General features: G+C 35.1%; 1 protein-coding gene across 1 annotated transcript; it reads right to left on the bottom strand.

Annotated features, from left to right (window-relative positions):
• Window positions 1-2722: 2722 nt before the first annotated feature.
• On the bottom strand, window positions 2723-41191 carry LOC123563773 (uncharacterized; the record flags this gene model as incomplete). The annotated part of the gene is given in 13 exon segments (XM_045356784.2): window positions 2723-2843; window positions 4784-4965; window positions 6094-6259; window positions 10313-10554; window positions 18479-18579; window positions 21876-22044; window positions 24406-24633; window positions 27056-27217; window positions 28804-28954; window positions 29238-29497; window positions 30156-30419; window positions 30739-30958; window positions 41061-41191. Coding segments are annotated over 12 exon segments (2140 nt in total), but the record flags the coding sequence as incomplete, so codon positions are not given.
• Window positions 41192-63231: the final 22040 nt, after the last annotated feature.

Raw genomic sequence — 63231 nt, 5'->3', positions numbered from 1 at the left:
TGAGATGACCCATTTTCGAATTCGGCCTAGATTTCATCAAGGCAATCATTCTGACCAATATTCATGAAGATCAATTAAAAAATACAGCCTCTATCGCATACACAAGGTTTTTCTTTGATTTGACCTAGTAACCTAGTTTTTGACCCCAGATGACCCATTTTCGAACTCGGCCTAGATTTCATCAAGGTTATCATTCTGACCAATATTCATGAAGATTAATGGAAAAATACAGCCTCTATCGCATACACAAGGTTTTTCTTTGATTTGACCTAGTGACCTAGTTTTTGACCCGAGATGACCCATTTTCGAACTCAGCCTAGATTTCATAAAGGTAATCATTCTGATCAAGTTTCATGAAGATCAGTTGAAAAATACAGCCTCAATCGCATACACAAGCTAAATGTTGACGGACGACAGACGACAGACGACGGACGACAGACGACGGATGCCGGACATCGAGCGATCAGAAAAGCTAATAAAGGGAGGTAATTTGACATAAATTAGTCCATAGTCATCTACCCTGATTATCTTAGTCCAACTAATGACAATAATGAAATTTCAAATGAGTCCTATACATACTTACTGAGATAAATCCATTTTGATTAAAATCATGGGAGGTAATCATCCATTGGTTTATGCACGTAGAAGATACAGAGTACAAGCATTTACAACAACATATTATCAAAGTAAGTAAGTAAAGTAGAAATTTCTTACCATGGAAGACATAAATAACATTTCAAACCAATCTCATTAGAAGCTGCTAGGTAAATTCATTTACATAAAAAATAAAGAGAGATAATTTGTCATAAATTCAGTCAATATGTGTCTTCGCTGATTGTCCAAGTCCATCTGATGGCATAAATGAAATTTCAGATCAGTATCTGCATTACTTACGGAGATATACCCATCTTAATTTGAAATAAAGGGAGGTAATTTGACATAAAATCAGTCCATAGTTATCTACCCTGATTGTCTCAGTCCAAATAATGACAATAATGAAATTTCAAATGAGTGCTCTAAGTACTTACAGATATAAATACATTTTGATTAAAATCATGGGCGGTAATCAGATATAAAATAACTCCAGAACCTATGATTGAATCTCATGGAATCCAAGATTTATTGCTGTTTAAGATATTTTGCAAGTTTGTATCAAATCAAACCATAAACGAAGTCTCTATATGGCTGCAAAAGCCAAAATGTCAATGTTTTTACCTTTAAGGGGCCATAACTCTTGAGCCCATGATGGAGTCTGGCGAGTTTTCGAAAGGAACCAAGATATTATGCAAATACAACTTGTGTGCAAGTTTTATCAAAGCTGATTGCAAAATGTGGTCGCTATCATGTTCACAAGCCAAAATGGCAAATTTTAGCCTTTTAAGGGGCCATAACTCTGGAACCCATGACGGAATCTGGCCAGTCTTCGAAAGGAACCGAGATGTTATGCCAATACAACTTTTGTGCAAGTTTAATTAAAGCTAATTGCAAAACATGGTCTTTATCGTGTTCACAAGCAAAAAATAGCAAAGTTTGGCCCTTTAAGGCACCATAACTCTGGAACCCATGATGGGATCTGGCCAGTTTTCGAAAGGAACCAAAATATTATGCAAATACAACTTGTGTGCAGTTTTATCAAAGTTGATTGCAAAATGTGGTCTCTATCATGTTCACAAGCCAAAAATGGCAAATTTTGGCCCTTTAAAGGGCCATAACGCTGGAACCCATGACGGGATCTGGCCAGTTTTTGAAAGAAACCGAGATATTATGCCAATACAACTTGTGTGCAAGTTTGAATAAAGTTGATTGCAAAATGTGGTCTCTATCGTGTTCACAAGCAAAAATTAGTAAATTTTGGCTTTTTATAACTCTGGAACACATCATGGGTTCTGGTCAGTTTTCGAAAGGAACTGAGATATTATGCCAATACAAGTTGTGTGCAAGTTTTATTAAAATTGATTGCAAACTGTGGTCTCTATCGTGTTCTCAACAAATTGTGAACGGACGACGGACGAAAGGCGATCACAAAAGCTCACCTTGTCACTACGTTCAATATTATAGAACTGCATATTACAGAAACTGTCAAAAGACAAAATTAAAAAGGTGGCATCATATCCAAGGAGTGATTAAACAATACCCAAAACTTTTAAAGCGGGAGTATTTGAACCACCAGGCCAAAATAAAGCTGAAAAAAAATAACAGTACACTAACACAACATAACTGTCCTGCTGAATGATCTAAAGAGATCGAAATACGTAAGTAAAACCTCAAACCTCCGAAACAGTGATCTTACACAGTCAATACATCATGACGCCACCAGTAAAGTATTTAATGTAAACAAACATACTGACATTTATGCGGAAGCTAAGTTCCCGAAATATAAAATATTTCCATTTTCAAAACAACGAGACATAAATTTTATAAGACAGCATGAAACTTCACTAAACAAAGAGATTTAGAATGATTTGGCTACTTTTTAAAAACGTTTTATATATTTTCTAAAATATATAAATTTATTTATTCAAAAATCTCCTAGCTTTGGATTAAATCTAAGGATTCAGGATACTAACACCTGTTCTTTAAAAGTTTACAGTGAAATTCTGTGCAGCGTAGGACAACGACAATACAAAAATCTGTGTTTAAATTACTAACTGAATTTCAATATTTGTAAAATAAACATGAATATCTAAAATAATGTTTAAGTGTGTGTTCGCTGCATACTTACAAACCAATGCTATTCTAACAGCAGCATGCAGATACGTGTCGCCTTCTTCGAGAGATATGGTCATTTTGTCTGATCCGCAGTGTAAAAGATACAATATCATATTGGGAACCCATGGATTACTCTGCAATATTACGATACATGGATATCAGGTGTGACAGTAGGTGCAGGTAACATAAATGTGAAGATATCATGACAAATTGATTAGTTTTCTCATGAATGCAGTGCAAGATGTGCATAAGGAAAGCAAACTGTGAATCATATTCTGAAAGAAAGCACGAAAAGTACTTTTCTAAGTATTGTAAATAAACAAGGAGGAACACTTGATCCATCGTTCTTAATTTGCTGAAAAATGAGGCCAAAAATGGATACTCAGTTTAATCATACTGTATTGAAAACAATTTCGAAAAAGTAACTTAATGACAATGGTAAGTAATTGATCTTCTCACAGTATTTATTCATTTACATTTCATACAGAGGTATATACAAGACTCGGAAAAGGTCATAAGTGATGCCCAACAGTGGAAATTTGTTATTTAAAGATATGTAGGATACATAAGAATTTGATTTCACCAAAAATGTCATGTCACTGAACACATAGTATAACTGAAAAGCGTTCTAGTCTTTTAATAATCATATCAAAGCATCAATTAAAACAGTATATATTTGGAAATTCATTACATTATATAGATCAATTTAATACTTACATAAAAGGCCGTATTAACAGTTTTACAATACCACTACTGTATTTTGTCATTTAGTTATATATAAATATGAGACTGGCATATTTACATTAAAAATACTAGGTTCCTTACGGGGCTATTTTTGTATCTTTTGTTTTGTATTGAAACATTCAAACATTCCTAAAATTATTATTATTATTATTATTATTATTATTATACCAGTTTTATATTGTGCCCTTTTCATGATAAACACGTTCAAAGGCGCATATAGCAAACGCAGCCACACAGGGCGCGAAATTCATCCTCTACTAGTACAGGCTCGGAGCGATCTTACCAGAGGGACAGAGTGAGATAAAGCATCACCCCCAAGAACAGACAGAGAGACAGACAATAACCATAAATTTGTTAAACAGGACAATTAATGATGGAACAATTAGGTCTTAATTCCACCATGGGACGACCTTGTTTGTTTCATACCCTCTGTCCTGTCCGTTGTGCCCTTAATGTTTCTGCCTTTCGAAGAAGGTATTGTGCATAATCATATTCAATTCCATGGGTATTATATACGTAGGAGATAATGTACTATGTACTACGTAGCAGAGACTAGGTCGTACGTAGGAGATACTAAGGCCTACGTAGAAGATACTAAGTCATACGTCTTTTTACAGTTTTTTATTACGTAGGAAATACTAACTCCTACGTAATAGTTAATATCTCTCACGTAGGAGATACCAACTTCTAATTAAGATATACTTAGTCCTACGCAGGAGATATTATGTTTTACGTAAGAGATACTTACTCCTACGTAGTACTTAATATCTCCTTAGTAATATACTAACTCCTACGTAGAAGATACTTACTCCTACGTAAGAGATACTATGTCATATATAGGAGATACTATGTCCTACGTATGAGATACTAAGTCATACATATGTCAAATTTAAATCTCTCTGCTAGCATAAGGACGCTGCTATACATACGTAATGGAATTGTCAGGCGGCAGATTCTTTCATTTCATTTTCTTGAAATGCAAGACAATTGGTAGGATTATAATGTAACGTTTGGTTCCAATAGTTTAGTTTAAAAACTTTCCAGCGGTGATTTTGCCACAGACCGTTCCAGTGCGGTGCCCTGATGTGTTCTGTTGTCAAGGGCCGTTATTTATGTATGTCCAACTCCATGCCTTATATGCTTTATACATGCTACATAACTGAACATTGGATAAGTATGGTGCAATGAGCTCTTGTAATATTTTAATAACTTAAAATAGATTTATCTTAGTTTTGTGCTTTCATCACAGACGTTTACACCTTGATCGTTTTCAGCTTAATATTAAAAATAGCCTGTTTCATAATTCAATTTTAAAAGGTGTAATTCTTACTCTTATATCCTTTATACTACAAAATGGCTTTAAATTGAGCTTCAATGGTATGACGGGCTTTCCACTGATTTCAAACAGGTAGTATGCTTCACTGGCACTTTTCCAATCGCCTTTTTGTACAAGAAAGTGACACACCTGTGCCCATACATGTCCATGTCTACCATTACCCATATACCTAAAATCTAAAACATGTTACGTTGTTTTAATTTCTTAGTTCTAAATTAACAAAACACAATATATTTAATCATTCAACACATTGCAAGGTAGTTAGATGTTTCGTGACTGATTTAGGTACGCTATGGTACACAATAATAATGTTCAAAGATCGTTTCTGCATAAAGTAACACGAATTACTCTCTATTTGCTTATGGTGTACTATTAAATCGTCATAATCAAATTTTCAAGACAAGTCGATGAAGAATGAATCAAATATCAGTAAATAGAAATATATTTCACTAAAGCACCCAAAATATCTATCTATGATGCTTTAAAACATACAGAAACCACTGTATAGATGGTACTTAAGCCTATGTTTACAACTAAACAAGTTAAAAACTATCAAAATAAAGCATATGACAGCAAAATCTTAGAATAGCACCGTGTGGTAATGCGGGGAATTTTGTTGGCGACAACGGCTAAGTTGTTTTGGCAGAAGGTCTCAAAAAGGTGATAGCGGACACAAACATTTTGTTTATGCTTAGAGAACGTCTACACTTTTTGTAATTTTGCGATTCCGCAAAGTAGATGCGATTCTGACTGCCTCTGTTGATATGAGAATTAGGTAACTTTGTAAACACAAGAAGTGTGTGTCATTAAATGTGGAATAAATTCTTTTAGTAAAGTTTTTTCGTATGGTTTTGCTTTGACTATGATTTTTTTTAAATACTATTAGATGTAGTAAAATTCATATAGTCTATAAACATGTTTTATTAGAAAATTTGTTTGAAAATTACAAATTCTATTTATGTTTCTTGTTTGAATGTTAACCAAAATTTTAAATACTAGACTTAATATTGGGAAACATGTCCGGGTATATAAAAGGATAGCCCTTGAAGTTATCTTATACTGGCTTAACATTTCCAAGTAGGGCTGTTTTTTTTTTATTAAATATCATCTTTCCGCGTCTCTCAATATTTTTTAAAGTTCTTATTGTTGTAAATTCGACAGACTCATGTCTGATTAATAAAACTACCAGATCATGATATATCATAATCAACGAATCCACAGAGACCAGAAAAGCGTAGAAGCTCCCTACACAAAATAGATAGCATTCGAGGTGTTCTCTACACTTAAAAATAAAGCAAACTTACACTCGTGTATGGTAGGTTGAGAAACGAGTTGAGCCAAATCGGAAAGTATTTCTCCCGCTCTCGATTGGACTGATGTTGTAACATAATCGTAGGCATATAAAAGTTCTGTACATGCTTGTTTATACTTCTGCAAACCAACCAATGCTCTGCCCGCTATCAAATGAGCCTATGTGTAACGAAAACGAATGATATTTATAATGCTAGTGCATGAAGACAATAAGACAATAAAAATGCATTTCCACGCAAACTGATGGCTAAACCTATCAGATCAGTAGGTGAGTAATATCTGGAAATAAATATGTTTTGTATAGTAGATATGACTTCAATCCTGTGTTTGCATCTGTTACCTAACAATGTTACTGGGTATTATTCCAATTCTGAATCTTACAAATAAAAAGCCAGCACCTTTCAAGTCTGATTCAGAGTTTGTAAAACAAAATTTAATGGTTTAAGTCCATTGTAGAATCAGCGTCTCTCCTGTAGATCGAGCTTTGCAGCCGAAGGTATAAAAACGATATTCTTCAAAATGCATTGAGCAAGTTAAAGAAAATATTTCAGATTTAAATATATTTACAGTGTATGCTCAATATATATATATACAGAGAGAGTATGAGAAAATATTTGTTGAAATAGTGTCAAAAGTTTATAATAAACCTGAACGCTTTCTGCTTTTGAAAAAAATGTTTTCAAAGGTTGCATAAGTTTAAACTAGACATGTACAATAATGGGGTAAATTCCGCCTGCAAAGTTCGATATATAAATAATTACTGAACATATCCACCAGAAGAATACCATAAAAATAACGTATTGAACGACCGTAATAAATTTGTATAGCAATGTCATTAAACATTAGAAGTTGCGTGACCGAGTTTTTTGCACATCTGAAAAACATTGTTAACACAATAAAAACCAGAATTTATACTCGTTATTTATAAAACCTTGTCAGATTGACTGTCTTCGTGAAATAAAGATCAAGTTTGAAACTAGATTGTATTTGAATAAAAACTTGTTCCCCTGGTTGTATAATAGGAAATAAAAACAAGAGGATTTTTTTCCTACTGGATACTACGAAACAGGGTCAAAAACTAAGTCTCTAATAGAATAACGCAAAAGCCTTGTTGACATTAGGCATTAAATTCTTTACCCGATTTATATGTAACATAGTCATAAAGTTTGCCTATACACTGTCCCGTGTCTTTTGAACATGATGGGGGTAAAGTGAGTCTAGGTGCGCATCATAAACCTGTTTAAGCTCCCCAGTGGTTGTTTTGCCACTGACCGTTCCAAGGCAGTGCCCCACTGTGCTCCTTTATTTGTTTGTTTTGTCCTTGTGTGTGTCGCTTTAGACACATTATTTGCTGTGGTTGTTAATATCTTTTATCTTATGTACGCTTTTTTCTAAATCAACACAATAAAATCAAGTTCCATTTTTGATAGCGAAAAATTAATGAAATATATGTTAGTAATTTAAATTATAGACACAACCTTCTTACACTACAGAGACATTATTTTGTTTTTCTATTTAATCTATAGGAAAGTCTTAAAATTAGTCTTCATGAAGTCTCCCTCCGTTATCTAGGATTAAGGCGAAACCACAGATAAGCATTGTTTGCCATCTAGATACCCAGTTTCATACCTTTGACCACTTTAAAACTCGTCCGACATTTTGTAAAACACAAATATTCTATCAGAGTTGTTGTACGATTGGGACAGAATAGTAATCTCAGGAGTGTAAAAGCGAAATTGTCCAAGCAGGACGACGGACGACGGACAGGGCGATCAAACCATGTAACTTTGAACAATTTGTCTCAGATGCGTAACTTGTTATGTTGTAGAACATTTCAATAAAGTGTAATGACGGTATAAAACGTTAAATACTTTTGACTAAGTAAATACGTTAAATACAGACTAAGTCAAATCCTCCCACAAGAAAGTGGTGACATAAGAAGCAAATCACCATTATGGCATGATTTTCCTCCTGCAAGTAATGTAATTAAATGATTTGAAATTTTCCATGTGAAATATAGATCGCCCTAGGTGTCCACAGTCCACTCTTCTTAGCTCACAGATGTCTAATAGTAACTTTAGGCGGTCCAACATTCCGTGGAATATGTGTCCAATATGAAACATTTGAAACATACAACGACATCTATAATACATCAGTTGGTTTCTTTACGAAACGAACTAAATGGTACTAAAGCTTATACACAAAGTACTTCTGTTGAACACCATTTGATCACTGATCCCATCATTGAAGTAGATGACCAGAAAATTAGATTTCCTGTATTTCTTAATCGTGTATATTATTGCCAAAATAGATTCGAATGAATCCTTTCATCTTTTGAAGAACGGGCATCGGCATTTGGCTGAACAGTTTTGGCTGAACTGCCAAAATTAGAGCAAATTGTAACGGTTACCAAAATCACTATCACCTTTATCTTGTCATCTTATACAAAAACTAAAACTAAAATCAGCCCACCCATTCTTTTAAAAATTATCTCCGGCGCACGGACAGATGGACAAACTCATCAACATGGCGACTACAGCATTCCCTCTCCTAAACTTTGTCTACGAGAGAATAAAACGGGAAACACTAATAAAGTTCTGAACCCTGATATGTGAACACTCCTCATAGTTCTAAAGTCTATCTTAATAATATTAATAATTATACATATCTGTATCGTTTCCACAAATCTAACGAAAGAACAGAAAGAAAGGGCAGACACAATTTAGGATTATGAAACCTTGGATGTGACCTTGTCGTACGATCTTTAAAACCGGTTTTAACTGTTTGATATCTGTCTTCTGGCCTGTTTCGTCGGGTCCTTAAAGGCGTTTTTCTTGTTGCTATGTCTTCTGCAAATGCATTCAGTACATACGTTTTTGCTTCTTAAGGTTTGTTTCTTATAGATTAATACTGGAGCATATTTGTGTTTTACATGCCACGCCTTTTTTGTTTCCATAACGTGTGTTAGAGTTTCACCAGGCAGGGATTACTTTTATTTACACTGCCCCGTGTCTTTGGAACATGGTGGGGGTAAGTGCGGTGCTCCACTGTGTTCCTTTATTTGTTCGTTTTGTCCCCGTGTGTTTGCTTTGTATGTGTGTGATTGTGTTTGTGGTGTGCACGTCTGCGTGCGGTGGTTTTGGCGAGGCTGCGTTTTTGGAACATGACATTCCCTGTTTGATATTTGTCCTTGTCTTTTTTCATATAACATGCCTTCTTTTGCCTTTGCGTATGTTAGGGTTTCCCCTGGCGGGGATTACTTTTATTTACACTGTCCAGTGTTTCTGGAACATGGTGGGGTAAGAGTGAGGCTGGGTGCGCACCATAAACCGGTTTAAGCTCCCCAGTGGTGTTTTGCCACTAAAAGTTCCAAGGCTGTGCCCCACTGTGTTGCTTTATGTGTTCATTTTGTCCTCGTGTGTTTGCTTTGTATGTACATGTGTGTGTTTGTAGTGTGCACGTCTGCGTGCTGTTGGTTTCGTTTTCGGGAGGCTTTGTTTTTGGAATATGGCATCCCTGTCTGATATTTGTCCTTGTCTTCTTTACGGTTCTGAATGATATCTTTATCAGTTCTAGATATATTCAAGCAAACCAACACTGACTGATTGTTCGGTGCATGTAGTAAAGTTCAAAACGGAAATAATTATGTCAAAGAAAAGTCAAGAGTTCTGAATTCTGATTTCATTTCCGAACTTGCTTTTGAGTCATTAAACCTGTTTCAAGTTGCAAAACAAAATATCTGTATCAGTTCCAGAGATATTCAACGAAAACAATACGAAAGTGAAAGTACGGCACATTTTCTTTGCAGTGCAAAAAATTGTTTTGTTGATAGGGAAGTCAGAGTTTTGAAACCTGGTGTGTTAAATTGCCCCATAATCCTTAATTTCGAAGTATATCTGCATGATCCCAGAACTGTTCAAGGGAAACAATTCCGGATGAATGTAATTAAGGGATTCCTTCCAACCCCAAAAATATTTTTTTTTTAAATTATACCAAAAGTAGGACAATCGGTTAACGAGATGTCGTTTGAATATTTTTCACTTTTTAGCTCTGGTGACCTCTATGTGTAACCAAGCGCTTTAGAAAAGTACCATCCAAAGACCATCAAGTCTAAGTTCCATCAACTTCTCTAAACGGTTTCAAGGTGGGTGATCACAATGAGTGTTTTTTGCTAAAAGATAAAAAGAGATAACAAAAATAAATAATACGTACTTCTTGATTGTTATTGAATTTCATACTTTCGCGTGCATCCTTTAGCGCCCTTTGGTATTCTTTTTGCTGTATATAGCTTTTTGCCCTGTTTCGAAGTATAACTTCAAAGAGACAGCGATCGCTCTTTGCATCTGGCCGATAAAGGTCGATAGCTTTGTTGAACAGTAAAATTGCTTCGCAATAATTACCGTTTTGACTCTTCGAAAGGCCTTTTTCATTCAATTTGCCCATTTTTATTTCACCTGAAAGCATAAAAAACACAAACGACGGTTAAAATAGTAAACTAGGCTGGTATCATTTTCAGTTTCAAGTATGTAGAATTTAAAAGGATCTTTCGATGCCCACAGGATATTTTCTTGCACATCGGACTGGCGTTTCCGGTGATTTTACCCATGCCGGCAAAACTCATCTGGCACCCCCATGCCAGATGACTCTCGTGCTGTTAATGCCAACTAAAGTCTGTCCCACCAATCTGGTTAACATCATTTTTAAAGTTATGATTGACGTTATGATGCCGTAAAATATGTTTTTATATAGCGCAGATCCATATCTCTAGGCACTTTTTTCATTTTTCAAAAAGAAAAATTTTTGAAGTTGATATGTTCAATTTTGTATTTTTCTCCATAGACCGTAATGCTAAATGACGTCGCGTCGCTTCTTGTATATAAACAATATGGCGGCGCCCTGTAATACTTTTTTTAGGGGACAACTCAAAATTATCGACGTTTAAATGTATTAGAAAATAAAACTCGGGCCGAGTTCACTCTGTATTGCTAAAAAAGTCTCACTGTTGTTTTATGAATTCAAATAAATGTTACTAATAAAAGATGATACGGGGAACAATTGGTATGTTTAACTTCCAGAGTTACAGAGTAATTTAAACATATTTTTGATGTTTGAGTATTAATCGTTAGTAGATCAAAATGTTTTAAGAGCTTCCCAAAATTTGAAACGATTTTAAGATTAATGTTACCCGTAAAGCAGAAAAAGGTAGAATATCTTACCCTTTCTCATGCCCAGCTTAATTTTCCCTCGTGCGTATCTGGGTCGCCAGTATTTGCGTTATGAATTGTTTTTATTTTTTAAAAATACTAAAATATAACTTGCCTAGATCTACCTGCATATTAATAAAAAGACATATCTTTGATGATAGCGCTTTGAACATTCTCATGAACAGAATACGGACAAGATTCCCGATTTCCGGGATAAACCAATTGACATAGTGGAAGAAACACTGGTATTTATAGTTCCGAATTTAATAGCGGATATCAGTTACTTGATATTTTTATCATGAAGTTTGTCTTGATAACTTTGTCATTTAATCTTTTTTTTAAATAAAAATTCTAAAATAAATACTGAAAACACAAATCGTCGGCCGGCGTCAAAAATCTCGTTTCTTAACTTTTAGGATATACAAAGCAATCCTTTTTTCATGACAACACGTGCTTTAAGTAAAAATAGCATTATTTGTTAGGCCTGTACTTAAATTATCACAAATATACGAGATTTTAGCATGACATAATCGTAATAAATTGAAATGTACGTGGAAACAACCCGATATCTTAACGTCTGTTTTGAATTAAGATTTAAAAATTGTCATTAGGCCCTACGACATTTTTGCAGAACTTTCATTAGCTAATGTTTTAGTAACTACGATAAATTGGCTTTTTTTCGGGATGTTATATATGAATATGTAAGTCAAGGTAGCCGGCTTTGATAAACTGTATTATAAAGGATCATTATTTTAGTTAAATAAATTACATTTCTTGTGATTAATTATTTAAGATCTTTTCATGATATACCTATTTATTTCGCCGTATTTACTCGCTCATATCATATCGGCCGATATTGGGTTTAGTTGTCTTTATCGTCATCGGCATGTTTATAGCTTCCTAAAGTAAAATCTTTAATAAAGTTTTGTAGTTTGTTACATGTTGAAAATCATTTTTGATAGAAGATGTCAATTATCGGCGGTCATTTAGAATTAGGTCTTTTGATATGTAATTATCTTACAATACAATTGCCTTAGAATAAAGAGTTCATCATTTTGTTCAAACAAACAATAAGAACCAATCAAGCTAAGATTATTGACTTATGTTCATGTATGATATGTAGATATAGAGCTGGCTACCTAGACCTTTAGACTAAAGGTTCCGGTAGAACCGGCTACCTAGCCACTGCCAAATTGAAAACTGAGGATCTTTCATAGTATCAATAGAGGTCTGAAAGTTCATTATTATGATAGTAACTGTTATGCCTAAGTTCTTGCAAAAATATTACTCATTTGTGTTTTATAACTTGCTTTCCTTATATTATATAAAGATTGCCCTCTTTTTTGAAATCATTGAGAGATAATAAAATCTGGAAAGTAGATCCCTCGGAAGCACCCAGAACAATGCAAACAGTGAAAATTGCAGACTCGGTTTGATTGAGTCTGTTCATGAGCAGTAATGGAAAATGCAACACTGCCCACGCCCCCTAGTACCGGCTTAAGCAGTATTCAATCTTCAAATCTAAATGAGTTGAAATCAATGATCCCGAAGGACCAGAAAATATAACAACACTGAGATGAAGTCGATGTTAAAAGTTGAGACTTTGATGATGAAAAGCCGAACCTACAATGATGAAAAGTCCAAAATACAATGATGAAAAGTCGAATGTATGATGGTGAAAACTCGAATCTACGATGATGAAAACTCGAAACTACGATAGTGGAAAGTCGAAACTAAGATGCTAAAAAGTCGAAACCGCGAAACCACGATGGTGAAAATACGAAATGATTTCGACTTTCAGCATCATAGTTTCGTGGTTTCATGCGCGAATCCAGCCATATTTCTCAAGTGGTGTTCCGACCGAACCCTTACCATGGCAAACATGTGTCTGTTTATATTTAATAATTTGAGGTTATTTATGTGGATGTTAGCCGTTTACAAATAAAGAGTTGTCAATAAGTATTTGTTGAACAGGCTAAAAGAAGAAATAGCGAGCATAATCCCCCTGAATATTTTGAAATTCAGCGTTTCATTTCCTGCATTCTGGGACGTTTTAGAAGCATTTAATAACATCTTTTCCATTGCCATTGTATATACAATATACCCCTTATTTTCACATTTTTATGAGCTCACCTGTTAAATTAAAAGGTAGAATTATTCGTATCTTTGAGATAATTAACATAAATATGAATTAGCGCTCTACGTGAAGCAGCCCCATACACTTTGAATGCGGTCCCTAATGTTGCCTTTTCGAAAAATCATTATCTTTCCTTCTTCTCTTCTTTCCTTTTTTAGGATTTTCCAAGGGGTCCGGTCCCCTCCCCCTGGATCCGCGCATAGTTCAGCTTACCTGGACCGCGCATAGTTAAGCTTACCTTTTTTACCATAAAAACAAAATTTCGGCTCCATTTACACAATTTGGTAAAATTATTTTTTTTTCGGAATTGTGACTTTAGAGCGGTATTTACACAGGACCAAAATTTGACAATATTAAAACTATAGAATTATAAATTCTTTTCAACTTTCAAAACCCTTAGAGATGTTTAAATGATGCAGATCTACATTCTAAATCGATCTGGCTCTATAGCATTTGACCCGCGATTCACGCTCTGAACATTACGAATTTATAGTTGGCAGGGGCGTAGCTGGCTTTTTCGTCCTGAACAAAAGTTTGTGCAAAAAAAATCTGAACCACGGGAAGACGTAGCCATATGCCTTTGCTTTTTTATCGTTAAATTTGTTTTATCAGTTGTCACAAGTTCAAACGAAGATGGAATGCAGACGGAGAGAACTTTGCTTTGCTTTAAGTCACGATCTAGTATCTCAGATGTGAAGCCGTTGATCCCATCTTATTTTTAAATACACTTCATGTGTGTGTGTGTGTGTTTTTTTTTTTTTTTCATCACGTTTCCTTAAAAACTTTTTCGGTTTCGCTAATGCACGGGATCCCTCTCACATGCAGTCGACAAAATTTTGCCTCTTTGCCTCACAGGATCTCTCTTAACTCCCTTTACCCGGCACGGGAACCCTCTCTGACACACTTTTCTTTCAGCACCGGCGCCCTCTCAATTTAACTTCAATGTTAGAATTATGAGATTGTATTCATATCTTTTAAAAGTTGCACAATAATGCAGACTTACAAGTGTGGCCCCTCTTTGTATCAAATCAAATTATACAAATTCTGGTTTAAGTGATTTAAGGATCATTCTAATATTTTTAACATTTTCTTTTTAAAAACATAGAAGGATTTTACCGTGTAGTGTTTTGCCGATTGAAACATGTTTCACAAAATGACCTACTTTTGGTAATGCGTCCATTTACGCCTAAAAAGGATTCCAGATTGAAATCCCTTCAATGGAAATAGATTTTAGTTCTGCCTGCTTTGTGGGCAAATAAAACTTCTTTTTTTTGCCGTTCATATGCGTCGTAATTAGGCCCTAATCATCTCTCTTATCTCACTGGTCAGGGTAAGGCGGACCCGATGATGCCATTTTCAAATTTGGTGCCAAAATATTTAGTGCAGGGTTTGACTACAATACAGTACAGTTAAACTACAGTAATTTTGAAAAAAATTTTGCTCCTGTGACAATGAGCCATGAGAAAGGTGATCAAGAACAGTTTGACATGTGCATTGCTTCCAGGTCCGTATTTTTTTTCAAAACAATATTTCCTTATCAATGGTTGGCCGCCTTTTCGGCAAAAGATTAATCTTTCAGAAAAACCTTACTTCAAAACCCAGTTCCAAACCGTTTACGCATCACGAGCGAGCAACGGCATACGAAACGATAGTAATTTCTCCACCCGAATAAATCCCACACATTTTTCGCATCGAAGTCTCTGGAAGCAATGCACATGTCAAACTGTTCTTGATAACCTTTCTCATGGCTCATTTTCACAGAAGCAAAATTTTTTTCAAAATGGCTTTTTGTCATTTTTTCCTAAGAAAACATTATAATTGTAGAAAATTTAAGTGCATATGGCTCATGGATCCATACTGTATCCTAGGTACGTTACTGCCACCTGTGACTACAAGCTGCAAGCAATGTTTATTTTCCGACATTAACAAAGTTACAGGGCGATATTTTGCGGGGCCGTGGTATACGAGCGAGATAATAGTTAAACTACTGGTATATGTTTTTATCAATCATGGAAATAAAATTAATAAGCTCTAATTACATGTTCAATACGGATTTTTAGATTATCATAAGCTCCTATAGCCTTACCCCACTTACCATTCCATTTTTATTACTTATTTAGCATTTTTATTTTTCGTTTTCTCGGATATCTGCAGTCGCAGGCCTGCCGTGTCTTAAAGAAGCGTACGCCACTGATTAGATGAACAGTACTTAAGGCAAGTCTACTGTGACGTCATTCAGTTTTATGTCATTTGTGATGTCACTTTCAAATCGGACGCGATAGAAAAGTGTAGTGTGTTTTCAAAGCAGTAGTTTTATGGAAATTAATTTTGGAAAGGGTAATATATCGAGGATAATTCTTTGAAATACATTCAATGGGAAGGAAGGATTTTTAAATCGTAGAATACAGGTTATTTTTTTAGCCATGCGTATGAAAAATGGTGTAATCAACGCATTGTTTCATATGTATGGTGCAATTGGTACCTGAATATCATCTAGAGTGCCGGAGCCACTTACTGAGTGTAGTTGTTCGACATAGAACAAAAATGAAGTTGTATTCCGATTGGACGGTGGAAAAATAAATTGGGAATTGATAATTTGTAGAAATCTAAATCGGACCTTAGGATACAGCATACAGTTAACTTGGAATTCGAACGTTGCATGTGAGTAAAATTGTCTTCCTTGCATTTGAAATTTGTTTTGAATATACGAACTGTTCAGTCTGTTGAGCTTTCAAGGTATTTCAGTACAAAACGACGATTATTCATTTTTAAATCCATTTTGAGTGGCTCCCCAAGTAATTCACGTGAACATTCATGTTCTCCTCCTTTTTAGAGAGTAAACGCCAATGGCGGCCGATTTTTTTATTTAATTTCCCGCACTTTGTGTTCATTCTCTACTACAAGAAAGAGTGCTAAAAAGAAAGTATTTCTACCTTTTGTAAAATACAGTATGCAAGGAAAATAATCTGCCAGAATAAAATGCTTATATGTATACGATATGCAAGAAAAAATATCTGTCATGTGTTTACGAATCGGATGGAAATATCCGTCCCTCGCCCTGATGCGCATGGGCGGTAATTCGGCAAGCCTCATTACCGCCCAATGTGCATGTGCCCTCGGGACGGATATTTCTATCCGATTCGTAAACACATGACACATATTATTAACCCTATAAAGATTGTGTACTTTCTATCCTAGCGTTTTCAGATTATTGATAGCAAACTGTTTCCATTTAAGAGTTCTTAAGACGTCTACCAATTACTGATTAGAAACTGTCTCTAAATAGCCATGACATTTTGTTATTTTCACACTAACCCCCAAATGACTGGCGTCATCTACTTCCCATGGGTATTATTTTAATCCTATAGAGTTTGGCGGGTGTAGTCCTAATTGTTCTTCAAATTACGTTTATAGTAACAAGATTAATGTGACCTTGACCCTTCATATAATGACTTTCAAATTTAAAGGGGTCATATACAACTGTATACAGTTCTTTGGCTATAGGCTTAAGCGTTCTCTAGCACTTCTCGAAAACCAAACCAGTCTGCCGACAAACATACTCACCGAAATGAACAAAACAATACTATTATTATAAATTCTCGTTTTGAAGTTATAATTAGTATATTGTTTTTCTTTGTTTGGATTAACACCGTTTATAAACAGTATTTCAGTTATCCTGGATTCTGTACCAGTACAAACCTGTTCTCCGCAAGTAACTGCCAACTTCCCCACATGAATCAGAGGTGGAGGACGAATGATGTCAGACACAATGTCTTTAAGATGTATTTTCAATAAAACTGAATTCGCCCCAAAATAAATTAGACAGCTGGCTACACGCCAAATTTCATGCTGTGAATTCACTCAGTTGCTTTGAGATTGCTACAGAATTGTGAAAGGAAAAAGATTGAAGTTTTTACGTAACACGTTTCTCAGTCTTCAAAATAGGTACTGTATTTAATATTCTAGGTTACATTATACCAATTCAGTTCCTTCTTTATTTCTTATAGACAATGAAATTTTGAGTAATTTAGAGCATTTCAATGATATGAAAACTAAACATGGTCATTTAGTATATCATGATATCATGTCTTCTTACCATCTTATGTTATGTTACATATAAGAAAAATAATCTGTTCTGAAAAAACATCACCTTCTGAAAATGCTCCCATGAAAATAGTCGTTTAGCAAATACGCGTATATAGACATTTTCTATATGAATAATACTAAAACTCCTGGAAATTCACAATGAAAATGATCTAAATCTTTTCTTAGTACAATAAGCAATAAAACCAAGCCAAAAATATAACTGCCACATTCTCATATGACTCATTATGCCAGATTTTATCTACAACAAAACACATTTTGGACTATGATTGCAACCTAAAACTAATTCAAGCTTGCCCAGTAATATACCAAGCCTTCAATAATTCTGTCATTGATAAATACGCTGCAGACTTAGATACACCTGAATAACCCGTGATCTAACTGAATGACCTTGACTAAAAGTCGTATATAATCATAAGTTACTGGGAACATGTAGAGCAAAAATGTATATTGCTTTATTTGAAGCTAACATATAAACGATATAAAAGAATCCAAGTTAGACTGGTGCTAGGGGGCATGGGAAGGTAGAACGTTTGCACATTTGGATAATGAAAATTGTAATTGTGTAAAAAGATATGGAGTGGACATAAATGCCGGAACAATACTGACTTTGAATAGGTATGTCAAAGACATGCGTTCTGAACGTTGTCTCATTGTGGCAAACATCTGTACCAAGTAATGAAACAGAAACATTGTTAAAGGGGTAAAAGGTATAAAGTAGGCACACGTTACTGGCAATTTGATCTTTTCATGGCGCCATACGACTTTGGAATTGTGTCGAAACTATAAACTTTGTCTTGTTAGACTAAAAACGTGTACTAACATATCCCATAGGTTTGGCAGCAGCACAGTCACATAGTATTGTTAATTAAAGATGTAAACTTTAATGTGTTACCTTTGAAATATCGGTACTTGGAGATATAAGCAACTTACGCGAATCGTCTGGCAGGAACAAGTCGAACACACCCATCGGGTACGTAATATCCAGGAGGTCAAACGGGAGTTTATTATTCACATCTCTAACCATAATGCTTCTGAATATTAAACATAAAAAAGTATCGTGAATGCATTAGTGCAATAACAAGAACGAGGGGTGTTCAAAAATACCTAGAAAGGTGTTCTCGTTTGTTCATGTATCATATAAAGTCAATGAAATAGAGGATATTTGTTTGTTTTGAGTGAATATGGAATATATCTCACTGAGAAGTGAAAAAATTTCAAATTTTTTCACGAGCGCATAGCGCGAGTGAAAATGTGAATATTTTCTCACTTCGAGATGAGATATATTCCATATTCACAAAAAACAAACAAATTTTGCAACTATTTTTAATCTCAGCGCGGGAAACAAACGCGCGTAAACAGACATGACGTCAGACGTGCTGTGACATTATAAAGACGCATACAACATAAAGTTCCATTTTATTTTATTTTTTGCTGCATATTCTAGCATAAAACTGCTGTTCTTGTCACTTTTTGGGGGGTGTTTTAACAGGAGAGAAAACGTGTGTTAACAGAGAGATTCTCGCGTTCACGTGCTGTTATAACACCTTTTTATATATGCGCGTTCCGTGGCAGGGCGTTAACGCATTACGGCCCAAAACGGATAATTCAAATGGAAATGACGTCAACGTGAAAAAACAACTCGGATATTCCCGCGCATTTCATGGAAATTTAATGACGTTAAGGGATAATGTATTCATTTATTCTTTTTTTCGCGTTTTATGCTAGAATAGCGTTAGCGCATGTTATTTTCGTGTTATAACATCTTTAGAATCCCTCGGGATACGTTGGTACCCTCGCCCTGCGGGCTCGGGCACCAACCAATCCCTCGGGATTCTGCAGACGTCATAACACAAAAAAACATAAGTTATCCCTACAACGTTATGAAATTCTCTTTGAATGGAGAAATATAGATTTCATATTTCACAGTGTGATTGATGAGATATGAAAGTATTTAACTGATAGAATACAGTATTTCATTAGTTAGCATAAAATAAACTGTTATATATTTTAAGTACATTAAGGAATACTTAGTTGATATGTCAAAATCATATTTTCTATGGATAAAAAATGATCAGTAAATGCTAGACCCCACGGCAACATCATGTAACAAATTTTGTCTTTTTTTCTGTTTTGCATATTTACCATTTTCCTACATTTCAATTAATTATTGTTTAATAAGCAAAATATTAACGTTAAATGTGAGCGTTACGCAACTAACGTCAAAGTTAAATGCGACATCATTAAAATGTTTGGTAGGCATATTGTGTTGATCATCACTTGAAAATCATTATTTGAACGGAGACATGAGAAAACATCTTGCGTTTTGAATAAAACATCAAGGAAAGAGACAAATGCCATGCTGCATAATGTTGAAGGTAAAATGCCTTGTATTTAGTAGTACAGGAGGTTTAAAAGTGAGCAGGAAAATATTGCTGACGGCCCGCGATTCAGACGTTAGAAAGCAATAACGTTCAATCATGTTTTGAAACTTTAAGAACTCCTTGTTACTTATCTTTGCATCACAGCTCAGTGTCCAGTTTCAATAATACAATAGGAATAACATATGAACAGTACTTGTTTGTTAGTATGAAAGTGTAGAAAAAAGCATTTAATGGCAATAAACATTGAACTACAGGTAATTACGAGTTGTACTGATTATTTATATGTGATACTTCTGCGTCATAATGACGTTTGGCTGCTTTAGAGGTGGTGACGTTGTCTTAGAAACGTTAAATTAATAATGGGCATGTTCTGAAATCTGTATTTTAAGTATTCACATTTAGTAAATTCTTATCCGTCATATTTTCAAACTGTAGCAAAATAGGATCTTCAATAAAGGGATCAGAGCACTTTGCCGGGTATTTTTGAACACTTCTCGTATATGAACAAGGACGAGTTACGGTAGCAATAAAGTGTATGTAATGTATTGGTAACGGCGTTCAAGTGAATGTAGAATTTCATACTTCATAGACTATTACTCAAATACCTTAGATGAACATTACAAACCTTTTAGTATTTCAATTAAAATATAAATCAAGGTTGAGAGTCAAATTCAAATTCTATCCCTAAAGGCACATATAAATGTTACGGTGTTAACGCAAATATCTGACCACTGACATAAAATTTGTTTTGATTTAACTGTAGTACTGAGTTTCTTCTTGAGAGTCCGGTATTAAGATATATATATGGGCCAATAGATGGAAAAAAAACTGTAGTTGTGACATGATACAGTTATTGCATAAAAGTAGTTTGAAATGCTGGAAAATCATTGTTTTTCTTGAATTTATGAAGAAAGTATAAACTTGTTAACAGTTATCTAAGACAAATCCACTTACAAACGAAATTTATCTGTGTTGTCATGGATTTCCAACACCCGTACACCATTAAACGGAGGTTTAAAGATAAAAGGCACGTGAAAAGACTAAAAGTACATGGTTATAATATATGTCTATAAAATCATTTTAAATTGTATCTGTATATTCAAATGTGTGATGTAGAATTTCCATAAAGCTATTAATTTTATCTTTAAAACAGACAGAGCAGTTGTTCAAATAGCGAACACATAATTAAGGACACACATTTCCCCTAAATCGCCAGAAAAAAAGAGTTACAAACAAATCAATTACTTTTAGGTTCCTGTATCATTCCCCAAAAAATTAAAAGTGATATAATTCAAGAATGTGACCATCTATTAAAAACTATAATGCACTTTAAAGGATACCTATCAAAGGAACAGAACTCTAAATAAAGGAATAAATATCATCAAACACTTCATCAGGCTGTGAATTTCTGTTCTGAGAAAAGGATGAAAATGTATAATGAGAACTAATTCTTTAGGCCCCACCTTCATCAAAGCATGAACTTTCCTTATTTTCTGGCTGTTTTTTTCTTTTTTGCAGATAGAGGAAATTATGGAAAATTTATATGAAGTAAATCATAATAGACGTTTACAGTGAGAGCGATAGAGGTTTGGAGTAGGAGTTATCAAAATATATTCAAGAATTTAACATGAAAAATCATGTTCATTATGTTTAAAACAAAATAAGCGGCAACACATAAAATATACACGCCATGCATGACGTTCTTGGCGTTACGTATTTACATGCGTTTGGTGACTAAGTCTTTAAAAAGTAAAGAGAATGAATGTTTTAAAATTTTCAGATTTGAAAGATAACAGGCATTCTTCATGAATATCTTGCTATCCAGGTCACTAATACAGCTCTTGTAAATATATGATATATAGCAGGAATTGTTACTTTCTAAAATGGATACCTTTCTTAAAATTCAACCTTATTTTTCTCTTTCTGTCTTGTTGAAACAAACTTACCTATAGCCTTTCTCAAGTATTGATTTAGTCACTTTTACAAGGAAATCTGCTGGAACAGGCGGAGAATATTTTGCGAGTAAATGAAAAACTGATTCTGATTCACCCGTAGTGTTCATGTCACTCCATCTTGGGCCTTTACGTGGAAATACTTCCAGAAGTGAAGTCCTTCCTAAAACAGTAAACACAGAACGTTTCTAATTTAAGGTAGCATCTGTGGTCATCAAAGTGAAGGCAACATGAAAGTGATATATAAAATACGTCACAAAAATTGAAAATTTTCGAGATCTCAGTGAATCATTTCTTCCTTACCACTTCATTGAATACCAAAAATGTTCAATACGACATCAAGTTTCTCAAAATGATTTAACCAAAATTATATATGATAAAAAATATTCCAAAAATGACCACATCATATTCAAATTAAATGTATGCCGAAAAGACTGTGGTGCTCCCACTTCCTGTCACTATATGATTATATGTTATGTGTTGACAATGCAAGACTAAATTAATTTCCATATTACCTTTAGTTGGAGGTCCGAGTCTTCAGGGATGATGGTGATGGTGGATGCGGGGTATATAGATCACAACACATATTGAAGAAAATCAAGATTAAAAAAACTGAAAGTTCTGTTGGGTCGGGGGAGAGCAAGGGGTGGTAAATCTCAAATACATGTACAGTCAAAACTGTGTTACAGACCACCTCTGAACAGAGACCACCTGGCTCTAAAGACTACTCGTTTTGTTTTCCATTTTAAAATTTACAGTGTAAATTAACCTGTAAATAAAGACCACCTCCTAATAAAGACCACCTTTTGGCTCTCCCAAGGGTAGTCTTATTAGACAGGTTTGACTGTACAACTCCTCAACTTCCATGCAGAACAACATTCTTCCAAGTATTCAATACCTTAAGTCATATACATTTTGACATGCATGTACACAAACTTTTCTGACTTACCTGCATATTTTTGATTAAGTGAATGATCATAACTCTGGTTTTGCACAGTGAACCCAGAATGAGTGTGTTTTGCCAAAGTGGTTCTGGCAAAATTAAGTATCGTCTATCTACGTGTTTCGTTTGGACAATCGTGACTTTTTATTTATTACTAAACCGCGATACACGATGGTACGATGACGAAAACGCGATTGCGCGATGGCACGATGATGAAACAACGACGGTACGATGGTGAAAACGCGATGGCACGATGATGAAATCGCGATGGTGCGATGGTACAATGGTGAAATGTCGATGTAATATCGCGTTTTTATCATCGTATCATCGCGTTTTCACCATCGTATCATCGTACCATCACGTTTTCATCATCGTACCATCGCATTTTCACCATCGTACCATCGCGTTTTCACCATCGTACCATCGCCTTCCGGTGGTCATGCGCAGTGGTACAGTATATGTGTCAGTAAAATACAGGCTAGATACAATCTCATTTTCATATTGCACTATGTACCTTCTACATCCTAACAAGAATATTAAAGCTGAGTTTGAATAATACCATGTGACTATTACACCCAGCTTTTTATTTACTTTTATGCATACATAAATTATAAAGGACGTGGCCTTGAAGATTTTATAGTTTTAATGAACTGAGCACTGAACATTTTGTAAAACATTTCACAAAACAGCAGAGACTCTCACAAAATACAGTCGGCGATAAATGAACATTTTGTGTCGATTCGCCGTAAAACCCAACTCACACACTCACAAAATACATTGAGATACATTCATCTATTGTTGACAAAAATAAAAGTGCACGGACTACGCATTTCTAACCGGAAGGTGATGGTACGATGGTGAAAACGCGATGGTACCGTGGTGAAAACGCGATGCCACGATGGTGAAACCACGATGGTACGATGACGATAACGCGATGACACGATGGTGAAAACGCGATGGTACGATGGTGAAAACGCGATGGTACGATGGTGAAACCACGATGGTACGATGATGATAACGCGACGGCACGATGGTGAAAACGCGATGGTACGATGGTGAAAACGCGATGGCACGATGGTACGATGATGAAAATCGTACCATCGCGATTTCATCATCGTGCCATCGCGTTTTCACCATCTTACCATCGTTGTTTCATCATCGTGCCATCGCGCTTTCGTCATCGTACCACCTACATCGTGGTTTAGTATTAAATAAAAAGTCACGATTGTCCAAACGGAACACCGTATCCATCAGACCAATGTCTAGCTGTTGTTATAACAAACAATAAATAAACATATATACTGCACTTGACAATTTATTATATTTAACTGATTTTGATAATAGTTCTTCCAAATGATTATAAAGCCTTTATTTCTGTATGTTTGGAAAATTAATCAATGTGACTATTACATTTCAATACAGTCAATACGCGTTCGTTTCTCTGGTCCTTTTCATTTGATCTTTTAAACGTGCAAAACATTTTCCTATGTATATATCTTGTCTATTACCTATCAATTAACCTTGAAACAAAGGAATAAAATACTTTTAACATATATAGTGATCGCAAAAGGTAAGTCTAACCTGTTTGTAAGACGAATCTTGTGACAGCGTGTAATGGGCAGCCTACTGCCAAGTTTCTCAATGTCTGTTCACCCCCATGCGAGTACACTGCGACCATGACAGCATCCAACCAATGAGCAATTACCTTGCCATCATGTTGTTCCAAGTACTTGAAAATAGTCCTAGTTTCTAAATCAGCGGTAGAACTCTTGCCAGCCACACCAGCACAGAACGGGTCTATACAATCTGCTGAAAAGGGCAATTAAAATTAAACATTGTTAACGCCACAGGATGGTGTACAGTTAACAAAACCGAATGGATTACAACTACTTTGCCGAAAATTAACTAAATGAACAGCAATCTCACACTTTCATCAAAGACTAATATTTAGATATTCCATCCTATATATATTTGGTCTTCCATATATTATACGTCTTGACATTTGGTTGATTAGATCGTTCTATTTAGCCTAATGGAGTTCAAAGTCTAATAGGAAAAACATACTTTGTAGTTCAAGATCCTAACGCTTAACAAGCACATTTTGTTTAACGTATGAGTAGGCCAGACTATTCCATCATCATAAAGGGCCTATTCGGCTCAGTACTATGAGTATTTTGCAATACTCCCAATCGATTTACTACTTGTTTTGTTAAAGATAAGGAACATTGTTTTGACATTTTTCACTTTTTCTAGATGTTGCCAAAGACTTTTTCAAGAAACATAAAGTTCAATTTCACAGAGTTAAATCTATGTTAGAAATGTTTAATTGAATTTGTAACAACTTGTAATTACATCCACGCCACCTCACCTTTCATATGAAGGCAATGACCTCCAGATAGTAGAACAGAAAAAATATTGCTTCAGTCGTGTTTACAAATTTTCCATTCAAAATAATGCTTCACGTGAAAATCTAATATATAAAAAGCGCATACTGAACATAAATAAGTACAAATAACCAGTCGTTAAAGTTTGTAACAAATCCATTAAAATGTGCAATTAAATCAGACTGAACACCTTTAAAGCAGTTTGATTACCGATTTTAAAGGGTTCCTGTGTGTTCTAGCAAATGAATTTCAATATTCAAAAGCGTAAAGTCATTGAATGAATGAATGAATGAATGAAAGAAATACAAGACTTGATTTTGATGAAGAAAATATTCACACAACTACTTCAGTATTTATCATTTAAATCAAATAAGATGTCTATAAAATTTAAAACAAAACGCCCTAGTACAACCTCTGCATACTTTTAAATGAATAATGCAGTATTCATTTATTTATGGTTCTAGCAAAATCCGGATAAAACTATCATAAACATAACAGGGACTCATATAGAACATGTTCAGAAACAGAGTCAACGCCACTCATTTGTTTAAATCATAAACAAGAAAAAGAAAGATAAACGGCCGCATTAGTCAATGCACACTTTAAGCTTCGAAACGTGCATGCACTCTCCACTTTTACATACGATCAGGTATTTGTAAAGCAAAACGTAATGCAGATTTTAAAGTGAAAGTTTCATGCTTTTTATTTAGAACATGTTTTACAGAACACATATTGTACACCATAATTACATTAATCATAACCTTCGAAATAAATAAGTCAAAAAGAGGGCCGAAAAGTGGGGGGCGAAATGACTATTTTTGAAAGCGTCAAGGGATACGAAATGACCAAAATGAGAACGAGTTGACTGTAGATGACTCCGTATCAGAGTTGGCAGTTTTGTAGTCGAACTTTGCCGCAGTCTCACTACCGAGGGGATTCAGGTTTTGACGTAAGCTATTTCCACAGGAGTCTTGCAACGGATTATACTGTCTAACGGTACAGCTCAGAGCACCTGCGTACCCCATTAGAAATTATTATCTATTCCATTCGACAACCTATAGAATTGTTCATCCACCCATCAAAATGCACAGTTTTAACAAGCTGTTAAATGATCTTCAACCCAGATATTTACAGGAAATGAATAAGTGGAAAACCACAGGTCTACCAACAAGGTTTGATTGAGCCTATTCATGGACGGTAGTGAAAATGCATGCTACTGTCCACGCCTTCTATTCCCGGGTTGAGCAGTACTCAACATTTACACATGTCATAAGAAGTAGAATATAATTTAGACACATCCGCAGATGTATTCATACGGCGGTACACATGAAACCTTCAACGAAGCAGGGTGCAATTCCATGAAAAGTGGCATTTGATCCTTATATAAAATAATGGCTTTGCCCTAAACGAAAAAACTATGGGCTGAACTAAATATACTAGAACTTACAGAGGGGACCTGTGGTTATGGAGCCTGCGCAAAAGACAAAATTAAAAAGCAGGTCCCATATCCAAGTGGTGATTAAACAATATCCAAAGCTTTTAAAGCGGGAGTATTGGAACCACTCAAGCCGAAATACCAAAGCTAAAAAATTAAACAGTGCACTAACACAACATAAATGTCGTGCTGAAGAGATCGAAATATAACAGCTCTGATTGAAGTACGGGGAGACTCTTTACAGCCGACATACGGCACAAACAACGCTGCTGTCATCATAAAATAAAATAGTGGAACACCACATGTCGCCCAACACAACTTAATAAAGGTAAAATCAATACCGGCATGCGACCTGAAAAATATATACGTATATAACTAATTAATTCCTATAGATAAAATAGTTTTGTATTACCTGTTACTAATCCGCTAACTGTACAAGAATCCAAATTAGAGCCAAGTATGAGGTATGCTATTGACTTCCATTGAGTTTTTTTACTGAGTTGTGTCAGAACAGCAGGCCAAACTGAAGAGTCTACATTGAATAACATCTCGTAGCAGTTTTTGAAGTCGTCACCTGGAAAATGTTTAGATATTTTCTGTTCTATTTATGAATCATGCAATTTTTACAAAGCTAATACAATAAATATTTTTATCCTTTATGTAGATATGTCCACAACTATTTTCAATTAAATCGTACCTTTAGATATGAAATGGTATTGTAGAGAACGCTACACTAGTTTTACGTAGACAATCACCAGACTATTATACCTTAGCTCTGGTAGAAACTCTTGAAACGATACTCAGTGACAATAAAGATGTTTTTTAAGGACTCACATTTGTAATGTTCTCCAGTTATTGATTGACTTTTTTGTTTTCAATCGCAACCTCCCTGCGACCTTTTACGACCTTGACATTTGACTTAATAATCCCTTATAAAATAGAAACATGTAGTGACAACAGTTAATCATGTCTTAACAACTGACCCGAAAGCTTCTAACCATTTGCAGTTATCCTTTAAAGTGTGACATCTGTAGGCCAATGCATTTTTCAGTTTCAGATCGGAAACCGAACTGTCTGCAGACGCAACGACCGGCCAGCTTAACTAAATCGATATAATAGCTTCTTCTCTTCGAAGGGGCAGGGCGCATGAATATAACCTAGTAGCATTTATGTCAATGCTTGGAACATAATTAGTTTATTTGTTTGTTTGTCTGTTTTATGTTTAACGCCGTTTTTCAACAGTATTTCAGTCATATAACGGCGGGCAGTTAACCTAACCAGTGTTCCTGGATTCTGTACCAGTACAAACCTGTTCTCCGCAAGTAGCTGCCAACTTCCCCACATGAATCAGAGGTGGAGGACTAATGATTTCAGACACAATGTCATTTATCAAATAATCATGGATAACATACGCCCCGCCCGGGGATCGAACTCACGGCCCCCCGATCCGTAGACCAACGCTCTACCTACTGAGCTAAGCGGGCGGGCAGTTTAAATAGGATTTATTTCAGTATTCATTTACATGTTCAGATATGTAAACACATATCACAAATAATTTGTAGAAAGCTTATGTAAAATGTATTTTAGCCAGTACTTGAAGTTACGTGACTTTTTTATTTTATTTTAACAATGGGGGAAAAAAAACATAGTCTAAAACAAATTACAGTGATTCTGATTTTTTATATGCTTAAATGGTTCATTTCTATGCTGTAAATTGTTCACACATAAACCCCTCGCAGCAGGCTTAGACAAGCACACCAACTCATTGGTTCACGCGGGCAATGGTATTATTGTTGGACCTTGATTGAAATTGTGTTTTTCAGTTACCTAGAAATTGTTAAAGGTTTATGGACTTTGTAGGTTATCAAAAAGTATGTTGTTCTGTTGCATAATTGGGACATGACATGTTCTGAGGTAAAGGCTGGAACTCACGATGTCGCCGCATACATGAAACACTGTATCAGTATATGAAAGGTTTAACATTTATGTTTCGAAAGTGTATCTAGTCTGAACAGGAGGGGGAATATGGTCCGTAAGGTAAGTTGATTTAAATTCATTTTTTCTTTTGTAAACCAGTCGGCATCTACATCTACCATATTCTAAATTTTAGATGTACTTACATGCACTCTGGGAGTTTTCAATGCCTACATAAAGTCTTACTTGAAAGAGTGTTTATTATTGTTGCAGCTTCTGTGAGGAGGTCTATTTTATCTTTGTCGTCTTTTGACTTAAAACACCCCTCAATCAAAGTATGAAATGCGTCCTTTGAAAATCCTAAGCGCAAAAAAGCCTTTCCGGTCCGGTAATACCCCTGTTAAAAATAAATTTCACAATTCAGCAATTTCGTTATAAACAAGATCTAGATAATAAACTCCATAAAGGTAAAGTATTCTAAGTTAAAGAAGGCCTTTAAGTTAATGCAAGATCCATCATTCATAAATCTACCAGTCAACCTGTTAATTATAATAGTACTTGTCGACGTGCTATTTTCAATAATACAATAAAAATGAAAAATAAACATGTATTTCTTTCATAAGTGTATATTGTATATTTCTAATCAAACTTTCACAAAGTTTATAAAAAGATACATTTACTTTTGAGTATTCAGGGCCAGAGTTTATTGCAGCAATAGCATTGGCAAGGGCGTCTTCAAATTTATTCATTTGGTACAGTACATTCGATTTATTGCTGTACAAAATAGCGGCTTCTTTGTACAACTCTGGAGACTGTTGAGCAATGCCGAGTGCCTCATCATACAATTGCAAAGCTTTAGTATAGTCGTTGGCTTGTTTTGCTTTGTTTCCCTCAGTCTTAAAAGCTTCCAAACTGGCCCCGAGCTGTTGACTTGAAGTCCCTAGAAAATATCGGTAAAAATGATGGATTAGATGCTCCTCAAAGTATATCATAAATGCATATTTAAAGCACTAAAGCGGAATTCATTGACTGGGCATTGGAACATGAAGACATAATTCTAGGACGTGAAAGATATTGCGCTTTTCGTCTCTCACGTAGAGACTTTGACAAAACAAGTCTGCTTATCAAACAATCATTTCGCTTTCTATGAATTGTCGCTAAATTCGAGCGTGTGGTTGCTGACAAATATTACGGACAAGAAATGGTAATGAGGTATGCTAAATTTTTGAATAATCAAAGGGCAATAGATTAATGAAAATTCATCCGCCTAGAACACAAAGACAATATGCATATATCCTCTTCGGAGTGAAGCTTCTTATGAATTCCGGACAGTGGTTGCTGAGAAATACTACGGACAAGAACTGCGGACAGAAGAAGCAGTGAAATAACCTTTTCCATTCGTGGAGGATACAAATACTCTGCTTTGTTGAATAACTGTGACATATTCAATTAAAATACTTCTGTATGTTTACTGTTATGGTGTTTTAAAAATAAGACCAACAACCTTTTTCATTGGTTTGTCTTAAATGCTACCTTATGGTACAGCGTTCTGTTTAACTGATAAATGATAAACGTGTTCTATTATACATATTAAGTACCTGACGTTGAATTTCCCTTCAGCAATGAGAACAGTTTGCTTCCAGAATGTACATAGTCGATCGGTATTTTATTTGTATCATCTCTGATAGAAGGATCACAATTAAAGTTAAGCAACAGTGTTATAATATCCTCGCAAATTTCTACATTTGCCTTCGCTGACTTTACTACGATGTGGAGAGCTGTATTCCCGTTTTCTGTGATGTTAATCTTTTCTAGATTGCCTTTGTAGTTTACAAGAACACTTCTTAAAAGTATCACTGAGCCTGCAATCATAAGCGTGAATTTTGGTAAAATTCTGATCTTAAATAAGATACGTTATAAAAAGTTTTTTTTGTTAATATGATAAAAGGCAATTAGCATGAACTTTTGTTAAGAACTTAGAACAAATGAATATTTTATAGCAACAAGATGATGATACCTATTTTTTGTACATGCTTAATATCTGTGATTATTTCTTGTTAGCACTAGCATGTGTTTGGAGCAAGGAGCAAATATCAAGCAACGGTACAACTGTTAAGGTGTCCTATGTCTTGGTACATGTTTCGGAGGCTAGTAGTTATTTTGTGGAACCAGGTCACCTACCTATTCTGAGGGACAACTTAACAACATAATGTAATGCATGTGTCCCGGTGTACCGCTCTATAGTATCAACAGAAGCTCCTTTCTCTATAAGCATACGGCAAGTCTTTCACCCCATCGTATCATATTGTCATCAGACAGTGTATTTAACAGTTTTCCAACACTGATATTACCACAATGCCATTCCGAGACATCAAGGTTATTCAAAGAATGCCGAACACCCCTGAAAGTATATTAAATTAACGTTATAGTTAGTGATATTACATATGCACATGTGTTTAACTTAATCGATTACTAGACCTATGGTAACGTAACGCAACAATTCATTGTTGTTAAATTTTCTGGTCCTTATGAAATACGGAGTCCTATCAAAATCTAATATAATTCTTCTTACGCCGATGCTAGGAGACGTGAGATATGTTATCTGCTATTACTTTATGTGGTTGTAATCTAAGCTTCCAAAGGATCTTCTTGTATATTTTGTTTTAAACAGGTAGTAAAGAGTAAATTGAAAACATAAAAAATGGAAACTTTGCAGTTATTGAAAACGCTTTTTATTTGAAAGGGAAGAGAAGTTATTATTTCTCGAGACTGGGACATGTTCTAAGCCTAGAAAAATAACATGTTGTGTAGCTACTAGTATTAATTCAAATATCATCACATGTTGAGACAAGAATCAAGTATTGTTTTCACTAGAATGTGCAAATACTTACAAATAAGTTTAAAATCATCATGCTGATCAATTGAATTAACAGATTATATCAATTAACAGCAATCGACACAAACGATAGGCAGTTTGTTGATGTACTCTTTTCATACATACATAGTGGTACATACTTGTAGTTACCCAAACTGGTTCAATATGTTATTATTGTCCGATATCAAATTTCTTATATGATGGTCTATTGTTCAACCATATGCATTACTTTCCATGAGAGGCCGCATTTATATGTATGTATTTAAAGCGTTTTAACGTGTCAGTCATGAAAAGGGAGCAATATAAATTTTATATAATAGTAATAATAATAGTAATAATAATGATGGTGATGATGATCTTAAGTAAGATCTTACGTCAATGGCATGACATTATATTTTAGTTTGGAATGAGTAAGATACATTTGTGCACATAAATAAATATTTGACAGGAATTATCTATCTAAGTTAATGTAATGAAATTTTTATATGATTAACAATATAACAGTCATCATATTTTTCTAGAAAATGGCATTCATTCTGTAGTCAATATAATCTAAATAATTTGTCATTTTCACTTAACAGATCTTCGTTTTCGTTGGCCTTTCCAATCAGTATATTAAGCAGTTGGCGAGATCAAATAAACTGAATTCATTTCTTCCATTTACGATTTAGACCAAAACCTACTTGTATATAATCAGTCAACCTAATTTTTCAGAAAGAAACTGGAACCATAGTTGAATAATTTAACAACTGCAATAAACTATGCATGTGCAAATGTAACTGGCATGAAATATTTTGTGTTGTTTTCGCTCATGTATGATAATATAAAATGAGTTTCTTAAAAACACTTCATTATCTATTATATCTATGTCAGGATACTGGTTATATGACCCAGGGAAGTGCCTACGCCTTTAGTATCTTGAACAATAAAATAGGTCCTATCCATAAGGTGACTATGTCTTAGACTAGCTGACAAACGAAATAGAATGTCCTTTGTTAAAACGTATAGCTGGTGAGACCAAATATCTCATACATATAGAATTTTCCTCTGGCTACCTTGCCTAAATGATTCGTGTACCAATGATTCGTAAATGATTTTAATTATGTGCTAGACAATTTCAGGGATCAGGCAAATCACTAAATGTTTCAAACTAACAATCTTCAATTAAAAATGATTACCTCAAACTCCTATAGGCTGGAGACTCTATACTTGACTGGTCTTTTTAAGGTTTAGGAGTATACCACCAAAACACAGAAATATTTTATAAACGAACAACATCGTTACCAATATTTTACCTGACCATTACATGTTCTGCCGTACTGTCCCGTACTGAAAATATTCTGAAAAAGTTGTCCCCCTTTGAAAATGAATGCCATTTGTAAAGAAATAAAAATAAACAATCGCTGAAAACTGTGTTCCACCTAGTTATGTGAAATTTCAACACTCGCACGCTATTACAAATGCATCAAAACAAACATGTGTAACAGTTCCTTGAAAATGGTGAGTTTTTAAAAGCGCTTGACTGTCTGGAAGTGGGGCCTGTTTAAACAGTTCTTTTTTCGGAATTCAATGCTAATATCAGTATACTGACACTTGTTTTGTAGAGTAATATAAGTAATATACACTCTATCATTACAAAAACAACACAACAAGTGTCAGTATACTAAAATAAACATTGAATTCCGAAAAAAAGACTTCCTAAATGGGACCCACTTCCGGGCAGTCAAACGCCTTCAAAAACTCACCATTTTCAAAGAACTGTTACACATGTTAGTTTTGATTCATTTGCAATCGCATGCGAATGTTGAAATTTTACATAATTAAGTGGAACACAGTTTTCAGCAATTGTTTATTTTTATTTCTTTACAAATGACATTCATTTTCAAAGGGGGACAACTTTTTCAGAATATTTTCAGTACGGGACAGTACGGCAGAACATGTAATGGTTAAGTAAAATATTGGTAACGATGTTATTCGTTTATAAAATATTTCTGTGTTTTTGGTGATATACTCCTAAACCTTAATGACGTTCCCGTCAGACAAGGTCTTTGAATCAACAACATACGAGTCCTATCGCATAGATGCTCGGCCTCTGTCCTCTCAAACTCCATAAGATTGCCCTGACTCCTGGATGTTCAGCGCCTATATGCTATCATATGTAGCATTCAACTACCATATATACCATATACCATATATCCCCGATGCCTTGGCTGTACTTCGCCAATAATGCTGAACCGTCTATAAGCTGGAACTCTCCTACTATCTCAGTAGATTACCTAACTCTGGGTCTCTGTCTTAGCTTCCCGATGCTCAGCCTATATATGCTATCGTCTATAGCATTCAATTACCCTTAAGCTGGCCCTATAGCTCGAAACCTTATCGAAATTCTGCTACTCTTCTTTAGTCTTCTTCTTTTTAATAATTTATCCGCCCTGACAGGGTAACTGCAATAGTCTCCTTCTCAAGGTACTGGGATAAATTATTAGTTGAATCCTCGATGTGTCTTCTTCAACCGCTGGATACCGAATGAGCTCTCTATCATCCATCTTCCTATTTATACCCCAGCAGATGTGCTATTTTTAGAACTTGTTTCTGATTGGTCCAAATTTAAACATAACGTTTTACAACGAGTATTTGCTCTATCAAATATCTGGTTCCCTTTAACTTTTGTAAATGACATAATGTGCGAAGCTGGGACCCAGCCATCCACATAATGAACCCAAATCAGCCACAAATGACCCAAATTCTATTATTAACAGCAATTCAACAATAATTATAGCAATGATAGCATAGAAAGGGAGTCAAGCACTATCTGTGCTTAATGTGTTACGTTATCAGTATATCAAACATACAAATTATTCTGACAAATAGCCCCCTTCTCAAGAAAATACTTTAGGTTTTTCATAAACAAGAAGAATAATTCGTAAACAAATCTCTTTTTCTTTTTACTATTTCTTGATTGTTTTTAAGTATCTGTTACACCTAACACATATAATCCTTTATTGTCTGCTTAAATAATCAGCACATACATTTTCTGTGCCTTTAATAGATTCTATCTTGAATCTGTAACACTGCAAAAACAATGCCCATCTCATAATTCTCGAACTTTCTACTTTACATTTCTGTATATAATCAATGGGGCATGATCAGTCTGAAGGATAAACTCATTGCCGTACAAATACTTTTGAAACTTCTTAACTCCAAATACTATTGATAAACATTCTCTTTCAATTACCGAATAATTTTTCTCTCTTTGGAGCAATTTCTTACTGGCATAAGCTACAGGAAATTGTCCATCTTCATACCTCTGAAGCAGTGCTGCTCCAACACCAGTATCTGAAGCATCACACTGTAATATAAAATGCCGTGAAAAGTCTGGCAACCGTAGAATAGGTGCTTGTGTAAGCAAGGTTTTCAAAGTATTAAAAGCTTTGGCATGTTGTTCTTCCCATACGACGTTATTAGGCTTACCTTTCTTGATCAAGTCGGTCAGGGGTGCTGCAACTTCGGAGTATGATGCTATGAATTTTTTGTAATATCCTGTTAGACCAAGGAAGTTCCGTACTTGTCTCTTAGTCTTAGGTTCGTCAGCATTCCATATGCGATCTAGTTTATCATCTTCCATTTTCAACTGATCGTTTCCAACTTTATGTCCAGTGAATGAAATATTACTATATCCTATGAGACACTTTGATGGTCTTAATGTAAGCTTTGCATCCCTAACTCTCATAAAAATGTCTTGTAACATTGACATATGTGTGTCCCATGTCATTGTGTGACCTAAAATACCGTCCACGTAATTGTGAGCATGTTTGCATCCTGTCAATAATTTTCGCATCATTTTATTAAATGTAGCACCTGAATTGATCATACCAAAAGGCATTTTCCGAAACTGAAAACTTCCCTCAGATGTTGTGAATGCTGCCAAGTGCCTAGATTGCTTCTCGACAGGAATCTGCCAGTAACCTTTGCTGAGGTCTAATTTTGTGAAGAACTTATCTCCATGAAGTTTTGACCGGATATCTTCATCATTTCCCATTGGATCTGTATCAAATTTCGTTACAGAATTCAAACGTCTAAAATCGATACAAAATCTGTTTGTATTGTCTTTCTTTTTTACCATAACGATAGGGGAGTTGTATGCAGAGGTGGCAGACTCGATGATACCAGCCTTCATCATGTGTTGAACCTCTTGGTTAACCTCATTTCGTTTTGCATATGGTATGGGGTATTGTCTGACTCTAACAGGTTCTGCCCGCCCGCTTAGCTCAGTAGGTAAGAGCGTTGGTCTACGGATCGCGGGGTCGCGAGTTCGATCCTCGGGCGAGGCGTATGTTCTCCGTGACTATTTGATAAACGACATTATGTCTGAAATCATTAGTCCTCCACCTCTGATAATTCATGTGGGGAAGTTGGCAGTTACTTGCGGAGAACAGGTTTGTACTGGTAGAGAATCCAGGAACACTGATTAGGTTAACTGCCCGCCGTTACATGACTGAAATACTGTTGAAAAACGGCGTTAAACCCAAAACAAACAAACAAACTAACAGGTTCTGTGGTGGTAAGCTCGACCTTATGTTCTGCGAGATTTGTAGTTCCAGGACTTTCTGTGAAAATTTCTTGATATTGTTTCACAAGAGATTTTATTTGAGTTATTTGGTCTTTGGAGGATTGATTTTTACATCTTTATATGTTTCCGACCCTCCTATTCTGACAAAATCGAGCAAATTTTCGTCATCAACTACCCCTGTCTCTGTACTAACATCGGCCTCGATCACGGCGACACTTCCTGCAAAAGTATCTTGTCTTTTCTCATACTTTTTGAGTAAATTGATATGGTAAAGCCTTATTTTGTCACCGACCTTTACTTTAAAATCCATTTTATTGACCACATCAACTACTTCGTATGGCCCTTTCCACTGAAGCATCAACTTATTGTGATTAGTTGGCAAAAGTAACAGCACCTTATCCCCGACCTTTAAATTTCTGTTTCTGGCACTCTTGTCGTAATGGTGTTTGTACGTTTCTTGTGCTGCATGAAGACTTTCTCTAGCTACCTTACATGTTTCCTCCAGCCGATTCCGTAAGTCTAATACATATTCATATGTGTTTCTTGTTTCTGGTGTTTCAGCTTCAGTCCAAAGTTCTTTAAGTACTTGCATAGGTCCTCTGACTGTCCTACCATAGTTCAAATGGTAAGAATCCGGTACTTGCCTGTGGAACCTCTCGATATGCAAACAATACGGCTGACAAATATCTATCCCAGTCTTTTGGTTTTTCCTGACATCTTTTTTAACATACTCTTTAAAATACCATTCATACGCTCACAAAAACCATTGCACTTTGGGTTATACGGAGTTGTTAACATTTGTTTCAGACTGATCAGCCTACAAACTTCTTCCATCAGCTTTGAGGTAAACTGACTTCCTCTGTCACTCAGGATTTCGGATGGAAATCCTACTCTAGAAAATATATCTAACAAAGCTTCAGCTACCCGTTCTGTCTCAATCCTAGGTAATGCAACTGCCTCAGGGTATCTTGTGGCATAGTCGACCTCGGTAAGAATATACCGATTTCCGTTTTCTGAAACAGGAGCAATAGGTCCTATTAAATCCACAGCCACGTGATGAAATGGTGTCTCCATTATTGGCATATCTCCAAATGGAACCTTTCTAACTTTTCCTTTTGCGATCATTTTCTGACATCACACGACCTACAAAACCTTGTGACATCACTAGTTAAGCCAGGCCAGTAAAAACTTGTTTGTATCCTATCAACTGTCTTTCTTATTGATAGGTGTCCTCCAACTATTGATTCATGAGCTAAAGACATAACCCTTTTTCTGAACTGAGTTGGAACTACAATCTGCTTTATCTCTTTGATAATACTGCCTCTATTTTCTTCGAAGGTTCTATACAATACATCTTTCTTAACTTCGTACATAAATGTAAAACCACACTTTGTCTTCATTTTCTTCTTATTAGAGGCACACGTCCACAGCTTTCCTAAGGTATTGTCCTCCTTCTGAGCTTTTTTTAAACGTTCGACATTAAGTTCATCCTGTTTGGCTTCGGCAACCTTTAATGGCTTTATTGACTGTTTCTCTTTCTCAGCCTGTGCTCTTGTTACGACAGCTGCAACAATATTTTATTTTGATGAAGACTGTTTGCCGTCACTACTCCAGTTAATGTCTGGTCTATCAGAAGCCCCTTTTATATTTCCTATAACTAAGTCGCAGATCAAAGTTGTCAAAACCATGGCTTCAACTTTTCCTGTAAAATATGGTGTATCAACCTGTATTCTTGCTGAAGGAACTATCCTTGTACGTCCACCAATTGCAGCCATAAAATACTTCTTATCTAACATTTGATTCTCTGATACGAAATCTTTCCTGACAGCCGCCAGCTCACACCCTGTATCTCTCAAAACCTGAACTTCTTTATCACCTATATATCCTTTCTTCAATATCAAGTTCCTTTCGCCGTTTGTTGAATCAATGGTACAGGTGCTTGCTATAACCGAAATGGATCTTCCATGTGCTAACATAAGTCGTCCATCTTCTATGCAGTCTTTTAACATTTCGTCATCTAATGATATTGCTATAACTGAGGCTGCAACTTTTTTGTCATCCGACTGTCTGTCTTTCTGCACTTGGCCTTCCTTTCTCCAATCTATAGGTGTAGAATATTGCGTTCCATGCCTATTTCTCTGTCTTTCCTCATAGGATCCCCTACTAGCTAAAGCAGCACCGCTTATTTTTCTCTTGGATAGGTCTCTGCATTCTCTAGCTATATGACCTTCCTTGTTGCATATAAAACATACAGGCTTTTTAAAAGCTGGCCTTTCTCGTTGTTGGGGCTGAGATGAAGGTGTCATACTTAGACGTTGTGGTGGCCTATTGGATGAGGAATTATTTTTCAAAACCCTGTTTGAGGTTATAGTACCACCATGCGCTTCAATGTACTGTTCTGCTAACTGTGTGATCCCAGCTCTCGATTTTGCAACTCTTTCCTTTAAGAACAAAGCAAGATCTGTGGAACATGTTTGGATGAACTGTTCTCTGATCATAAGGTCTTTTAGCATTTCAAACGTATTGCAAACTTCTGCCATTTCTGTCCATCGACTGGAATACCTGTACAGCCTTGCCATGAACTGAAAAATAGTTTCACCACGATCTGGCTTGCATTCCCTGAACTTCAATCTAAAACCTTCCTCTGTTAACTGATAACGCTTCAGAACTGCTTTCTTCAATGCAGTATAGTCATTTGCTTGGTCTGGAGGCATTCTTGTATATACGTCCAGGCCTTTTCCTGTTAGTAATCAGCTGAGGCTCAGAGCCCATGTCTCTTCTTTCCATCCTTGGCTTTTTGCAAACCGTTCAAATCGCTCGAGGTATGTATCCATATCATCCTTACTTTCCTCAAACTTCGGTAGCCTTGGCCGCAATGTTTTACTGCTCAAGTGCTCAGCATCATTAGCCTTTATTTTAAGCAATTCCAGCTCATGCTCTTTCAAAGCTAAGTATTAACAGCAATTCAACAATCATTATTGCAATGATAGCATAGAAAGGGAGTCAAGCACTATCTGTGCTTAACTCCCTGGGGCCGAAATGCGACTATAGGCGTTATATTTTCTACCCCTGTTGCGTCGATATGCGACTATACGCGCGTTATCAGGACTCCCCAGGACGGCGATTGACGAGTATAGTCGCGGCACCGAGATCATGATAATTGCGATAAGTACTTGTTAATTTTTCATAATCTTAACAAAAGCAAAAATACTTTGCATACTGGTTTTTTTTGCTGTAATAACTACTAGTTGTGCTAATAATCAGTCCCCTTGTTAAAATAAATGTCTGTAACTGTGCGGTAATGTAAATGAAATAAAAACACGATCTCCGTTGTGTTCGTTCATACTGTATTTCAAAAGAGTAAAATAATGTCGTCGGCCAGAGATCTTTCTTAAAATGAAGAAAATATTTATTTATTATCATGCTGATTCTGAAATATCAGTTCCGTCGGATGATGATTCGATGCGATTCCATTATCAGACAAATGAATGGTCGGAAAATGTTAAATTTAGAAGGCTAAAATATTGGTACACTTACATCACATACGATACAAATAGATAAAAATAACACAACGAAGCATGTTTCATAAAATACAAAAAAAAAAAAAAAAAAAAAAAAAAAGAATATGTAAATAAACGCATGTTTGTAAATTTAATAATTATTCAAAGATGGATGTAAATATTACAACTTAACTGTCTCAGCGCGTGACACACTACATTTGTGTACATGTTCAGAAATAGATTATACATCAAAATAAACCACTGATATTCACACAAAAACGGGTGTAAATTTATGTAATGCTGATGTAAATATTCAGTGATGCATTTCTATTTATTAGAATTTAATGTTCAAATATCTATTAAACGCAATAGGTGTGTTAAAATTGTTTAGTGAAAATTTTGTTCTGTTTGGATATAAGCTACGGACGAAATTTGATATAAAAAATATTTGTTCAAACTTCGAGTACTTTGTAAGTATATTTTAATTTTCACCAAAGTTAATAAATGTCCCCTGCATGTTTTCAACTGACTGCACGCGAGTGTGATTATGATAAGGTTAGATAATGTTCTTCGACGTCAGGTGGTATTCTTATCCCGCCGCAGCAGGTATGTTACGATATCGGCCTCAGGGAGTCAATGTGTTACGTTATCAGTATATAAAACATACAAATTATTCTGACAATCTATCTTGTGTATAAATTGTATTCTGCTACTGGACAATATCTAATAAATTTTTTACCACTGCCGTTATGATTTTCAATCAACAAATTGTTTCGTTTTGTTTCGTGTTTTGGACATTCAACATAAAAAGGACCGACTGAAAATGTACACACTAAATCTGAAATATTTTTGATTTAAATACTGGACTTTTCTGACTGGAAAGTCAGATGGGAAGACACTATTATATTGTGTTTTAATCCAAATAGAGAAGTTTTAAAAGTACTAATTAGTCTATGCGAATGGGTATTTAATAATCAAACAATTAAAAAGAATGGCAATGACAGAATGAATATGAAAATGGCTGCATGCATGATCCGCCATTTTTTCAATGTTTCAAAAAGATGGGTTTCAAGAATTTACCAGGTAATCAGGCATTCATTACTCATAACTGTGTTAGAGTTGGTGTATGTACTTCAAATACTTGAACCAAATATTGCAATGCTTACGTTGGTATTTTTTGAAGAAAATGTAGCATTTCGTGAAGGAGTTTTTAACTGCATTGTGAACTTCTACGTTTTCGCAAAAATAACCCACGAATTTCTTGTTCGTATTGTAGAGATTACACATATTGTTCATATTAGAAATCTACAACATAGACATAGGAGACACAATTTGTTTTGGGTTTGACTCAAACACATACTTACTTTGGTTGTACCGACCTTCCGCAAATCATCTAGATGGTTTCCTCATATTAAAGATTTCTTTACCCATCCCTGAGACAAGGCACGTTTCGTCTTAATATATGAACAGTAGATTTATGTAATTTTGGTTACATTTATGCTGTTTTCAAACACATTTAGTTTGCAACTAAAATGCAATAACAAGAACCATCTAATACCTCGAGTCATCATGTATCAGAAGCATAGCCATACTTCGCCACTTGTTTTGGTCACATAACTTCTTTAAAACTGAGAGCCAAACGCTGTCTTCGGGGGCAGGTACTCGGAGACTGCAGAGTATGGATTTTATCTTATCTGAAGTATTAAACATAGTGCAGTTTATAAAGAATATTTTTAGAAATGAAATAAGTATGCAGCGCATAGTATATATTATTACGGATAAGAACTTTTGAACGAATACATGTGCATGAAAAGAGTGCCTTTATATGGTATGACATTACATCTACATGGTACTCTATCATTACATATAAACGATAATTTCAATACATAATAAGCAACCTGATGTTTCAAAAGAAAATAATGTTTACCTGTCATGTTGGCTTCTACGGCAAGTTTGCACACTTCTGTCATAAAATGCACTTTATCATGTTCATTTCCTTGTCCTTGTAGAGTCAATGCTAGGCCCTCCGCGAGGAATGGCATGGCAAGATCAGAATTATTGCGGGATCTAGCTAAAATCGACTGACTAGCTCTCCAGTATCCCTAAAACAAATATAGACTTTAAGGCATTGTGTATATTTAAGTCAACAGTTTATAGTCCGACTCTGTAAATATTCATTAAACGCACTTCCAGAACTTAGCTGTTATTCTTAAACTTAATGATTAAAATGATATTTTTGTATTGGTGTTACCAGTTTGAATATTTGTATCATTGCTTTTGGTATTTCAGGTAATAAAGATACACATTACAAGTTTAAATAAACTAGCCTTCTTGAATTAACTCTCACAGTGATAGATCATAAACACACAAAACTAATATCTCCGTTTTTCTTTTAAATTATTGTACTTATTGAGCAAAAATCTCTTCAGTTTTCAATAAGGGTGGTTAGCAAACTGGGCAAATATATTCCCTGCAAAAGTTATAACTAAGTTTAGCGCATACTGGAAAAAAACTGCTCAAGTAGACACAGCCTGTTTTTGTAATTTTAAGTAATTCAAGGGCCTGTACTCAGTGGTGACATAGGGTACCCGGCTGGTTATGGAACAAGTCCTGTTATATCCATAAACATTGTGACCAAGTCTGGTGAGCATTTGATAAGTACTGCTGAAGTGAACACTGTAAATTATCAAAAATTTAATTCAAGGGCCGTAACTCAAGAACCGGCTGATTATCAAACTCGGCCATTAAATATACCCATTTACTTTGTGATCTAGTTTGTTGAACATTGGATAAGAACTGCTAAAGACAGAAAGTAAGTATTGGCGATTATCGTAACTGAATATTTTAAGGGTCATAATTCCAGACTTAGAGGATACATCTGTTAGCCGTTCTTGATGATGATATTATGCAGACAAACATCGTGACAAAATTTGATGAACATTGAAAAAGAATTGCTCAAGTCAGAGAGCGATCACTATCGATTTTCAAAAAATTTAGTAATTCAAAGGCCATGACCCTAGAGCCTCTTGGGCTATAAAGATGACTAGCGTCCTGTTTGGCAGGAATATAAAAGGAATACTAGATTCACAAAAAGAAAAATCGTTACACAGCTTGATGCTTTTAAAATTAACTTGAAAGAAGTCTTAAACTGTTGTCAATCAGTGGAGGAATATTCATTTGAAATGATATTTTCGTTATATGATCTGCTCAAATATTCACAAAGAAAAGGTAGCCTCTCACCTTTAAATAACGTGGAGAAACTGCTATTGCAGCTAAAGCGTCTTCCTCTGCATTCTGATAAAACCCTTGTTTATAGAGAACCAGCGATCTATTGCACAGTATAATATGATGTTCATTGGCTATTTGGGCTGGTATATTTTGTCTCGGGTTTAACTGAAAGATCTTCAATGCTGCACTGTACCAAACATTGGCTAACGGCAAATTATTTGCTTCAAATGCTTGTTTACCACTTGATTTCATAGCATAAAACGTATCTATGGTGTGAGCTGTAAAAAAGGAAATGAGTAATCTACAGTTTTGAGTTTTCATAGTACAGCTAGAAAAACCCCAAAAAACTATGAAAGTAGATGACTTGACGTCATATTATTTTTCATTAAGCATCGAAAGATACGAGGTAAAACTTTAATATGAAAACAATTTCACTGAAGTTGATACAAAATAAAGAAGTAATTTAAAAGCAGTCTCGTAATCCTTAAACGACCACAGTTACAATATAGAGGTCTTCAAAAAGCAGGACATTTTATAATTAGTTGTTCGTAATTAAATATGTCCTTCATAGATTTATAAAGAAGTTTTTTTTGTTTCTTTTTTCAGATAGTAAATATTATTATCGCTCAATTTTCTGAATTTTGTGTTTGCCGTACAACCAATATCAAGCTTAGGGATGTCGGTTACGCGAAAAGATGGCTTCGGGTAAGCCTTTGTAACGGAAAGTGCCACGGGTTTCAAATCAATTTCTGTTTTTTACCGTTTAATATTAAAAACAAAATTAAGTTGATATTTCACAGAATTTATGTGTCTTCAATATTTAACTTATCATGAAGAACATATTTTTGCCTTGAAAAGTGATCATTGAACAAATCATGCAAAATAGCATAATAAACATTAAGCCATTCTATGGCTTTCAGGAAGACCCATTTTACCATGTTACAGTAAGACAGGTTACATTTTAGAAATTTGGAAAAATAGCCATTCCCAATATTGTATATACATGTGTCGTACATGAGATGGGCATTTTATGTTACAAACAGATATTTCACGTTTTTTTTTATTTAGCGTTAGTGATTGTTTTACTCGAATAAAACTCTCACATATATTTTACTATATCCTGATGAAATCTTCTTCGGCATCTATTCAAAACTTCTATAATCTGGGAATCACCAGTTGCATATTTTTCACCTCTAAGATGTTTTACAGAATAATATAACTGGGCTTATGGTGTTTCTCTTCGCGCAACCGATTTACCTATGGATAGTCAATGTTAACAGATTTTGTTTCTTGTTTCAAATCAGTAAATACTTATCTCCTACTTTTCCTACAGCTTTCAAGCCGCCCAGTCTGATGAAATGAAAAGGGGATAGCCCTTTAAACTTTCTTTTCATGTCTTAACCTTTGGAAACACCGCTTTCAAATTATGGGTCATAGCTTATCTGGTTCAAAACTCTACTTTAGTGTGGTTACTCGTCAAATCCACAAGTGGAAAGTCATTAATTAGGGAAGTGGAATAGGATATTCTTTAGTCTGCTTGTAGAGTTTGAAATTAAAGTGTTGTTTCCAAAGAAGATTGCAAAAATGAACAACAGAATGGATTTTATAAATTTTTAAACCTTCTTTGAAGCTGATCCATTTGTTTTGGGATGGTAATAATGCCTTATATGTAAGTCCTGTAGATGAGAAGATGGTTTGTATGGCTATACCCATTCCATTCGATATTAATCCAGTTCAAGGGTGGTTTGAATGTTTACGGCAAGGGTAAAGATTAAGTATACACGGATTTAAAAGGAAAATAATATAAATTGACAACTTGGACTGTCCATATGTAAAATGTCTGGGCAAAGAGTAAAGTCTCCATTATTTTGAAATTCATTTTAACAAAGCGACGGACAATTTCCTAATGATAGAGTTTCTATAAAAAGGCTAACAGAATATTTCAACAGGATTTGGTAAAGCTGTGAATTGTCACTGAGAGAATTTATTTGGGTATGAACTGTCACTATCATATACTGAAAAAATGTGGGTAACTTACTGGTTCAAAAAATGTCTTCCTCATGTATCACAGACAAAATTTCAAAAAGGGAATATTCACATTTCCATATTTCTAAGATATACGTCTGTCATACCGTGAATGTGAAAAACTGGTCTTCCTTAATGCTGTGACTTTAAGACTTAAGATGGCATTATGTTTATTTTATTTGTTCCTTCACTTTTCAAGGCCAAAAAGCATTGTATTATCAAAATTAAGTTGAATATTGAAGAGAATATCGATTTATATGATAAGTATTCGATGATTTTATTTCTTTTGTTGATACCGTTTTTGAAATAAGTAGTAAAGGACATCTCTCAATACCAAATTTTTTCTTTAGCCGTATGTTTTGATCTGTCCTATATCGCAATTCAAAACAAAAACAATGGAACAACATTATACACGTTTAATAAGATTGTTCGTATGTATTTTTCACATTTTGTTACAAAATTTTGTTCAGTAACCCTGGTTATATCCAAAGAAGTAACCGCCGCACTGGCATTGCGATCTGAATGGTATAAGCATTTAAAAAATATGTCTTCTGAACTCATACAATTTGTTCAGTTTCGTGTCAGGTGTTCTAAAAATTCATTTTATTGTTCGTACAAAAAAAGGAAGACAAATATCAAACAGGGAATGCCACGTACCAAAAACGCAGCCTCCCTAAAACGAAACCCACAGCACGCAGACGCGCACACCACAAACACACACACACACACATACGCACACAAAAAGCCAACACATTAGGACAAAACGAACAAACAAAGGAACACAGTGGGGCACCGCCTTGGAACGGTCAGTGGCAAAAACACCACTGGGGAGCTTAAACCGGTTTATGTTGCGCACCCAACCTCACTCTTACCCCCACCATGTTCCAAAGACACGGGACAGTGTAAATAAAAGTAATCCCCTCCAAGTGAATCTCTAACACACGTAATGGAAACAAAAAGGCATGAATGTAAAACACAAAAATGTTCGTGTATAAATATATAAAAAGCAAACCTTTAGAATCGAAAACGTATGTACTCAATGCCTTTTCAGAAGACAGAGCAACAAGAGAAACACCCTTAAGGGCCCGACGAAACAGGTCAGAAGACAGATATCAAAACAGTTCAGTCCTGGTAGGATTTAAAAACTGCCTATCATAGAGTCCCCCCCCCCCCTCTTCCGTCAGACACAATCAAAGAGGGAAGCGTAGTGTCCAACTGTAAACGGGTTGAACACTAAACATGCGGAATGTCTCAAAATAGTTGGGTCGTAACCTCTTTTAATAAAACGTTTATAATTTTACCAAATACATTTGGAAAATTACCATGACCCAAGATCTTACGAAGTTTGTAAACCACATCCCCATAAAAAACGGGTTTAGAAATACCTTCTCGCAGAAGAGTCTTTAAATTACTACTGAATTTTAAAACTAAATTAGAATTACGATAGTAAAATTTAGCAAAATATTTAGCAATTTGTAATAACGGTAGCCTTGCTGAAGAAGTTTACTTGTAATATATTGATTACATTCATTGAAATGCTTGACATGACTACACGCTCTGGCAAACCGAATTAATTGAGAAATATATACCCCATAAGATGTAGCCTGAGGTACATCCCCATCCAAATGGGGAAAATTTACAATACTAAAATGAAAATCATCCCTCTTGTCATAAATTTTGGTATGTATAATATTGTCATAAATAGAGAGATGTAAATCTAAAAACGAACATATTTTTGCTAAATTGGTACGAATACACTTGATAGTATCTGTATAAAGATACATCAACTTTGAAATGCATAAAGCTTTTAGGTATTCAAAGACAAAAAAGATGTGGAGCGTTGTTGAAACACGAATGTAACGGTTTGGCTAACAGGTGTACACCGGTTTGGATAACTTAGTCTCTTTGGATGTTTACGATTTGAAAAAAACCTTTCCAACTAATTTAAAGATAAAAATTTTTGTTACTAAATAAGTGCATTGTCACTGAAAAAGCTAAAGGGATGAGTCTATGACATACACAATTTGTATAAACTTATTTTTAAACCAGAGAAGTTCACCTCTTATGATGCTAAATGAGATTCCTGCTTTGATACAAAGTAATCACCAAAGTATTGCTAGGTCAACATAGGGGCATACCTTGGTTTTTGAAAAACCACAAATAGCATCAGTCAGCCTATGCCTAGTGAACAAGTTGTAAAGTTTCTTTCGTTATTAAAAGTGAAACACACATACATCAAAGCATACAAAAACCTAACCAAAATTTGTTAAAATAGAAAAATTTGAAAAACAAAGGCAGCCCAACAAGACGTAAAGGAAAATGTTACAGGCTCGGTTTGATTTAGCCTGTTCGTGGGCGGTAGTGTAAATGCAGGCTCTACGTTTTCAAATGTTACAAGTACAAGAATATGATTTAGAGATATCTGCAGATGTATATATATGACGGTGCCCAAGAAACTTTCAGTGATGCATAGAGTACAATTCCATGAAAAGCGATGGATGTTCCCCAGATGAAATACTTGTTGTGCTAAAAACGAAAAATCAATGGTCAGAACTAAATATACTGGAACTTAGAGAGGGGATCTGTGATTATTGAGCCTACATATCACAGGAAATACCAAAAGATAATAAAACAAAGAGGGCCAAGATGGCCCAAGGTCGCTCATCTGAGAAACACACCATAACAGTGTAAAAATGTTCGATCTAGTAATTTCATAGAAACAGATATTCTGACCAATTTTCAATAAAATTGGAGCAAAAATCTTGAGTGTACACAAGTATTTTCATTTATTTGACCTAGTGACCTAGTTTTAACCCGATATGACTCATATTCAAACCTGACCTAGATTTTTATCGAGGCTATCATTCTGACTAAATTTCATAAGATCAGTTGAAAAATACAGCCTCTATCGCATACAGTAGGTTTTTCTTTGATTTGACCTAGTGACCTAGTATTTGACCCCCGATTATCCATATTCAAACTTGACATAGATTTCAGGATTTCATAAAGGCAACCATTCTGACTAAATTTTATGAAAATTCAGTGTAAAATGCAGCCCCTATTGCATACAAAAGGTTTTCCCCTTGATTTGACCAAGTGACCAAATTTTTTCCCCCAGATGACCCGTTTTCAAACTTGACCTACATTTATCAAGGCTATCATTATGACAAAATTTCATGAATATCAGTGGAATAAACACATTTTTGACTCCAGATTACCCTTATTCAACCTTTACCTAGATTTTATCAAGGCTATCATTCTTACCCAATTTTATGAATATCCAGTGTAAAATGCAGCCCCTATTGCCTACACAATGTTTTTCTTTAATTTGACCGGGTGACCTAGTTTTTGACCTCATATAAACCATATAAATTTCCGGTTTTCGGAAGTTACACTGTATTACATGTGAAATTGCAAAAGTTTGTCATTTTTGCCAGAGAAAAATATCAAATAAAGACATAATAAAGGTATATGTAGTGAAATGCAAATCCTTTTACGTGCATACGTTCAAATAGATATTTAGAACGTAATTATGACAAAACTATTGACTTTATTGTTACCACTTAGTCACCTTTCATTCTTTTTTGAAACTGTGATTTGCATGTAAAATTTTGAGAAAAATGGCCGTCACTATGGCGATGCCTTAAAGTTTTTCTTTCGGTGCATCCGTATTAGACATTTGCGAATTATGTTTACGTGGACTGCGGACAAACTAAGATGATAGATTTTTCAATGGGACCGTCTCAACATAATTTGATTATATTATGTGCGGTAGGAAAAAGAGTTTAAAACGGCAATAGGGTTTGGGTTATTATATCATCACTATGCGGTAGGTGATATAAATTCGGATGTGCCTGTTTTTAGCTCGACTTTTCGAAGAAATGTAGAGCCATTGCACTCGCTCCGGCGTCGGCGTCGCCGTTTTTTTTTAAAGTTTTAGATAAAGTCAAATATCTCTGTTACTATCAAAGCTATTGACTTGAAACTTATAACAGTTATTTACTATCAAAGTCTACACCAGGAGAAATAATCCCCATAACTCTGATTTGAATTTTGATAGAATTATGCCCCTTTTCAACTTAGAATTTCTGGTTAAAGTTTTTGATACGGTCAAATGTCTCTGTTACTATCAAAGCTATTGAGTTGAAACTTAAAATATTATTTACTATTGAAGTCTACACCAGGAAAAACAACCTTCATTACTCTGATTTGAATTTTGACATAAGTATGCCCCCTTTTTACTTAAATGTTTTTGTTAATTTTTTGATCAAGTTAAATATCTCTGTTACTATTAAAGTTTTTGACTTGAAACTTAAAATATTTTTTTACTATCAAAGTCTAAACGCGGAGAAACAATCCCCATTACCATGATTTGAATTTTTACAGAGTTATGTCCCGCCGTATTAACTTGATACACCTGATACAGGCGTTCTGCACGTCGTCTTGATGTGGAAAACTTTTATCAAGTTTGTTTAAAATCTTTTAAAGGGTTCACGAGTTACAGAGCGGAGTAGACACGAAACTGCTAACGGACAGACGGACACACAGACAGACAGACGACCAAATGAACACCTGTTGTATCCCAAAAGACGTCCCTGGGGCGTATAATAACAACAAAGGAATGGAGACGCAAGCTATTACGTTTTCTACAGTTTTCACAATGATTTACCTACTGAATTACATTTTGACCCCAACTGAACCAGTTTAGATTTTGGAGGTGTTGGACGACGACGATGATGGAATACGGATAAATTGCGACCAGACTAGCTCATCTTTTCAACTTTGACGCAGATGCGCAACTTATAATATTAAAGAACATTTCAGGAAAGTGTTATGACGCTAGATCAAATATTTTTGCGATATGTATAACAAAACATTTCTCTGGTGAACAGACGGACGGAAAGACAAATCCAAATCTTATCCTGTCTGGTGACATAATAAGCCAGACCTTACCATCATTATAGGAATGTTTTCCTACCAAACATAAATTAAAATAATCATGTTGAGACGGTCCCCTTGAGAAATAGATCGTCTTAGGTGTTCACAGTCCACGTAGACTTAATTCGCAAAATTTATGTCTATTAAGCTCGCCGTCAAGCACTCAACAGTAATTAGAATCGTAGTTTGTATGACAAGTTATGTTTTTACTGTGAAACTAACTTTATCACGCATTTTTGATAGGATGCCATGTAATAAAAAGGTCAATAAATAAAGTTGTGTTTTCGGGCTTTTATGACTAGTGCTATTTTTATGCGGCAACTCAAAATAAGCCTTCATATTTATTTTTTGTTTTTCGATAACTATTAAGCTATTATATTTTGTTATAATGTATGGTGTTTACTGAATTGATAAAGGTATAACGCGACTATGTGTCATACTATTACAATCATGTTTTATCTTATCACACTTATGACTTTTTATTAGTTTTATCGATCAGTTTAAAGGTACATACGGTCATTCAGTGCTTGCATGTTAGGAATGCCTTCGCAAAATCCAGGAGGAAATGTACCCCATGGTATATTCGCCATTCTGTTCACCAAGTAACCGTCTATCCGCCTGTTTTAAGAGTGTTTGCCTTCCATTGAACGGTGTTTCACATGTTTTGCTCCTTTCCTGGTTAAAATAAACTTCCTATACACATGATTTTACTGTCTTATGTGACTATATTTCTTTTAAAATACTGTAATTCAAATGACACAGATTACAGATTATATTACGACTATTCCATGACACATAATTGTGTTAAATCATTTTAAAATTCCTGGCTGTATAATTAACATGTCGTGCGTGTTAACAATAAAAATATGGCTAAATTCAATGTGAAGTGTATCTATTTATAACTGGCTTTATTGACAAAAAAGAGCGAGTTCGATCAAGTATTGTAGTAACTGCAGTTGTATAATATAATTTTGCAAATTTTGAAAACAAATTGAAAATAAGTTTGTCAAGTTATTTTACATACTGACGAAAACAAATATTCCTTAAGTGTTTCTTATTTTGCATCTATAATAATGCATGTACCACAAGATCAATTATACCATGGTACGACTTGTACCTGTGTTACAAGCGTGTGCACCACCTAATCCGTATCTGGTAATGGCTTAACTACCTTACTTGATCGAACTTCCTCATTAGTGAAAATATCATGCAAAATCATATATGAACAAAAATCTTTTCCGAGAAAGTCAGATTTCTATTAACTATTACATTAAATTAAATTCAACCATAATAAGAATAATACGATGACAAAATTTTATTATATTTTTGATACGTTTATGAAAAGTAACTTACCTGTTTATAAGTTAAAATGATTATAATAAACACCACAAATCCTTTTTCACTGAAACATGAATGCAAAATGAACTTCCGGTTAATTTCTTTTCATTACATTGACACGCATTCAGGTCATTGATTTTCCGAAAATATATGCGACAAAAATTAGTCACTGTACTACAGATTATTTGATTTTGTGTAGGAGTAGTTTGGAATTGGTATGCGGATATCATGTGATCAGCACATTTTTATCTTTCAATTAGTCAAATATATTATCCACTTACATGTACTACGCACATTTGACAGCTATGTAAAGTTTTGAATAAAAAGAACTATTACTTTGGATATATATTATAGTACGAGGAAGAAGTATCCTCGTGAAAAGCAGCATTATCTCCTTAAAAACTAAGGTGTCGTCAGGGCCGTAAGTTCCAGTCAGGACAGGTCGATATTTGATTTTGTCAGACCGGGCTAACAGTAAGGCTGGGAGTAAGTATGTCTAATTGTTTAAGTCTTTTTAGATGTTTAAGTAAAATAAAGTGTAACCTGTCCTGAATCCTGAGCCATTTATACTGATATCAACTGAACAAAAAGTGTTGCAGTAATTTACAAGATAGCCGGTGAATAAGCCAACAAAAGTGCCCATCCCTCCACGCAAAAATCAGCCAAAATTTGCATTCTGAATAAAGTAACCCCGAAAAACTATTCACTGCCTTTAAAATTAATTTTAACATGATATTTACATTTTAAAGCCTTTCAAATGTTAAAACGATACAATTTTAATATAATTCTGGTATACAAATGCGGATTACCGTATTTAACCTATCGGGACACCCTTGAAAGGCCACCTATCCATCCTTTGGGGCCACCCAAGCCACTATATAGCTTGATGGCATTGCTAGATATAGACACATGTGCTACTTTGAAACAAAATGGCATAAATAGTCATTATCTAGGCACTATTTTCTTCTTTTGGCCGTTTTATGACACGAATCCTACTGGCTGGGGGTCCTTAGCTTCATTGTTATATGACCAGCAACTGCCATTTTGGGACTCGCCAGGCCGTATTTAGTACTCAGAAATGAATAAAAACCACTATATGGTACAGTTAATTCCGTAATGGGTTTAAATAAATGCAAAAAGTCAATATTTGAGTGGTTTGAAATTTTGTCTTTTTTCCTTAATTAAGATTTTTAGATGTTTAAATAAAATAAAATGTAACCTGTCCTGAATCCTAAGACATTTATACTGATATCAACTGAACAAAAAGTGTTGCCGTAACTTACAAGATAGCCGGTGAATAAGCCAACAGAAGAAGTGCCCACCCCTCCACGCAAAAATCAGCCAAAATTTGCATTCTGAATCAAAGTAACCCCGAAAAACTATTCACTGCCTTTAAAGTTAATTTAACATGATATTTACATTTTAAAGCCTTTCAAATGTTAAAACGATACACTTTTAACATAATTCTGGTATACAAATGCAGATTACCGTATTTAACCTATCGGGACACCCTTGAAAGGCCACCCATCCATCCTTTGGGCCACCCAAGCCACTATATAGCTTGATGGCATTTCTAGATATAGACACATGTACTACTTTTAAACAAAATGGCATAAATAGTCATTATCTAGGCACTATTTTCTTCTTTTGGCCGTTTTATGACACGAATCCTACTGGCTGGGGGTCCTTATCTTCATTGTTATATGACCACCAACTGCCATTTTGGGACTCGCCAGGCCGAATTTAGTACTCAGAAATGAATAAAAACCACTATATGTTACAGCTCATTCCGTAATGGGTTTAAATAAATGCAAAAAGTCAATATTTGAGTGGTTTGAAATTTTGTCTATTTTCCTTAAGGTGGCAGGGGAGTGCAAATTTGCGAATTCCACATTGACGTGTGGGTACCAGTGTTGAAATATCCATACAAATCTCGTTTTCGCTTATTTTTCTTTGAAACTACTATGGACCATTGCTGATACTATAGACTACATAAAGACGCCTCTCCGGTCCTATGCACCTGTTACTTTCCATGCCAGGTGTAGTAAAAATCGGCCAAAGCACCCAAATTTTATAGACCAATAATAGCCTAACCGGGCCTCACTTTGAACACTGCCATTCATCCATTTCTAGTACGGAGCTAGGAATTTTAAAACACCCGCCATGTAGAATCATTAACCGTTCCACATTCCCCAGATATATTAAAAAATTATTAATGATAAATAACCAGTAAGATAGATATGAAAAAAACATGCGCGGATCCAGAGGGGTTGGGGTGTGTGTGTGGGGGGAGGGAGTGGGGGTCCGGGGGCCCGCTGGAAAATTTAAATAAAGAAAAGAAGAAGGAAAAAAGGTTTTTCGAAAAAACAACATTAGGAGTGCATTCAAAGTGTATGTGGCAGCTGCTACCGACATAATTCATATTTACGTAAATCATCTAAAAAAACCCTAAGAATTTTACCTTTAAGAAAACTTAATTTTATAGTTTTCCCCACACTAAACAGGTTGGATCTTAAAACTTTGAAAATAAGGAGTATATTATATATTATATTGTAGCGGAAAAGGTGTCCCTAAATGCTCCTAAAATACCCCCAGAATGCAAAAAATGAAGCGCTGAATTTCAAAATCTTCCAGGGAGCATGCCCCCGGACCCCCTGTAGCTGCTCCGCGAGTTTTCTATTTCAGCCTTTTCCACAAAGACTTAATAACAACCCTTTTCTTTTATGCGGCTAACATCAAAAACAAATTATTTAGTGTATAGAGACACATGTTTGTCACAGCTGGAACTATTAATACGTATTAGCTATACCTTCCTGGTCTTAGTCAGGGGCCGGTCGGACCCCCTCTGATAAAATTGGCTGGATCCGCGCGTGATAAAATGCTGTAAAGGCCGCATGAAAAGTCCGTTTAGAAAAAATAAAATGACGAATAGGCCGCTTCGACGCATAGGCCGCACCCCGGAAAATTTCACTTTCTTTAACGTATAAGCTGCGACCTATTGTCCGGAAAATAATGTACAGCAAAATCTCTATTCTTTGGCCATCAAACACCAAGTCATTCAACTTGAACCATATTAACTAGAATAATACAGTAGAGGAATGTGTATTAATATTTACGGTATACCATGAAACATGCCAAATAATAAACCAATGACAATTGCAATGTCTTTATTGATATACAGGTCATTGGCCAAAAATAACATAATGGTTTAACAAGTATTATGTATATATCGAAACTGCTTGACGCCTCTTTCGGGTATAACTAGCAAATGTGCGTCTGTGCCAGAATAAAAGCTAAAAGAATGACACTAAGACGTCAAAGGAAGACAATGCGAGATAAAACTGTGTAAATAAGAATAAAATCAGGATTAAAACAGGGTGTAGTCATTTAGTATTAGAGCGATGCGTAAACAGCCTGTCTGAAATGTTCAGGATCAGGCTGATTAACGATCAGGGGTGACAGCTGATTCCATATGGTAACGGAGTATGGAAAGAAGGAGAACTTGAAGCATTTATGTTTGTATGGATCTGCCCGAGGTAATGGTCGTGCACATGACGAGTTTGTCTCAATGGCTGTAATAGATAAGGAGTGATTTGAATAGCTGCATAACCATGAACGATTTTGCAAAAGCAATAGTCCGTCTGTCCTCGAGTGTCTGCCAGCTAAGATCATTTAACATGTTTGTTACGCTATCATAATTTGAATATTGACCCTTTACCCACCTGGCTGCTCTTCTTTGTACCATTTCTATCTTATGTTTGTTTCTCTCTTTGTGTGGTGACCATACCGTAGAGGCATACTCTAATAGTGGTCTAAATAGAGTTTTATATTTTATAGCAGGTTTCTTTAATAGTTTGGTGTTAGACCAGTCCTGAAGGTTTCTGCGTGAGACACCCAGTGATTTGTTTTCAGTGTTTGAGATTCTACATGTGTATTCCAAGAGAGATCATTTACTATGTCAACACCTAGATACTTTGTACTGGAGACCACTTTCAGGATTTGGCCACGTTTAATGTATTTGTGTGTAAGTTTAGTCTCTAATTATGATCATGACCTGACATTTGCTGGGATTGAATTTCATCTCTCAAACATACTCCAAAATTTCTAGTTTCTGTAGGTTCTGTTGTAGTGTGACGCAGTCTTGCTCTTTGAGATTGTGAAGTAAACTGCGGTGTCATCTGAAAATATCCTGACTTGTGATTGTAAGGACTGAGGTAGATCAGTATAATAGGAATAAGAGAGAATCATGGACTGAGCCTTTAGTGACACCTGATGTGACAGGTACTTCGTCGGATTTCGTTCCGTCCACGAGTTTTGACTGCACTCTGCCAATCAGGAAGGACCTGTTTCATGTGATGACCTGTTTGTTGATGCCGCTTTCCTGTAGTTTTTACACTAAATTAAGGTAGCTGACCTTATCAAATGCTTTACTGAAATCAAGTAGGATGAGATCTGTTTGTTTACCTTGACTTAAGTTTTGTGCAAGTTCATAAATAAGTTGTATTAATTGTGTTTCACATGACATTTTCCCTCAGAATCCATGTTGTGGATCATATAAGATGTCATTCTTGTTAAAAAGGATTGCAATTTGATGCAATGATGTGTTCCAGTGATTTACAGAGAATACATCTTGGTGTAGTGAGTTAGGTCTGTAGTTGGCAGGTCACTTTTCAGTCCTTTTCTGTACAATAGGATCACGTTCTCTGACGTCCAGTCCTTTAATAAGGGATTTATGAAGGAGGAGTTGTATCAGTGGTGCTAATTCAGGATGCAGTTTATTTAGGACCAGTGATTTGATATTATCTGGACCTGTAGTCTTGCGGGGGTTAAATTGTACAGGTGTTTTTGACACCATTTACACTTATCTTTATATCAGTCAAATCTTGGTATTTACTCTCTGAGGGTTAAGGAAATGAAAAAGGTGACACTTTAGTAAATAACGATTGGAACTGTTTATCTAGGTGATTGGCTTTGTCTGTGCTTTGGTCTAATGTTGCTCCTGATATGTTATGAATAAAAGGGAGGGGTGTGTGTGTGTTGTGGGGAGTGGGGGGGGGGGGGAAAGATGGATACCCTGTGCATCCTGTTTAGACGCGTTAAGGAGACTATAGAGTTTCTTGGTGGAATAAGTAGAGTTATTGCCTGATATAGTTCTCATTTTTTTTACCTTTTAACTTACGAAATTGGGTAGCATTGTTATGGCCTTGATTGTTATTTTTCTTTTTATTCTAATAAACAGACACGACACGCTTACGAATAAGACTTTTAATTTCTTGAGTAATCTAAGGGACTGAGTAACTGGACCTGGTGGTTTTCGAGGGGATGAATTTGGAAAAGCCTATATTGATATTGAGTATTATTTCACCCGATTAACTCTTCGACTGATAAGTTCTAATTATCGAATAAGGTGCTTATTCTTTTACTCTCTAAACCTATATATTTGTGGAATTCAGGCCATTTGCCTTTCCTATATAGGACTGAGGTACGTGGGGTCGTTTCGCCTATTTTGGTCAAACGTTAGAATCAGCAACAAAAACGTCATGGTCAGAGATACTAGGGAAAACAGTTATCTATTTTACAAGGGTAGGGTTTAAAGTAAGAAAGAGGTCAAGTATGTTATCTTTCCTAGTATTTCTGTGACCATTTGTGCGAGATTAAAATCAAAAGATTAAGAAAATCATCATAAAGGGCAAGATTACTACAACACTGCTTAATGAAGCCTGTATGGTCTTAATTCTAGATGAATGTTGTGCAATTGAAATCACCAAAAATTCAGATTGTACCTTTCTTTATAGGGACTAGTTCAAGAGATTTCTTAAACTCTCCGATACTATCTGCATCCTTCTCTTTTGGTTTATTATAACCACAAATAAAGAGAGGTTTACAGGAAGTAAATTCAAGTTTGACCCATAATATTTCACATTTGGTTTTGAGGGATAGTATCTATGTAGCTTGAATGTTATCTTTTATCAAAATGAATACACAACCACTTTTATTATTCCTGTCTGCACTAACTGGAGTATAACCCTGGGAGCTTGGAAAAATTTCCCCGTCTTTGTGGTGATTGGACAGCCATGAAATTTGTTCCTTTTTTGTCCACGAGGGCATAAAATTCTGTCTTTTTTTACAAATGATTGGCAGTTGAAGTACATTACTTTAGGTTTGGTCCTTAAGTTTTTCTTAATTTTTTTCCTTTCTGGAGTGCTGACAATTATTTTTCTGGTGTGGACTAACGTCTGGAGTTGAATAGATAGTTTATCTGTTAGAATCTGAAAAAGATGATATATCTGAGAAGCAAGAGGAGAAAGTTAAAGAGTCAAATGCAGAACACAGCCATGAGAACGAACGGTCACACGCAACATTGCCATTGTACGTTGATTGATAGAAGTTTTCACATTCTAGGTGAAATCAATTTAATCAAGTGTCGCGTTCTAATGCACAATGGAAGTCTAGTACCTCGTTACCACAACTGCCATAGGGGAACTTAGGTACTGCGTTAGCTTCCAAGTCATTTAAGGGTGGGGTCCGGGTTGCTCTCTACGTCATTTGCTGCGGCCATAAGCAAAATACAAAGAAAAGAAAATGATGCTTTTTTTCGTGGAAATACTGCCACATTAAAACTAAAGTTTCACAAAACATGAGAATGAAGCAGTCATTGTGGACTCTATTTAGGCCTGAGCTATGCCATTCTGATGACGTATCTGAGTCAAGTTTGGGCATAATAGACACATAAATGTACAACAAGTACACAAACATTACAGTAAGCATACCTGAAAGCATGTTTGTTTGTTTATACCGGAAATGTCTCTTATATCCTGTATAAAAGCCACAAAATGTCGCTTATATCATATACAAAGTGGGAAGAAATAGGTCAAAGTCGCCTAGACATTGACAAAACAAAAGGTAAGTGGAAAATTCAAAGTGGAATTAAATTTGAATGGGAAAAATTTTTTAAAACTGATTTTCGTTGTTTTAGAATGTAAAGCACTATCAATAAATGATTTAAACCACTGCTTTTGGAGAAAATGTGAGACAATTTGAATAAGCTGTCAGTCGGCACGACGCACGCGTAAGATTATTATCAGGGTTTTTATGATATTTTTATTGTACTATTTATTTGAACTGTTAAAACATGTTTCTGGTTTTTACGTTAATCTTATACAGATGTGAACAGAATATATTGAAAGATGGGAACATGTTTTGACAGTTCAAATAAACAGTACAAAACAGAACAGTGTAAATACTACAAGAACGTTTAAAACAATATGATGTCAGTCATTAGCAATTAACTTTATATAATGATTAATAATTTAATTAACTTTAAAATGGCATAAACAGTACTATAGCGTCTCAAACCTTCATCTTTACATTTACTTTTACATTGATTCAAAAGGTTCATTGTATTTACAAGTTTTGTATATCTATATACTATAATTTAATCAATGTGAAATTCTAAACAATAGCCAAGAGTAAAAAAAAAAGAAACAAACAAACGGAAATGCATACAAACTAAATATAACACAATTTAGTAGGTAAAATGTGTACTACCCATTAAGAAGTTTCCGTTCACTTGTGAGTCGCTTCAAACACTGCACTCGGTAAGGTCCAAATATTTTTCTTTATTTGTTTTCCGCTATCTGTTCATTAGAATTTTTTCTCGTATCATCCTGTCGAATTTGTAGGTTTTGCTATTGCTCTAAAAGTCATAGAGTTCTCTTATTTGGTAAGTTTTACGTGGCTTCTGTTTCTCTATACAGTATATGGAATAAAAGGTATAATAGAATCGTGCTTTATTTTATCGTTTTTTTTAAGGTGTCATGCACTAATGTAAAAGTCGACTGAGCAATGCGCATTCAATCATAAAAGAAGAAAATATAATACGTTTTTAAACATATATTTGCTATTAGCAATGTATCATTTGTTACGATATTGAATGATAAGTAGTGTCTGATTCATTCCAGAACCATGTTTTATGATTCCTTTGAATATCTAATCGGATTGTTAAAAATACCTAGCTGCAATTTTTACACTTCACATGTTTTCTTTGCAAAGACATTACAAACAAATTGGATGTAACTAATATTCACTAGAAATTGTACCTATTTTTCAGTCGGAGCACAAATTTTCATCTTGAACTGCTTTTTAAGATTGCTTAATTTGCCTGGTGAGCTTATTTAAAGCTTATGGTCGGTAAATTATAGCAGAGACATCCCATTTTCCGCATTCGACCTACTTTGGACAAGACCAGTGTGCAAAGAAAACTAACTGTTGTCAAAAATTCAATTTTCACTTTAATCAAAACACAAGTAAGGCTATTTTGACCTTCGGAATAGTTCATATGCTTTTCTAAACAGCTGTTTCAGAGGTAAGTTTTGCAATATACATATATCTTATAATGATTCTAAAATATGTTGTGGGCCCACTTTGCGATGCATGGCTATATGGCTGTGAGGCGGATATCTAACGCTTCCGGAAATCTACCATTACCTTTTACCGTTTATCTTTTATCAAACCACTTCTGTTGTTTATTTGAAAATGGTTCTGCCGTTTTCTAACATCATTGATTACTTTCATCCAAAAAAAAAAAAAAAAAAAAAAAAAAATAGAAAAAAATAACTTGTTCAAATTTTCCAATTTTATACTCATATTAATGTTAGTACTTTTTACTTCAGTCTGTTATATACTCATCCAGCCAGTCAGGTGTCATTAAGGCCTCAAAGTCTGACATGAAATTTGCTGTATTTTCAGTTATTGTAAATCATTATATAAAAATGTATTTCTCTCTAGGAGTTTCTTCCTCTACAGTATCTGTTTCAATTTCATTTTAATTTAATGTTTTTAATTTAAAACCAATTGGGAAATGCTGACTGTCCGTTCTATCCCAAACGGAAACAGATTTTATACCATAAAACAAACTTTTACTAACTATCAAATAGTCTATAACATTTCAACCTGTTGATCGGATTAAGGCAAGTCACCGTTTTCATCTGTTCCTTCGCAGAATAACATTGATCCCATAAAGCCAAGCAATATTTCTGGAGCATATTTCTCAATGCAAATCTATTAGCCTATAAGTATTGAAATGAGATAAAAGCAAAACCACAACTTAGATCGTCATATGACTCCTTTGCAAGAAAAGAAATGGCAGCTAAAAACATAGTTGAAAGAAAAACTGAAAGTTGTTGCCAAAAGGAACAAAGAAAAAGGTAAAGTCTTTGAAAGGTAGAAGAAATCCTTGTCAAGTTGTAAGGCTAAAAGAAGAGCTAAAATGCGACAGTCTTTGAATTTTAGTCAAAATTCTAAATTAGATAATTATTCTGTTTGTAGGCAGCACACTGAGGACCCACATGTTTGGGTCATATGTAAGATATGTGGTGGTTGTATCCATTTCTTTTGTATTCCGAAATATCACGGTCACAAGTTTTTTATACAGTGTGTTTTACATGTATTATATGAATATGGCTAGAGCCAACAATGTGGATCCTCCATGTGCTTTATACTTGGGGTTTGTTGCCTCAGTATGTATCCGGCAGTAAGTAAAGTATTGTAGAATCATGTAATGAACATGTTTTTATACATGTATGATGCATTATCAGGTTATATCTTCATGATTATAAAAAAAAAAAAGATACAAGATTTACTGGTATATTTTTGGATGCATAAATTAAATGTTAGTAATTTAAATGACGGTCAACGGTTGATTAATTTTACTGTCAGCTGTTTATCAAATTTGACCAAGCATGTATTATAATATTCAAATGTTAGTTATCATTAATTAATCTTCATTACTTTCTCCTCTGGCATGGATTTCATAGCATCAGTTACCAAATTTAAGTCATTTTGTTCCCATTTCATAAGTACATGGTATTACAGCGCCCCTCCTGCTGTCTGTAGGGTTTGCCAAGGTGGGAAGCTGGGATAAGGCTCTCCAGTTGTTACAGCAGTACTTTTTCCATGTTACTCTAAAATTTTCCTGAATGCATCTGCCAGTCTTATGGGTACATGACCTGCCTGCAACATCTGATAGAAACGTTTGCTGTCAGTGACAAGTTCTCTCATCTCATGTGGGATATTCTAAAGATGAAATCTAGTTCAAAGCTTCATTCTCATCACAAATATTTAGTATATTCAATATCTATAATTGTGTTTGGATTGCAGGCCTTATCTTGAAATGGTGATAGACTTTAATGAACCTTTTCTCAATTTTGAAATGAATTTTGTTGCATTTTTTTCTAGGGTCAAAAACTAGGTCACTAGGTCATATCAAAGAAAATACTTGTTAAAACTCAAGAGATGACATATTTGGTCCAATCCTAATGAAAATTGGCCAGAGTATTTGTTTCCATGAAATAACTAGTTCAAAATGTTTACACTGTTATGGTGTGTTTCTCAGCTGAGCGACCCAGAGCCATCTTGGCCCTCTTGTATAAATTCACAGAAACATGTTTTTTTTAATATTTTTATATCCCGTTTCATTACTTCATATCAGTCAAAATTGAGATCCAAAATGATATTAGAAGGGCGTTAGTAATTACCTGTAGACAGTAACACCGGGATTGATTTGCATTACTACAATCCGATATGGTAAACACCTTACGCATCTGATGTCATGTTTTTTCAATAGTAAGTTATAAAAAGTACCCCGCCACATTCGCAATGTAAACAGAAAATAAACGCGGAAGTTAAACTGTTTCTGACATTTATATGACTTTACGTCGGGAAGAAAACAAATGGACTATAACAACTGTGATGAGTTAACAGCTTTGCTATTCAGGTAAACCACATTTACATGAGTTGATATTTAGTTTTATAAATGTGACAAGTGACTGTGATAAACATGTTTATAAATGTTCACAAGGGGGTGGGGGATGGGGGTTGAAATTACAATCGTAGTCTATTTTTATTTTGGTGAAGTTCTTATGTTTCAGATTCCAAATCTTTTTAACGTTTAAACAACACAAAAAGATAAAGTAAAAATGTTACCGAAAAACCTTTGAGAGATCAGAATATAACCAAACAAAATAGCACCAGACTAGAAGTGTTTATGAGAGGAGAAGTAAAATATGCAATACGACTTTTCCTCTCACCTCCCTAGCCTCCCCACCTTCCACCCCACCCCTATCCCCAACACACCAAGCACGGTCACGAAATGTACTCCTTGATCCCAAAGTACTAAAATATCCTTATTCTAAGTTCGCGGAGATATTGTACGGTTGTGACAAGGTACGTAAAGGCAAAGAAAAAACGTTTGTGCTTATCTGCCTGTTTCAGTCTTCTTCTGTATTACATATGCAAACGTTTTGTATTATATGGTTCTGATAGTATATCAAAAATATATATTTGATTGTATTATATTCGTCGAATTCATATCGTATAAATCACGCTTAAGGATGTCGTCCCGCGAGACATGATTTTTGACAGGCTTTAACGACAGATTTCTGAGCAAAGTGTCAGTTTTCAGATGGAAATGTAACGGACTTTCGAAACTGCAAAAGCATCACAGATGATACTAAAATTGTATAAAATTGATTATTTAAGCGTTTGCTTTTATTGTTTCGACAGACGGGACGTGACTTCACCCACAGACCGTTAGCCTACTTCATGTATAAGTGTTAGACTTAAAATTGACAGAAGAAGTGATAATCAGACAAAATAAAAAAAAACTGTCATATTCCTCTTTATTTCAGACTTCACATAATACTATACATAATGTTTTCCTGTAATAAGAGACTATGCCTTATAAGGACATTATAGTGTGATATAACAGCATTATGTTTAGTTTTAAGATGTACTGTGTTTTTGAGATAACTAGAGTTATTTGAATGTAACGGATTTGTGGCGATATATTTACATTATTTAGTAATATTAGTAGTATTAGGCGTCATTCACCCTTAAAAGGGAATACTCGCTCTCGGACCTACATATATTTAGTCCAAAACAATGTATCAGAGGCCAACAGTTCATACTTTTATTTCAAACATTTCCAGAGGAGACACCACTGAACACGAGTGGAAGGACCCCTCACGTGCCTACCCAGTCTCGGCGTTTTGTGCCTCGCCGGTGACGCATTCGTTCTAAAATGGTGCCCCCTTCTCCACAAAATATTCCTGGATCCGTGCCTGGACTAAAGAAGATGCCATTCCAGTACCTTAGTTTGTAAATGTCGCTAGTAGCCACATTAAAGTGCGGAATCAGTTGAA

This window comes from Mercenaria mercenaria, unplaced genomic scaffold, assembly GCF_021730395.1.
Source record: "Mercenaria mercenaria strain notata unplaced genomic scaffold, MADL_Memer_1 contig_1068, whole genome shotgun sequence".
In the NCBI taxonomy this organism is placed as follows: domain Eukaryota; kingdom Metazoa; phylum Mollusca; class Bivalvia; order Venerida; family Veneridae; genus Mercenaria; species Mercenaria mercenaria.
The sequence above is the reverse complement of the archived record's forward strand: the minus strand, read 5'-3'. Positions and strand labels throughout refer to the sequence as shown.